Here is a 56699-nt window from a genome sequence, read left to right as displayed (position 1 = left end):
ACTAGTCCATAGATGGATCGCTGGAGCTTGCATATTTTGTTAGCACCTTTTAGGATTGACAAAACCTTCTGGTTGCATCATATACAACTCTTCTTTAATAAATCCATTAAGGAATGCAGTTTTGTTTATCCATTTGCCAGATTTCATAAAATGCGACAATAGCTAACATGATTCGGACAGACTTAAGCATAAATACAAGTGAGAAACTCTCATCGTAGCCAACACCTTGAACTTGTCGAAAACCTTTTGCGACAATTCTAGCTTTGTAGATAGTAACACTAGTATCAGCGTCCGTCTTCCTCTTGAAGATCCATTTATTTTCTATGGCTTGCCGATCATCGAGCAAGTCAACCAAAGTCCACACTTTGTTCTCATACATGGATCCCATCTCATATTTCATGGCCTCAAGCCATTTCTCAGAATTTGGGCTCATCATCGCTTCCTCATAGTTCGTAGGTTCGTCATGGTCAAGTAACATGACCTCCAGAACAGGATTACCGTACCACTTTGGTGCGGATCTCAATCTGGTTTACCTACGAGGTTCGATAGTAACTTGATCTGAAGTTACATGATCATCATCATTAGCTTCCTCACTAATTGGTGTAGGAGTCACAGGAACAGATTTCTGTGATGAACTACTTTCCAATGAGGGAGCAGGTACAGTTACCTCATCAAGTTCTACTTTCCTCCCACTCACTTCTTTCGAGAGAAACTCCTCTAGAAAAACTCCGAATTTAGCAACAGAAGTTTTGCCTTCGGATTTGTGATAGAAGGTGTACCCAACAGTCTCCTTTGGGTATCCTATGAAGACATATTTCTTCGATTTGGGTTTGAGCTTATTAGGATGAAACTTTTTCATATAAGCATCACAACCCCAAACTTTAAGAAATGACAACTTTGGTTTCTTGCCAAACCACAGTTTAGATTGTGTCGTCTCAACGGACTTAGATGGTGCCCTATTTAACGTGAATGCAGCTGTCTCTAATGCATAACCCCAAAACGATAGTGGTAGATCGGTAAGAGACATCATAGATCGCACCATATCTAATAAAGTACGGTTATGACATTCGGACACACCATTATGCTGTGGTGTTCCAGGTGGCATGAGTTTGTGAAACTATTCCACATTGTTTTAATTGAAGACCAAACTCGTAACTCAAATATTTTACTTCTGCGATCATATCGTAGAAACTTTCATTTTTGTTACGATGATTCTCCACTTCACTCTGAAATTCTTTGAACTTTTCAAATGTTTCAGACCTTTGTTTCATCAAGTAGATATACTCATATCTGCTAAAATCATCTGTGAAGATCAGAAAATAATGATACCTATCGCGAGCCTCAATATTCATCGGACCACATACATCAGTATGTATGATTTCCAACAAATCTGTTGCTCGCTCCATTGTTCCGAAGAACAGAGTCTTAGTCATCTTGCCCATGAGGCATGGTTCGCAAGCATCAAGTGATTCATAATTAAGTGATTCCAAAAGCCCATCAGCATGGAGTTTCTTCATGCGCTTTACACCAATATGACCTAAACGGCAGTGCTACAAATAAGTTGCACTATCATTATTAACTTTGCATCTTTTGGTTTCAATATTATGATTATGTGTATCACTACGATCGAGATCCAACGAACTATTTTCATTGGGTGTGTAACCATATAAGGTTTTATTCATGTAAACAGAACAACAATTTATTCTCTTACTTAAATGAATAACTGTATTACAATAAACATGATCAAATCATATTCATGCTCAACGTAAACACCAAATAACACTTATTTAGGTTCAACACTAATCCCGAATTTATAGGGAGTGTGCGATGATGATCATATCAATCTTGGAACCACTTCCAATACACATCGTCACTTCACCCTTAACTAGTCTGTTTATTCTGCAACTCCCGTTTCGAGTTACTAATCTTAGCAACTGAACTAGTATCAAATACTGAGGGGTTGCTATAAACACTAGTAAAGTACACATCAATAACATGTATATCAAATATACTTATGTTCACTTTGCCATCCTTCTTATCTGCCAATCACTTGGGGTAGTTCCGCTTCCAGTGACCAGTCCCTTTGCAGTAGAAGCACTTAGTCTCAGGCTTAGGATCAGACTTGGGCTTCTTCACTTAAGCAGCAACTTGCTTGCTATTCTTTTTGAAGTTCCCCTTCTTCCCTCTGCCCTTTTCTTGAAACTAGTGGTCTTGTCTACCATCAACACTTGATATTTTTCTCGATTTCTACCTTCATCAATTTCCGCATTACGAAGAGCTTGGGAATCGTTTTCGTTATCCCTTGCATATCATAGTTCATCACGAAGTTCTACTAACTTGGTGATGGTGACTAGAGAATTCTGTCAATCACTATCTTATCTGGAAGATTAACTCCCACTTGATTCAAGCGATTGTAGTACTCAGACAATCTGGGCACATGCTCACTCGTTGAGCGATTCTCCTCCATCTTTTAGCTATAGAACTTGTTGGAGACTTCATATTTCTCAACTCGGGTATTTGCTTGAAATATTAACTTCAACTCCTGGAACATCTCATATGGTCCATGACGTTCAAAACGTCTTTAAAGTCCCGATTCTAAGCCATTAAGCATGGTGCACTAAACTATCAAGTAGTCATCATATTGAGCTAGCCAAACGTTCATAATGTCTGCATCTGCTCCTGCAATAGGTCTGTCATCTAGCAGTGCATCAAGGACATAATTCTTCTGTGCAGCAATGAGGATAAACCTCAGATCACGGATCCAATCCGCATCATTGCTACTAACATCTTTCAACACAATTTTCTCTAGGAACATATCAAAATAAACACAGGGAAGCAACAACGTGAGCTATTGATCTACAACATAATTTGCAAAATACTACCAGGACTAAGTTCATGATAAATTTAAGTTCAATTAATCATATTACTTAAGAACTCCCACTTAGATAGACATCCCTCTAATCCTCTAAGTGATCACGTGATCCAAATCAACTAACCCATGTCCGATCATCACGTGAGATGGAGTAGTTTCATTGGTGAACATCACTATGTTGATCATATCTACTATATGATTCACGCTCGACCTTTCGGTCTCCGTGTTCCGAGGCCATATCTGTATATTCTTGGCTCGTCAAGTATAACCTGAGTATTCCGCGTGTGCAACTGTTTTGCACCCGTTGTATTTGAACGTAGAGCCTATCACACCCGATCATCACGTGGTGTCTCAGCACGAAGAACTTTCGCAACGGTGCATACTCAGGGAGAACACTTCTTGATAATTAGTGAGAGATCATCTTAAAATGCTACCATCAAACTAAGCAAAATAAGATGTATAAAAGATAAACATCATATGCAATCAAAATATGTGACATGATATGGCCATCATCATCTTGCGCCTTTGATCTCCATCTCCAAAGTACTGTCATGATCTCTATCGTCACCGGCATGACACCATGATCTCCATCATCTTGATCTATATCAATGTGTCGTCACACGGTCGTCTCGCCAACTATTGCTCTTGCAACTATTGCTATCGCATAGCGATAAAGTAAAGCAATTATTTGGCGCTTGCATCTTATGCAATAAAGAGACAACCATAAGGCTTTTGCCAGTTGCCGATAACTTTAACAAAACATGATCATCTCATACAACAACTTATATCTCATCACGTTTTGACCATATCACATCACAACATGCCCTGCAAAAACAAGTTAGACGTCCTCTACTTTGTTGTTGCAAGTTTTACGTGGCTGCTACGGGCTTAAGCAAGAACCAATCTTACCTACGCATCAAAACCACAACGATAGTTTGTCAAGTTGGTGTTGTTTTAACCTTCGCAAGGACCGGGCGTAGCCACACTCGGTTCAACTAAAGTTGGAGAAACTGTCACCCGTAAGCCACCTATGTGCAAAGCACGTCCGGAGAACCGGTCTCGCGTACGCGTAATGTCGGTCCGGGCCGCTTCATCCAACAATACCGCCGAACCAAAGTATGACATGCTGGTAAGCAATATGACTTATATCGCCCACAACTCACTTGTGTTCTACTCATGCATATAACATCAACACATAAAACCTAGGCTCGGATGCCACTGTTGGGGAACGTAGTAATTTCAAAAAATTTCCTACGCACACGCAAGATCATGGTGATGCATAGCAACGAGGGGAGAGTGTGATATACGTACCTTGTAGATCGACAACGGAAGCGTTGACGCAACGTAGAGGAAGTAGTCGTACGTCTTCCCGATCCGACCGATCCAAGCACCGTTACTCCGGCACTTCCGAGTTCTTGGCACACGTTCAGCTCGATGACGATCCCCGGGCTTCGATCCAGCAAAGCGTCGGGGAGGAGTTCCGTCAGCACGACGGCGTGGTGACGATCTTGATGTTCTACCGTCGTAGGGCTTCGCCTAAGCACTGCAACAATATGACCGAGGTGGAATATGGTGGAGGGGGCACCGCACACGGCTAAGGAACGATCATGAAGATCAACTTGTGTGTCCATGGGGTGCCCCTTGCCTCAGTATATAAAGGATGGAGGAGGAGGAGGCCGGTCCTAGTAGGAGTCCACCAAGAGGGGAGGAAGGGAGAAGGAAGTGGAGGAGAAGGAAAGGTGGCCGGCCCCCTTTTCCCTAGTCCAATTCGGACTAGAGGGGGGGGGCGCAGCAGCCCCTTGGCCCTTTCTCCTCTTCCCACTAAAGCCCATCAAGGCCCATTGCTTCTCCCGTAACTACCCGGTACTCCGAAAAATACCCGAATCACTCGGAACCTTTCCGATGTCCGAATATAGTCGTCCAATATATCGATCTTTACGTATCGACCATTTCGGGACTCCTCGTCATGTCCCCGATCTCATCCGGGACTCCGAACTCCTTCGGTACATCAAAACTCATAAACTCATAATATAACTGTCATTGAAACCTTAAGCGTGCGGACCCTACGGTTCGAGAACAATGTAGACATGACCGAGACACGTCTCCAGTCAATAACCAATAGCGGGACCTGGATTCCCATATTGGCTCCTACATATTCTACGAAGATCTTTATCGGTCAGACCGCATAACAACATACGCTGTTCCCTTTGTCATCGGTATGTTACTTGCCCGAGATTCGATCGTCGGTATCCAATACCTAGTTCAATCTCGTTACCAGCAAGTCTCTTTACTCGTTCCGTAATACATCATCCCGCAACTAACTCATTAGTTGCAATGCTTGCAAGGCTTAAGTGATGTGCATTACCGAGAGGGCCCAGAGATACCTCTCCGATATTCGGAGTGACAAATCCTAATCTCGAAATACGCCAACCCAACATGTACCTTTGGAGACACCTGTAGAGCTCCTTTATAATCACCCAGTTACGTTGTGACGTTTGGTAGCACACAAAGTGTTCCTTCGGCAAACGGGAGTTGCATAATCTCATAGTCATAGGAACATGTATAAGTCATGAAGAAAGCAATAGCAACATACTAAACGATCGGGTGCTAAGCTAATGAAATGGGTCATGTCAATCAGATCATTCAACTAATGATGTGATCCCGTTAATCAAATAACAACTCTTTGTCCATGGTTAGGAAACATAACCATCTTTGATTAACGAGCTAGTCAAGTAGAGGCATACTAGTGACACTCTGTTTGTCTATGTATTCACACATGTATTATGTTTCGGTTAATACAATTCTAGCATGAATAATAAACATTTATCATGATATAAGGAAATAAATAATAACTTTATTATTACCTCTAGGGCATATTTCCTTCAAGTGGAGGGAGCGGCCTCGCACCTTCTTGATCGCGGGCGGAAACTCCTCCTTGACGGCGAGACGGTGGCGGTGGCGTGTGCATGCGGCCGTACCGGCTGCGTGGCGGGGACGCCAACTCGTCCTTGACTCGGCATCCAATCTAGATGTCGCGGTGGTGCCGGGGTGAGGCTGGCTCCTCCTTCACGTGGCGTCTGACCTGGACGCCATGATTGTGCCGGGGCGAGGCCGACTCCTCCTTCACAGGTCGGAGCGGGGACGTCGGCTCGTACTTCACGCGGTGGCGTGCGTGGGGGCAACAGCTCCTCCTTCACACGCGCCGGCGATGGCTGCGACGGGCCCATGTAATGGAGCGACTGCTCCGTCATTATCTCAACCGAGAGAGCAGCCAATGGAATTAAATAGCAACTCAAATCAAGATGTTCAACAAAGCTCCCAAAATCAATATATTCACCAAATAACTTCTAAAATTCAAAGGGGTGAATGGACGAGCGTTGTTGGTTCATCGATTCACTAGGTTCGGGTAAAAAATAGTACGTAAGTGCGAAAAAATGGGAAACGGAAATAAGTTGTTTGTGTGCAAACGTAGAAGAGTAAACCAGTTAAATAGCATATTTGGTTTCATTATTTCAAGAGAAAGAATGTAGGTCAGGTGGCTCACATGCTGAGTAATCTACCTAAGAGGTACACGATTCGATTCCTGCTCATCACAATAGTTTTTGCACTTCAATCAAAGTACGCGAGAAAAACAGAGAAAAGAATATCAAATCAGATCAGAGCTAAGCACATAACAGCATTAGGTCGGATGGTTAGCTTGAGGATAGCACGCTCAAGAGGTGGAAGGTTCGAATTCAACGGCAGGATCACTTTTTTGAGAAAAAAAATAAAAGCGAGTGACAAGGAGGTGAAGCCCTGGAGCATCGTTCGGATCTATTGCCAAGGTCCGAACGTTCGCTCGTTACTTTTGTCGATAAGTAAAATGGAAGGGGTGCCTCCCACCTGGCACCGCCCAGCTTCCTCTCAGGCGGCGCCACCGGATGGCGCCCCAACCACTAGTTTAGCTTCAATCTTCTGAAACTAGTGGCTTTCACCTCGCCTGGCTCCCTGCCACCGCCAGCTCGAAACCTCAAATCATCGGTGGGAAAATCCAAGTGGGAGACCATGGACCGTCCACCGACTCTGTCGTCGCCATGTCCAACGGTGGAAACGGCGCTACCGTCGTCCCATCTCTCATGTTGTACATCCCCGATTCGAGCTCCGTCATGGTAGCGTCCCTGGCCCTTGGGCCGAGCCTTGGACGCTCGCTCATAAAGTAGATGCAATCTTCTCTAGCGCCGATGCCGCTGGCCGGGAGTGACTCGGAGCATCCCTCGCTGACGAAGAGGGTGCGTCCCATGAGCGTGTCAACCTCCCTCCACCGTCCACGACCGTCGCCCAGGTCCAGGTCGAAAGCCTCGAAGACCTCAAATTGTGACGGCAAATACGTCTGTCGACGACGACAGGTCATGTGGTCGATCGCGTGTTCGACCATGAGCAGGCGGTCACCGGAGGAGACCAGGTAGACTTCACGTACGCGCTTGTAGCCCTCGTCGACTCTTGTTGGCGGCGTGCTGCTACGTATGCATTGGACTGATTCTCCGGTGGCCATGTCGAGGGCATGGAGCTCGTAGCTGCGGCACTGCACTTCCGACGCGAGCACGTAAAGCTTCCCTTTGAAGAGTGCCATGTCGACGGCGCGTCCGGGGAATTCAGGAGGGGGCGCCCACGCCATGCGCATTGGTCCGCCACGAGTGTAGATGCTGACATTATTGCGCTTGTGCAAACGCCTGATAAGAACGGCGATGAGGTCATCGGACACGACCACCTTGCGGATGCTATCGGCGACAAGGCGGGTGATCTGTCGAGGGGCAGTCGTGTCCCCGGAGGAGCGAGGCTGCACTAGTAAGAAGTCGCTGAACTGGAGGTGGGCACAGAGGTACTCGGGCTCGATGTGCTGAGGGGTCACGTCGCCGGAGTGAGGGTCCATCAGGGGAGCATGCCCCGTCGCGGCGCACTAGGAACAGCAGGCGGCCTGTGGAGACCCGGCGGACGACGTCGGCTTCTGGGACGGGAAGACGGTCAAGCGCACCCTCGGCCAGGTCGAGGAAGGTGCCGTTGCGGAGGCCGGCCCACGGGAGCAGCGGCGGCGGCGGCGGCTGCGTCCGCGCGCTGGAGCGCCAGGAGCGGCACACGGCGCGGACGCGGGCGTGCTCGAGGTAGGACGGCAAGCGCGAGAGCACGTCGCCCAACAGCTCGGGCGGGAGGTCCGGCCACCCGATCGTCGCCATCGTCGTCTTGGATCTCTCGTCTACGTACAATTCTCGTGTTGGCCCCCGCCGCGTGTTCCATTCTTTATAGCTACATACATCTCGTCGGGCTTCCGGATGACAACACAACACACACGACTCGAGTCGGATTCCAACCGCACCACCAGCCTGAGACTCAGAATCGGAAAGGGTTCAGGCGACACGTTTCAGGGCCTAATTTTGGTCAGGGAAGAGTTCGTATGTGCTCATTGGGCTAAAATGCACGTGTAGGCCCAGAAATCCATAAATTGGGGTTTTGTGCTCTTTTTGGTTGTTTTTTCCTATCATTTATCATGGGTCGCGCTAACTGCCACACGTGTGGCGTGGACGGGAACCCGCCCGCACGCCTCGTGTGGCATGGACGGGAACCCGCCCGCACGACCCCGTCCGCACGCATGAAAGCGCGGCCCGCACGTCCGCTGTGTGGCAACCCCGCCCGCACTGCCTCGTCCGGGCCAGATGACCCGCTGCCCGCACGACCCAGCCGTTCCCGGCCTCGTCCCCTCTCTCGTCTGCTGCCCTCGTCCCCCGCCTGTCGAACCCCGACCTCCGTCGCCGGCCATCTCTGGTTGCCATGGCAACCAAGGCAGATCCGTAGTGCGCTCCCACCGCAAACCACACCCCTTATCTCCCCACCCCATCCCACCCCACCATCCCCCACTCCAACAATGCCCTCCAAAGACGACCAGCTAAAAGCAGGTGAATCTCCCGATCTCCCTACTGCTTCTCATCCTTCTTTCTGGGCAGAAAATTGCAAAATTACCGACGAAGTTGGCAACTAGATCCATCCTACAGCGGTAAAACACTACATAAAGTTGTGTGTCTTCACAATTGCCAAGCAGAATGCACTAGATCTGCCATGTAATACGCTAGAGATAATCGTAAGTTCTCACCAGATTGATGCACGTAGTTGGTAAATGAATGGATGTGCAGGAATCCATAAAAAGGAAGAGAAAATTGAGAAACTTGGAGTAATGGGGGGTGTGAAAATTAATTGCCATTGGTGTCTAACGTCAATTGCCACCTATCATTGTCGTCAACTGCCACCATGTCAACTTATTGCTTGCCATCCTATTGTAGAGGCTGATGCCATCGAATCAAACGGATAGCTAGCACCCAGATTTTAGAAAAGATAGTGGATGTGCATGTCCTACTAGCCATGATATGTTGGTTGCCTACGCATGAAAATGTGATAACACTGACGTGTTAACTTCTACATGCAAGCAGCACAATGATAAATTTTTTTGTGGATTGTTGATGCCTTCTTGTTCATCCAGTGATTGAGAACACATCGGGAAGAAGCGAGACATGGAAAGAATGAATCGCGAAGATGGCGTTGATGCTTGGGGTTCTCAAAGGCCAGAAACGCCCCCTTTGGATGCATCAGAGTACAGTCAGCTCATCTATGCGGGGCCGTTGCTGCCACTACTAGAACAGTATGCGGGCGTAGGTATGATGCGTGCTAAACAATGAAGAGAACAGTTGCCATATTCGCGACGATGAAGATGACATTCTACTTATGTCGTGCACTGTCATTTTTTATGCAGGTTCTTATGACCAGAACACTCTTAGGGGTCCCCCGTGGCAAGTTCAGTCACAAGGCGCTAACGCTGACAAATGTACGGGCAGCCAACTTCAACTAGCTAGTATGGCTAATCAAGGTAATGCAAAACGAAAAAAGAGCACGTACTGCTGTGGACATTAAAAATGAACATGAAAAAAAGATGGCAAAAGGACTCACGAGTTATCACAGGTGAAAAATGCAGAGACTTCATGCAACACGTGGCATCAGGCAGCACCCATGTACCTGCCATCGACGTCGTACACAGGTGAGTCCATAAAAATAGTGAAGTTGCGGATGCTCAGTTAGCACAAGGAGCATAGTTGACAACTACAAGTTGCCATGACTGGACATCTACAATTGCCATGGATTAAAAACAACACTTGTCGTCCATGGACAACTGTTGTTGCCATCCCTGCACACCTGCAGTTGCCATGGAGGAACAGCTGCAGTTGCCATGTCGTGGGAACTGCAGTTGCCATCTAGGAACAACTACGGTTGCCATACCGATGCAACTTCAGCTGCCATGCAAGCAAAAACTGTGGTTGCCACGTAAGGGGCAACTGCAGTTGCCGTGCTAGCACGAACTGCATTTGCCACGAATTGACCAACCACTACTATGCTTACATGTTATTACACTGGCGGTGACCCGGCAAACGTCTCCTGGCAAGCTTCACAAATTGCAGGTGGAGCACGTCATTATGGTGTCACAGACCACACAAGATGGTCAAATACAACACAACAAGGTAAAAGGAAAAATCTGAACCAAAAAAAATAGCACTACATTTGCTATTTGTAGTTATTTGTAGGCAAAACAATAGTTGCCATGTTTGTTGAACAGTAGCTGCCATGACTGGACAGCTACAGCTGCCGTACATGTCCACACGTAGACTCACGGCTTGCTGTCTGAAATGATGTCATGCCAAATCACTCGAAGATGGTGTGATCCGTTGCGATACACATGTTATCCAACACAAAAATCTTACTCTCGTACCTGTTTTTTCCTATTACAGAACCTACAACTACAATGCACAGTGGCGCAGGAACATCTACTGCGGGGAGCTCTGAACGCACGGAAGACGCATTCCACCAGCCAGCAGACAATCATGCCACAAACAATTTCGAGTCAGAGTCAGGAATGACAATCATTCCAGCAATGCCGGCAAGCACCCCTTTGAACACAAGCACTGGCAACACTCAGGTGGATGGGACTGCCGCCGATACTGAAGTGAATGATGAAACTGATGACGACGCACAAGGGGATGAAGATGGTGGGCAATCAGAGATCGTGGTACCTCAGCCACCGTACATTGGGCAGAGATTTGAATCATTCGAAGCAACAAAGGAATACTACCAGACATATGCAAAGTTCCATGGATTTGCAGTCAACACCGAGTACCATAGGAAAATTAAGAAAACTAACGAGTATAGCAGAGGTGAGATGAGGTGCCACAAGGCGCGGAGGAACAAGAAGGGGAAAGGCGATGCGCCTGTCGTTCCGGAACGAAAGAGAGGTATCATTCTCAAGACTGAGTGCCCTGTCCGGTGTAAGCTAAACGTAGATGGAGCACAGTGGGTGGTCAATGAATATTTTGACGAGCACAACCACCAACTTATAAAGAAGTTCGACCTGGTGAAATTTCTGACCGCCCACAGAGGGTTCACCCCCGTCGAAAGGCAATTCGTAAAGCTGCTACATGATTGTAACGTCGGTCCATCAAGAATGGTGCAGATACTATCTCTCATCCACAGCAAAAAGGGGACTCTGAGTAGCATGCCGTACATACCAGCTGACGTCACAAACCTACAGGCCAGGTACCGTAGAGAGAGCAAGTTGGCAGACATAGAGGCCACAATTGCCTACTTCGATGCGAAAGCCAAGGAAGATCCAGATTTCTTCTACAGGATAAGGTTGGACGATGAGGACCGTGTCAGGAACATGTATTGGGTGGATGGTGCTGCAAGGAGAGCCTACAAACATTTCCGAGATTGCATTTCATTTGACGCGACGTACCTCACCAATATGTACAAGATGCCATGCGCTCCGTTCATAGGAATAAATAACCACAATCAGTCGTTGCAGTTCGGCTGCGGGCTCGTCCGGAACGAAGACACGGATGGGTACGTTTGGCTGTTCAAGACCTTCTTGGAGTGCATGGATGGACTTGCTCCGATGAACATAATAACAGACCAAGATTTCAGCATGCGTGCAGGCATAGAGGAGGTCTTTCCGTTGGCAGTGCACAGGCACTGCAGGTGGCACATTATAAAGAAGGCTGAGGAGACGCTAGGACCGTTCTTTGCTGACCGTCCAGAGCTTCACAAGGCATTCGAGCTGTGCGTGGACCACAGCTTGACGGTGGAGGAGTTTGAAAGGAGCTGGATGGCCATGACTGAAACACATCAAGTCCAAGACAACGAGACTCTTGTTAGCCTGTGGGAGAAGCGAATGTACTGGGTGCCGGCCTACTTCATGTAGTGCTTCTTCCCCTTTCTGCAGACTACGCAGCGCAGCGAAGGGTTCAATGCTGTTTTGAAGCGGTACGTCAGCCCTGGCAACTCATTGCTACAGTTTGCCAAGCAGTACACAGCTTTGCAACAAAAAATTCAGTTGCCACACGGAGAAAGAGCATGTGTGTGGCAACTATCACATTACTTCAGCAAAATTATTTGCCACATGGAAGAGCGTGTGTGTGGCAACTATCACAGTCATTGAATGAAAAATAGTTGCCATGTGAGAAAGCTTACATGTGGCAACTAACACAGTCATTTCAGTAATTTGTTGCCGCAAGGGGAAACACGTCTGTGGCAACTATCAAATTTGTTCAGGGAGTTAATGTAACTATCAAGTTCGCCTCATACTGCATTTTCAAAACCAAACTAACTAGATCTAGGGTTCAATGGCAACTACCTCGACTTCAAATTCACCCTCAAAATTCTCCCACGAACTGACTGCAAACACAAAATCGAACCAACGCGCACCAAAAACAACCCGGGAGACACCTGCTCAATCCATAGGCAAGACTAGTGCGTGCCTCCGAACAGGTAGAACCACGCCGACGATGCCGTCGCCGCGCCCGCGACAAAACTGACCAGTGCAACCAAAAGCGGCTAGCAGACGACTTCGGCGCCGGCGGGAACGCCGACGCATCGACGAATCGCCTGAATCTCTATGAATCTCGATCGAGAAATCGAACAAGGAGGGAAGGGGAGGAAATGCAGGAAGGGTTTGCGAGGGTTGCAGCGAGCAGTACCTTCAACCCGCAGGCGCTCCGGCGAGCCGCTCCGTTCCGGCGAGCACCACCGACGGTCCCGAACACCGTCGGTTCTTCCGCCTCCGCCGTCGCCTTCTCCCCTCGCCTTCTCCTTCGATGGTTTGAAATGCGAGTGGGTTCTGCCAGTAACTGCGGTGCGGGTGAGTAAATGGAAGCGCGAGGGAGAGGGGGCAGAGGCGTGGGGCGTGTTTGACGTCAACCGCGGTCGACGCGTGGCGTGCGGGCGCATTGCAGTTCCACCGCACAACTCAGATGGCAACCGCTGACCGCGGGGTAGCAACCAACGTGCGGGCGAACCTCCTCGCACACCGCACACGCGCCTCGTCCTACGTGGCGCAAAAAACCGCCCAGATTGTTCCAAGATTCGTGCACAGACCTGCCAACGGTGATGCTTGCGTGTGGTCGGGGTGGTGAACGCCCACACGTGTGGGCGTTAACATTTCCGTTTATCATTCGTGAATATTTTTCGTATTTATGAACATTTTTTGTAGTTTGAGGACATACTTTAAATTCATGAGTATTTTCTTAAATTTATGAACATACTTAAATTCATAAATAGTTTTTCATATTCCACGTCCGTCCACGGTTCCCATTCCCGAGCCAGATAGCCCAGTATGTTTGCCTCTCCTCCGATGCATGCATGGGGACCCCGACGCGCATCGTCGACGAAACATGGATGCAGAGGTCGATCGATATATCTGCCGGAACCTCATGCAGAGGAATAGGCGCACATCAGCAGTGCACGCCTACTTCCGCTGTGTATTCACCCACCAAAAGCCACTTATACTACTAGTATCTTGGACGCCGACGCATCGTGTCAAAGGTGTTGGAAATTGAACCATGGAAGGAGGCGGAAGCAGTAGAGCTACCACAACCTACTCTGATTGATGAGACTGGACAAGCACACGAGGCCGGCTTGTGCCTTTTCTTCCACCTTCGTTGTTGCAAAGGTGGCCGGGCTGAATTGTTGTGGCTGATACTATAAGGCCTTCCACTATGTACTGAATTGTTGTGGCTGAATTGTTGTGACTGATACTAGTCGATTCCTAGTCCATTAAAATATAGCTGGCTGGGCAGCGATGCCCTGAATATATTATTTGGCACCGGTCTCACAATGTGTGTTCGCAGCCTTGAAAAAAGCGGGACCTAAGAGGCCAATAAAATACTCAACCATCCATCAACTACTTGCTTTACGTGAGTGTTTTTGGTTTGCTTCACTTCCTTCGGTGGGCCAGGGAGCTAATTGTTTACTGCTTTGTGGATTTGGCACCGGAGCAGCTACTTGCTCCGATTCCCAGAATCTTTTTTATGGCACCGGCTGGACAATGGAGGGCACCAGTGCCAAATGAAGCAAAAGTGTATTTGGCATCATTTTTGGCCTACATAGTGGAGGGCCTAACCACTTCACTATGCGTTGCTGCTACTGCTGCCATCTCCATGGATCACGGGCCGCTTTTCAGTTATGGCGCACCAGTGCTAGCTGCAGTGCCTCGCCGGCCACCCGCCCCCTCACCGCCGGCCCCACTCGCGTTGCACTTGCACTGGACCAGTGTGTCGCATGTATACCTGGCCATACCTTGGGCCGGGCCTAGCCAAGCCCGGCGCAAAAAAAACAGGCCCGAGGCCGGCACGGCCCGGCCGTCGGGCCTGTTTTTTGGGCCTGAGCCCGGCTCAAACACGTAAAAGCCCGTCAGGCTACGGGCCAGCCCGGCCCAAACACGTAAAAGCCCGTCGGGCTACGGGCCAGCCCGGCCCGTCTTTCAGGAAAACGCGAAAACAATAGGCCTGGCCCGGCCTTCAGGCTCAAAATCTAGGCCCGAGCCCGGCCCGGGAGCGGCGTCGGGTCAGGCTTTTTCGGGCCGGGCCGTTCGGGCCGGGCTTCTCATGGCCAGGACTAGTCGCATGGAACTGCGCGAGGAGGCCCTGACTCGGAACTCAGAAGGGTTCAGGTGACACCTTTCAGAGCCTAATTTCGGTCAGGGAAGTGTTTGTATGGGCTCGTGCATACGGAGGACTGAACACCATTGGGCTAAAATGCACGTGTAGGCCCAGCATCTCAATGTGGACTAGGGAAAGCTGAACGTCACCAGAAACCCATAGAATGGGGATTTGTACTCTTTTTTGTTTTTTCTTTACCATTTTTCATTCACGAATATTTTTCATATTTATGAACATGTTTTGTAGTTTGGGGACATACTTTAAATCCATGAGTATTTTCTTAAATTTATGAACCTATTTAAGTTCATAAATATTTTTCCATATTTGCAAACAAATGTTAAGTTCAAAAAAATATATACATGAACATATTTATCTTCTTTTGAAAAAAATAAATATATTTTATTTAACTCATGAATAACTTTTATAATTCATGAATTATTTTCAAATTAATGAACATTATTTTAGTTTCTGAGTGTTTTGTAAAAATATTGAAATTAAAAAACGAATTAATTGAAAACATTCAAAGTGGTTTAAGACTGGAAACCGGATGAAATGAAATGAAATGAAATGAAATTGGTTGAAAAACTGAACGTGAAAAAAAATCACCAACACAAATGCATGGGCCGGACGGCCACCCGTGTATGTGTCTCTAGGCGCAAAGTCGGGCGCCTGTTTTGGACGGGCAGTGCTCCGTCCACGGTTCCTATTCCCGGGCCAGCTGACCGTCCACGGTTCCTGTGCCTCTCTGCATCTGCATGAATCCCTGCCTCGTCTACCCGCCAAAAGCTAGGCGATGGGTCACACCCTTCACTCCGGCCCCGCCTACGATGCATCGTCGACGAAACATGGAAGCAGAGGTCGATCGATATAGCTACATGTGAAGGAACAGGCGCACATCTTGGACGCCGACGCATGGTGTCAAAGGGGTTGGAAATCGAACCATGGAAGGAGGCGGGAGAGCTACCACAACCTACTCTGGAGGTGTTTGGTTTAGGAAAGGAAACGCAAACGCAATCGCAATCAGATAGCAGCGTTACTGTAAACGGTATCGACCAAAATCGCAATTTGTTTGGTTACTTCAACTGCAACGTTAATCAATACCGGGAGATGTTAGTTCACAAAGATCGTCGCTTGCCTTCCCGTGCACCTGTCGAAGAAATCTCCTGAGCGCCTCCTCCCCGAGCATGTTTCCGCCGTGGGCGCCGGCGTACATCTGGAACACGTCGCTGATTTGACGCCGGCTGGAACCCAAGGAAGCAGTACACCTTGGATGTCGTCATGGCCTAGCTGCACATACGTATTGGCGTATTGCCTTCGTCGTGTACACGCTACTGAATGCTTGTCTAGGTCGATGTTGTAGCTGGTTGCCTGAGGGGGCTTGCCGGTTTTGGTGCGGAAGAATGCCTGGGCGGTCGGGCGCGCGAGGCTGCGAGCAACGCTCCGTAGCGCTCGTCGGGCACGAGGGCGAAGATGGAGTTGAGTACAAGGCGGGCACTTTTGTCGGCAGCGGGATTGAAGCTCGTGGCATGGCGGGTTGGGGAAGAGGACGAACAAATCGACGGCGAGAGGAGAGAGACGACCGTACCGTTATTCCATTACGCCGGGTACCTAACGTAATCAACTTTGAATAGGGTGGGAATCGATGCCAGAGTTATCCGATTACGGAGCGACCTAAACAAACACGATTTAGCGCTATCCGTTACCACCGTTATCGAATCACGTTACAAAAGCGTGAACCAAACACCTCCTCTGATTGATCGACGAGACGGGACAAGCACACGAGGCCTCCTTGTGCCTTTTCTACCACTTTTGCTGATGCAGAGGTGGCCGGCCTGCTCGGGCTGAATCACTGTGGCTGATCTATATAACCACTTCACTGTGCGCTGCTACTGCTGCTGCCGTCTCTCGCCATGGATCACGGGCCGCTTTTCAGTTAAGGCGCACCAGTGCTAGCTGCAGTGCATCGCCGGTCACCGCCTGCTCCGCTCGCGTTGCACAGGACCAGTCCGCGAGGTGGCCTCCTCCCCCTGCATGGTGTGTAGGGGCGCATCGTGTGTGTGTGGAGTATGTACGTACAGTACAATCCACCTACATGCTCAACTCCAAATTGCCCGAAACATATGATGTTCTCCCAATAGATGCTCCCTAGTAGATACTCCCGGCATAACGTCTTACGTTTGCTTAAGGGGGGGTATTATGTTAGAAAATGTGGTACACATCCGGTAACTTTTGGGCAAAATGAACGTGTTGACCCAACTTCGCCCAATGCAAAGAGAATAAGAAGGCCAGAAGGAATCTGTATTTGAAGGCACTCACAACGCATGTATTATTCATCTTTTACCATTGGTGCACAGTCAAGTAGAGAGGGTAGTTCATGCAGATGCATAGCATGTTGACATGCACGCACGGTCACCCGTCTTTGTAGACTGCCCCACGCACTCGCGCGCCGGACCGGAGGGGCAGGGCGTGAGGTCGACGGCTCCTATTCCCGACCCAGTGCCAACAAACAAAATCAGATATACCTTTCACGACGGATATATCGATTTGCGCGGCGCTTTTCAGCTACGCAGCACCAGTACTGCAGACTGCAGTGCACCCCTGATTTCCGGCTGCGTTCGCGTTCGTTGCTCGGACCAGTGGACCGCCCGTCCCGGGCTCTGTACTGGCGCGCGATGTGTTCAGTGTACAGGGGGCATCGTGTGTGTGTGCGCGCGCTACACTACGTACAGTATTGGCCACGCGCCGCTGCGCCGCGCATCTACCTTCCACTAGAGATTCGACCCACCGCGCTGGAGCACAATTTTTAACATGGAGCATGAACTTTGTCCAAGCTGAAAAACTTTGGGATGGAAATGTCGCCCATTCAATCACTGAAAACAAACAAACGGGAGAAGCGAGGAGCGAGTGCACTCCACTAGCTAGATGATTGCAATGATAATTCTGCTCTGGTTGCCCCATGCATGCATGTTAGATTTTGCAATGATCATTCTTCCGGTTAGATCGACGAGGTGGATTGGGAGGATCTTGCTATTGAGTGATTGCTGACGCTAAGCCCGTACAGAGCACTAGTAGCTAACGAACAAGGAACTAATTAATGCATGCGTCGATTGCCAGCCGTGTCAACTGGATCTGCCAAAGTGCAGAGGGCCGGCTCCCAGCGGTCACCCGGCCGGTCAGGGGTCCACGCTTATCATGGCGCCGCAAAGCTTGGAATAACAGGAGCGCTCACGTACGTAAAAAGATCAACAGATATTTCATGCTTCTTTCGTGCTCCTCCCCCGGTGAAAACGCAACATTACTTTGCTCCAGAGTCATGTGCTACGTCCAGCTTTTACTGTTGGATCCGCAGAGGCAGGTCCATTCAAGGGATGATGAGGTGATGGGAATCATGTGCCGCTGAGTAGGAGCAGGATACAACGGTACAGTGTATAATGTATTCCTCCTACAGTATGCGTTTGCGAAAGCACCAACCGTAAGCTCCAGCGGAACAATTCGTCCGATCTTGGCAACAACTTTTTCATACTTGCACACGCACTTTTAAGTTGGACTTTTCAGATGCATTTTTAACTTGTTTATTGGTCTGCGTTATCCAATGACCAGCGAGCAGACACGGTAGATTAAGCCAAAGACACGCAGCAGAGGACAAAACCGTTTCCGTTAGCTGAGCTGCATGCGTGCTGCTGACAAGGAAAGCTACTGCTCGGCCGTACCGCACGTTGCGCAGTGTCTCGAGGAACTGGCCGGCAGCGACGATCAACGAGTGTTGCCGCGGTCCTTGCCTGCGCGCATGTGGCCGTGCCTGTGCGGCTGTGCCCCAACGTCTACTGCACTGCACTACACCTCGCCGAACTGCAGTGGCGTCGCGCGCACTCGCCTGACCCGTCGGCGTCTCCTATCTGCATCGGTTGCGGCGCCGCCTCGTTCGCTTTGTTCAGTCTTCAGTGCTTTTCTTTTCGCCAAGTCAGTCTTCACTTCTGGCTCTACTTTTTTGTAAGGGGGGAGAATCAAGTTTATTCATCAAAAACCACATGGCGTGGGGTACAATTCTGGTCATGGGATTGGCCAAACCAGACGTGACATCCTAGACCCAACGAAAGAGCAAACTTGACTAAACTATGTGCTTTATAATTAACAACACAATCTTCAAACATGAAGTTACAATCAAATAAAGATGCTCTAGACGTGATCTCGCTAATGATGGCTCCGTAATTCCCACGACCGTTATTGTTAACGTCTGCAATCTCGGAAGGAGAAATAAAACCCTACGCTCTTCCAACAAAATCCTGGAAATCAGCCGTTGGATCCACGATCCAATGGATGGGGAGCCGACGGAGCATGGGAGCATGGAAGCTTTCCTATAACCAAATATCCTCCCCTAATTGCACCTCATGGGATACGTATACATCAGATCGGGACTGTGTAGTATATTGCCTTTGTATACGAATTCTGACTTTTGGTATTTCAATCAAATATAAAAAATATAAGTTTTTCAAAAATAAAAAATATTTTAATGATTATAACAATAATTTTCTAGTGACTGTTTCAAAAATTCACAAAACACATATCGTGACCGTCTCAGTTTACGAGTTCGTTTATTTCAATTATTTCATAACATATTTAAAAAATTGAGCTAATCTATTCCAATTATTTTGAGAACATATTTCCCTTTTCAAATGATTTCGGAGAAGATTTCACTATTTCAGAAACGAATTCAATGTTTTCTATAATTTCAGAACATATTTCATAGATTCAATTGAGTTCATCCCTTACAATTACTTCAGACCATATTTCACTTTTTCAAAATATATATCCAATTGTTTCAGAGAAAATTTCACTGTTCCAAAATAATTTCACTGAATCCAGATAAGATTTCATATTCAAAAAATGACTTCATCCATTTTCAATTATTTTAAAAAATATTTCACCTTTTCAAAAATAAGTCTAGTTGACTCTTCCAAATGATTTCACTTACTCATGGAAAGATTTCACTATTTCAAAAAACGAGCTCATCCATTTAAACTATTTCAGTTTCAAATATTCCAATTTCAGCAATTTCAAATTCATATTTCACTAATAAAAAAGGCGATTTCAACTTTCAATTATAACATATTTCAGTTTCAATTACTCTCTCCATTCCTTTTATGTAAGGTGTATTTATTTTTTTGATAAAATTCCACAATGTAAGGTGCATTTCTTTTAATTCCTCATAATCCCTCTTTTAGCTATCAAGGAAAAAGGAAAGTATCTCTAGTATGATTGCATGTATCTCTCCTTCTAGAAAAAGGAAGGAAAATACCTCTCTCCTGATTGCCTATATCTCTTCCTTTCCCGGTCTAACTGATTTACTTGACACTAACAAACAAATTAGCCAAGGGTAAGTTCATCCTAATATATGTATAATTTGGTGGCTTGGTCACCGTGCCCCAAAAAACACACCTTACATAAAGTAACGGAGAGAGTATTTGAGAACATGTTTAACTGCATTAAAATTTGAGTTTAGTTATTTTAGAAACAAATAGTTACATTAATTTCATTCATTCAAAAAGTGAACCATTACAAGAAAACAGTTTCCATCAGCTTAAAATTTGAAATTTCTAGTTTCATATATTTATTGTCACTTTGAGAACCTGGATTTCACTTTCAGAGCATGCATTTAATAAACACAAACCTATACATGAATTTCACAAACCAATGTTCAAAGATCTCTCAAACCATGAATCTCTCAAACATGTAAATTTCTGTATCAAATCTCACTTTTTAGTACCATATCACGCAAATTCTGACAGGTCAATTTCTAATGGTGGCCTAGAAGGGCCGGGGCCGGAGAGGAGCAAAAGATCAGGGAGGACAGGCTCACTAGCGCGAGGAGATGTGGGCGATGACTCCTTGGCAGCACGATGCCAGGTAGCTCAAGGAGGAGCACCACGAATGGAAGAGATATCCAGCCGATAGGGTCAGAGGAGGTTCGACAAGATGGACTCGCGACACCCAAGTTGAGATACATGACATGGGTGTGTGGATTAAATTTTACATAAAAGCATGGGTCATGTGGGTGCTTGATTGTGATCCAGCGGATAAAAATGGTAGTTAAAGTAAAAGAAGAGTAACTCAACTCTTAAAAACATCGGGAGTGTGTATGTCTTAGTGGATTGAGAATTACTAATTCTGAGTTCATTTTCCTATTTTCTTCGGACAAATATGAAAACGGTCCACCATTTTATAAGAACTTATCCAAAACAAGACAAAAAGTATTGCCTCTAATTCTCATTTGATTTCGCAAATTTTCATGCGAGTAAAAAAAATGCCCACCATATTTCACTCATTTATTTATCTATTACTCCCTCTGTCCCATAATGTAAGACGTTTTTGCAAGCTAGCATAACGTCTTATATCATGGGATGGATGGAGTAGTATAAGAAATTGGGAAATTGTGGTGTTTGTCTTGGAAAATATAAATTTCAAACGAATCGCAACGCTAGATAGTTGCTCGTCAACGTTCACTTAGAGCTACTCAGTGATCTAAACGCCATTTTTTTTACAGAGGGAGTAATTTTTTTTCTTCCCAGGGAGCTAATAATTGAGAATTATAGCAATACTGAAAAGTAATTCTTTCGAGAGAGAGCAACATGCCTCGGCAGGGAAACCAATGTAGGATAACAGTTGCAAAAGATGACATCGACGCACGAAAATACAAATCCGTGATCGGCCTCACACCATAATCCGGCAGTAGGGCTATTCTAATCAGAGCAAGCAATCCTCATCATGCACAAGACACCGTCAGCAGACCATCAAAATCCTCCTCCAAATGAAACCAGAAAAAATGTAACCAAAGTAAATATGACGATTCAAGCTCCAGGCAACTGAAAGCTCCCTCCGACCCCGAGCCACCGCGGGACGCCGGAGGACGGCGTCGCATCGTGTCAAAGTGTTGGAGGTCGCTGGGGACGGTGATGAGGCAGCTAGCACGCACAGTGGCCACTCCGGGTGATCCCCAACACAAGCGGACGAGCGAGACGACGCCGGGTCGAGCCTTTTTCCCTCGGGCGGGTGGCCTGGCCGGGCACCGTTGCCAGGCTTTGCAGTGACGGCTAATTAACCACTTCACTGTGCGACGCTGTGGACCGCAGTGCACCGCCGGCCCAGTCGCCTTGAACTTGGACCAGTGCCGTGCATGGAACTGGAACTACGCGGCCTCTAGCTCTGTGGACCACTCGCTCCGATCCAGCGGCGCGCCATGGGTGTTGGTGTCGACCACATCAATAATTGTGCTGCTATACATGCGTGTGCCCGCGCGGCGGCGCTGCCGGCGATCTATCTACCGTCTTCCTGTTACCGCGAGTCCACCCGACTCGCCGGAGCACGGAGCTGGATGAAATGTCAAAACAAAAAACTTGGGGATGGTGCAAATGGTGTCCATTCACTGAAGGCATCGGGAGAAGGCCCCCATGTTAGATCTTTTATTCAGACGAGGTGGGTTAGGAGGATCTTTGTGACTGATTGCTTTGCTACTAGGTCTGTACTGAGTAGAAAGGAGTCGTTAATTAACGAACAACAAACTAAATAATGCCTGGATTGCCGGCCTTCTCAACTGCGTCTGCAAAGTGCAGAGGGCTTGCAGTGGTCAGTCAGTCAGTGGTCCACGTTTATCATGGCGCCGCAAATGTTCGTGTAAAAAGATCATCAGATTTCCATGTGTTCCTTAGTGCTCCGGTGAAAACGAAACGCTACAATGTTCACACGCCGAGATGATGGGAAGCATGCGTTGCTGAGTAGGAGTGACACGGCGCATTCCTGATTCCTCCTACGGTAGCTGTTTGCGAGAGCACCAAACATAAGACTCCAGGGGGATAATCCGTTCGACCTTGGCAACACTTGTTATGGGTCGGAGGGAGTAGTAGATAGTTATGTAAGAATGTACGACACTTATTATAGATCGGGGGGGAGGGAGTTGTAGATATTATGTGAAAAGATGTGGCACACATCCGGTATCTTTTGGGCAAAATGGACATATTGACCAAACTACGCCCATGCAAAAAGAAAAAAGGAAGAACGTGAGAGAAAATCTATGTTTGACGGCACTCCCACGAACGTATTAATCATGTTTTACCATTCGTGCAGAGTCACATGCATGATGAGCCAAGTAGAGAGAGAGAGAGAGAGAGAGAGAGAGAGAGAGAGAGAGAAAGTCACGAGCTTGTTGACATGCACGCACGGCCACCCGCCTGTGTAGACTGCCCTACGCACTCGCGCGCAACTTTCGTTCGGACGGCGGGCAGGGGGCCTCCAGATCGCTGGTGCCTCGTCTACCTGCCAAAAAGCCAGGTATGGCTCGCCGCTGTCAACACGGCGCCGGGGGCCTCATGTGGAGGGAGGAACAGGTGCACTTCAGCAGTGCCCGCCTACTTCCGCTGTTGGATCGACACAAAATCAAAATGCCACGCACGCCTCGGACGCCAACGCATTAGTTCGCTGTAACGTAAGTAGCTTTGGACTGAGTTACCACCACACCGGAGCGCAATTGACATGGAGCATGAAAATTTGTCAAAATGAAAAGCTTGAGTCGCCCATTCAATCACTGAAAACAAACAAACCGGAGAAGCGAGTGTACTCCACTAGATGATTGCAATGATCGCAATGATCATTCCTCCGGTTAGATCTTTTACAGGGACGAGGTGGATTGGGAGGATCTTGCTATTGAGTGATTGCTGACGCTAGGCCCGTACTCACTGAGTAGATACTATTAGATCAGAGTAGCTAACGAACAACGAACTAATCAATGCGTCGATTCCTGGATCCGCCGAAGTGCAGAGGGCCGGCTCGCAGCGGTCGCCGGACGGCCGGTCAGGGGTCCACGCTTATCATGGCGCCGCAAAGCTGGAATAACAGGAGCACTCGCGTAAAAAGATCGACGGATCTTTCGTGGTTCTTGTGTGCTCCTCCGGTGAAAACGCAACATTACTTTGCTCCAGAGTCATGTGGTACGTCTGGTTTTTACCGTTGGATCCGCAGAGGCAGGTCCATTCATGGGAAGCATGTGTTGCTTTTTCCCGTTGGATCCGCAGAGGCAGGTCCATTCATGGGACGCATGTGTTGCTTTTTCCCGTTGGATCCGCAGAGGCAGGTCCATTCATGGGACGCATGTGTTGCTGAGTGGGAGTGATACTATACGGTACAGTGTATTCCTCCCACAGTACAGTGGGTGTTTGCGAAAGCACCGAACCATAAGCTCCAGTCCGGGCGAACAATTCGATCTCGCCAGCAAGTTTTTCATTCTTGCCCACGCACTCTTTTTAACTTGTTTTTCGGTGGAGTTGCCATCCAACGATCAGCGAGCCGACACGGTGGATTCAGCCCAAGACACACAGCGAGCACGGGACAAATCCGTTTCCGTTCACTATGAGCTGCACGGTGCTGACAAGAAAGCTACCACTCGGCCAAATGGTACGTACTACCAGTACACGGAGCTGCCGGTTTTGGCCAGTCTCGCCCTGAACCGGCAGCGACGATCAGCGAGTGGTGCCGCGGTCCTGCTGCCTCCCGCGCAGCCGTGCCCCAAAGTCTAATGCACCGGACGGAACTGCAGTCGCGTCGCGTACCCTCTCCTGACCCAGGGGAACAGGGGCCTATGCTACGTTAGTGCTCTGTCTCAAAGAAACCAAGAGTGGACGGCTGTTAGAGAAATTACTTCATCCATTTCAGTTCTTTCAGACATATTTCATAGTTTCTAAATCCTCGGCTTCAAGCCTTTCAGTTATTTAACAACATAGTTCCCTTTTTTTAAAGCAAGTTCAGTTGTTTCAGAGAAGATTTCGATGTTCTATTCTCTTCACTTATTCCAGAAAAGATTTCATATTGTTTTTAAAAGACTTCATCCATTTCAGAACAAATTTAACATTTTCTTTCTTCAAAAAATGAGTAATGTTATTTCAGAGAAGATTTCATCGTTCCAAAACATTATTCAGTCACTCAAGAAAAGATTTCACTGTTTTAGAAAATGTTTTACTCCATGTCAGCTATTTCAGAGCCTATTTTTCATAGTTTCAAAATTGAGCTCATCCCTTTCAGTTATTTAACAACAAAGTTTACTTCTTGGAAAAATAAGTTCAGTTGTTTCAGGATTATTTTATTGTTCCAAAATATAAGTTCAGTCTGGAGCAGTCGCCGCCCCAGGTGATCCCAGCACAAGCGGACGAGCGAGGCGACGCCGGGTGGAGCCTTTTCCCCTCGGGCGGGTGGCCTGGCCGGGCAGCCGTTGCCGGCCGGCTCTGCGGTGACTGCTAACCACTTCACTGTGCGCCGCTGTAGCTCTCGTCGTGGATCGCGGGCCTCGTCGCCCGCTCGCGCTGGACCAGCGCAGTGCATGGAACTGCGCGAGCCTTTCGGGCGATGCCGATCTAGCGAGCCTCTAGCCTAGCTGGACCACCCGCTCCGATCCAGCGGCGCGCCATGGGTGTTGGCGTGTGCCGGCGCGCCGGCGCTGGAGCTGGCGCTCAACTCGCCGGCCGGAACGCGGAGTAGGGATCACCAAAAGCAATGGGAGAAGGAGTAGTAAATTCTGCCCCCCGTGTTAGATTTTGCAATGATCATTTCGGAGCGGCTGCAGATGGTCGCAATGATCGTTGTGGATCGGGAGGATCTTGCGAGTGCGTGATTGCGGCCGCTGGAGCAGGAGGGCAGCTCACGAATATCGAACTCATTAATGCGTCAAGGGGTCCACGAGTCAGGGGTCCACGTTTATCAGCGCGCCGGAAGAATTCAAGACTGACGTAAATGACGGAGCTACTCCTGCTGCTATGAATCTGACGAGGCAAAAAATATTTCGCCTGATCTCTGTGTTTCCTCCTCTTGTGCCCCAGTGAAAACAGAAGGTCCTAGTACTGGAGTAAAAATGTGCAAGCATGACAGATTGATGACTGCATCGATCGGCGACACAAGTTCGTATATGTAAAATTTTCTTTCGGCCAAGTTCGTGTGTGCATGATGAACTTAGCTTTTTGCGTGCTGCCTACAAAGCAGCCAAATAGTACAGTAGTACTCTGCGGGAGGAACCGGCGGACCCAGCACTAGCACGTTGCGCAGCTTTGCAAGAGCCCAGCGATGTGAAATAGACTTGCAGTCGCAGTCCCGCCCTCAACTGGCTGGCAGCGACGATCCACGGATGGCACCGCCGTGGTGGTCTTGTGGTCACCTCTCACCTATATCTGGCCATGGGCCGGGCCGGGCCGGGCTTGGGCCGGGCCTAAAAAAACCATGGCAGAAAAGTGAGGCCCAGGCCCAACCAGCGGACCTACTTTTCAAGTCCAAGCCTGGCCCATCTCGTAAAAAGCCCTGAAAAGCCCTTAGGGCTTAGGGCCGTGGGCCGGGCCTCTTCCTTAAAATGCCAATATGCCAAGCCCAAGCCCATCCAGGCCCTGCTGATGGGCTCAAAACTCAGGCCCAATCCCAGCCCACGGACAAGCCCATCGGGCCTAGGCCCTGGATTTTAGGGCCGGGCCTGAGATGGCCAGGACTAGTCTCACCTGCCCACGTCGTCTCCTCCTGCGCGGCAGTGCGCAGATATGTTAGGCTCTGCGTCTGTGGTCGTGCCCGTGCCCCAACGTCTTGTGTACCACACCCAACTGCAGTTGCGCTCCCTGACCCTGACGAGCAGGGGCCGGGTCTGGGGCCGCCATCGGCATCGCCCGTCTCTTTCTACGTACTCTCTTCGTTCTAAAATATAATGCTTTCTTTATTTCCGTGCTTCAGATTTAATCATAAGTTGAACCAACGAGGCTGGCTGTGATGAGAGCAAAAGCTACACCAGTGAATTCGTATTCAAAAGAAGTTTTCAATTATATATTTTTTTTCTCCCGCCGCAGTCGGTCTTGTTGGTTAAATTTATGGTCAAAATTAGACCTCAGTAAACACGGGCATACTATGTTTTGGAATGGAGAGAGTACAAATTTGCCGCTCATCATGTCGTATTACCCTTGATATTCGTTCCCCGCGTTCGGGTTTTTAGGCTCTCTCACGTTTTGAGCTAAAATTTAACTGTATATTTGCGCAATAAAATTTAGTTTATATGTAAAAAAATAGTACGGAAATTTTCATTTGAATACTAATTCAACAGCACAATGTGTACGACATATCACTTATATTCTGCAAATCAAATCTATCGACAAAGTTTAAGCCAATAAATCTGAACTGATGTAGTACCGCATACCGGCAGCTAGGCGCCCTATCGCCAACGAAGTCACGCCCTTCGTTCAGTCTAAGTTTGGACTCATCTAATCAGCAACCTTGGAAGAAGAAAAGAAACCTCTATGTTCCTCCAAGACAAAACAATATTAATCAGCTAGTGCTATCCTAATCAACATCTTCTCAAATTTTTCCAATAGTGAATGGCTTAAAAAGGGATTATTGCTATTCTTCATTTTTGTGTGTGTTGGGGACAAGACTCCTATTATTCTTCGCTTGTCTAAATTATTGTTGAGCTCTAATCGCTTGTTAGAGCGAGGGAAAAGCATCGATAGATGTGGCATCAAGACCTGAGATGGAGGTGGCTACAACACGGAGCGACCACGGTGGTGAAGGCAGGGCTGGAGGGTTGGTGATGGGATGAGGCGCACTAACGCCACAACAAAACCCATGCCCCACTTTCAATATTAGAAGGATAGCAGGGGAAGAAGATTGTCATGGTATGGCTCTGTGGCAAGATGGTAGCACCACGAACGCGAGAGGAATCCGATGGACAAGGTCGAAGGAGGTTCGGCAAGAGTGACGACACTCAAGGTGAAGTAAGACATGGAGCTAGCACATGTTGGATTCTAAGGGAATGGCCAATGCATAGCCCCAGGGGTGATGCTCTGTAGGCCATGTAGGATCAAATGTCAGGAAAAGTAGGTTTGAATGGAGCAGCGTGATTCCCTGCGGGATGCGGATGCTTAGGGAGAAAAAATGTGCCCGGTGCATAAAGCTAAAAAGGTTGAAGTGAAGATTAGAGATGCATGTGTAGTGGGAGTCTTTATTTTCTATTTTTTGATGAGACCCACTAATGGTAGCTTGCATTAGGAATAAAAAATCAATGTAAATGTCTCAAGCTACTTTCTAGCACGGGGCATCTATATTCATATGCCATCATTGTACGTGCCCTAATGCAGCAGATGAGAAAAGCAATAAAAATAAAAGAGGAATTGGCCAACTATTACTACAAAACATTGGGAGTGTCTATATCTCGGCCCATTGAGAAATAACTAATTGTAAATCAATTTTACACATATATTCAAACATCTTTTTTGAAATAATACACCATATTAACAAAATACTAGGTTGGCTTTTGAATTCAAATAAAAAATGTTCACCATGCACCATGTTTCAATAATTTGTTTATCTAGTTTTAAATTTTATCGTGTACTATGTATTAGAAAATCTAAAATTATAGAAAACTAACCACTGAGGATTAGCTAAATTGACACGTGACCCATCACCAGCGCACCAAACACGTAATCTCCTTGGCGGAAATAAACGGCGGCTAAGGTTATTCGTTAGGGTCGCCGCCACCGGTTCCCCTCACCTCTGAACGCCTTCCCGCGCCGGTGATGTGGAGGAAACCCCACTCCAGGTTGTCTATGTAGTGTCTGGCTGGCGGTAGTGAGGCAATAGCACCATGGACAACGAGGAATAGGTTCTCCCCCGTAATGCCCTTGTTCTCATGATGTCATTTGCCATCGGCTTAGGCATGTGGAGGTTGAGTCAAGACTGGATATTTTGTCTCGTTTTTGTCGTTGCCATACGGATGGTATGATGTGGTGACATTTTTTTTCTTGCGGTCACTTCTCTGTTCGATGTAGCTCGCCCAGTTAGGGCTTCGTCAGGAATTTGTAAGATTTATGTCCACCTCTTTAGCCTAGCAGGAGTTGACAGTATCTTCTGAGCCTCCTTCTTGTCGGCTTCTCCGTAATGACGATATGCCCAACGCGATCATCGGTGTTGCCGCCGATGGATGCACAATGAACACATCGATGACTTCGTCAAGGATTTGAGTGTATTATTTTATTCCTTATATCAAAGCGGTCAGCATCATAGTACAAAACACCATCAGCTGACCAGACCACACTAACTTTTCTACAAATTACTCACTCCGTCCCATAATAAAACACCTTATTGCATCCAATATGTGGGTTGGAGGGAGTTAAAAAGACATCTAACCAAAGCACAGATCGCAATTCAAGCCCCAAGTAACCTAAAAGCCCCCACCAGTAAGTTCAAAACATAGGAGCACCCCCTCCGATCGCTGTCTAGGTGAGTCGGGAACGCCGGATGGCACGAGCGCATTCCTGTGCTGGGCATGGAACCAGGGACGCCAAAGCTAGCTAGCATGCGCACATACACGCGGCCACTGCTCCACGTATGATCCCCAACTTTACCTGGCCATGGGTTACCCGGCCCGGCCGGCCCGACCCAGTGTTTCCCGCGGGCCAGGCCTGGGCCTGAGTTTTGAGCCCGAAACACACGTCAGGCCGGGCCTGGGCTTGGCATTTTCGCGTTTTAAGAAAGGGGCCCGGCACACGGCCCGAGGCCAAGCGGGCTTTATCACTTTTGGGCTGGGCTTGGGCCTAAAACTAGGCCTGACGGACGGACCAGGCCGGGCTTGAGCTTAGGATTTCTGCCTCGGGTTTTGGTAAGCCCGGCCCGGCCCGCAGATGGCCAGGTATATCCCCAACACACAAGCTGACGAACGAGACGACGCCGGGTCGAGCCTTTTTCTCTGGCGCATGAAGGGTGGCCTGCCCTGGCCGGCCGGCTAGCTGACCTGCTGGGACTGCTAATTACTTCACTGTACGCTGGGGAAATGCTATACTTACGGACTGTTTTGACACGAAAGGAGTTACGGATGGAAGAGTAGGCACGTTAGCACGTAACCTCTTTCCCGTGTCCAATGTCCCGTAAGTATAGGATTATTGCTGTACGCTGCTAGGAGTACTATTGCGATTGCTATGGATAATTGGATCACGGATCTCTTTCCGGTGCTGCAGTGCAACGCCGGCCTCGTCGCCCGCTCGCTCGCGTTGGACCAGTGCAGTGCAGTGCATGGAACTGCGCGGTGCCGATCTAGCGGCCTTTAGTCTAACTTGCTGGACCACTCACTCCGATCCAGCGGGCGCGCCATGGGTGTTGGTGTAGAGAATAGCGCATCAATAATTGTGCTACGTGCGTGTGCCCGCGCCGCGGCGCTGCCGGCACATCTACGGAGCTCACCGGAAAAATGGAGCCGGTGAAATGTCAAAGGCGAAAACTTGTGGGCGGTGGAAACGTTGTCCATCCATTCACTGAAAGCAATGGGAGAAGGAACCAGCGAGTGTGCCAGATTGTATAATGATCGTCCTGCACGTTCTGCATCCCATGTTAGATTTGGCAATGATCATTCTCGACCGGCTGCCAATGGTTCAGGCCTCCGGTTAGATCATTTACTGAGACGAGGTGGATTGGGTGGATCTTGGCGACTGATTGCTGTGCTAGGTCCGTGCGTGTACTGAGCGCTCGTAGATCAGAGTAGGTACGTTTTTTTTTTGAGACAAATCAGAGTAGGTACGTACAACGAACTAATTAATACGTACTCGTGGATCTGCCAAATTGCAGAATTCCCGCAGCGGTCGGGCATGGGTCCACGCTGATCAGGGCACCGCGAGAGTCCAAAACTTACGTAACAGAGCTACTCTTATGAATCTGATGAGGAAAAATATCATCGCCGCGATATGAACGCCCCCTGGCATCGCTTCGGCTCGTCACCCGAGGTCTAATCCGGCTGGCGTCCCCTACCGTAGCCCATTCACCTCCTTCCTCTTTGTGCGGCCACCGAGCCAGTCCGCCTCCCCTCTCCCGCTCTCCCATGCCCTCCGGCATCACCATGGTCCGATGCAAGATCACAACGTACACTATGCTCACACCGGAGCGCCGGAGGCAGATCACAGAGGAGATCCACGCGAGGCGTGCCGCCCGAATCGCTGTCGGGGTGCCTTCGAACTCGACGGAGCCGGAGGAGGAGGGAGAGCAGCTACCAGAGCCGATGAAGGTGGATGATCCGGAGGAGCCACAACAGCTTGCTCTGGGGTTCAGCATGGCGGGGGTGGAGTTCACCGTACCATTGCCCAAGCCGCGAAGATGGGGGAGCAGCAGGCCATCCTGAAGTCCATTCAGGATGAGGCCTATGTGGAGGCCAACTGACAGTTCCTCCGGCAGAAGCAGGCGGCATCCGACGCGCTCTTCGCTGAACTCGACGCGAAGATAGAGGAGGAGGAGACCGGAGCGGAGCAGCCGAATGCGCCGGAGCTGCAGCTGCCGCCCATGTACCCGCAGCCGGGCACGGAGATTGTCAACATCTCCGACAAAGAGTAGCTAGATCATCTACGTAATTTGTATGCTTTTGTATGAATTTAAAAATCTAGTATGAGATATCCGGATTCAATTGTTTTAATTTAAGAAGTGTCCGATTACTGCTCATGCGTCTGTTTGAGGGGTCATATTTGCCGTATGCTGTAGTAGATGCTCTTAATGGTGTGTTATCCAACGATCAAGCAGCACACGGACGACACACGGGGCCAAGCCACATAGCAGAGGACAAAAACGCGAGCCAAGACACACAGCACAGGACGGAAAGCGCTTTGTACGTACTACGTACGTGCATGAGGAGCTACGCTGCGTGCCGCTGACAAGGAAAGCTACCACTCGGCCAGGTGCGCGCCGGGTGGTGCGGCCAGCGGGAGGAACCGACCGCGGCCGAGCCGGCACTACACAACCACGTTGCGCAGCACAGCACAGCACAGCACTGCACTGCACTGCGAGCAGAGCCCAGCGATGCAAGCAGAAAAAGGCTATCCTCCTCCTCCTGCGCGGCCGGCGGTGCCCCCACGTCTCCTGTGTGACTGCACTGAACTGCAGTCGCCCTCTCCCTCCCTCCCCTCCCCTCCCCTCCCCTGAGGAGCAGCAGCCGGGGCCGCTGAGATATCGGACATCTGCATCGGGCGCGGCGCCGGCAATGGGCCATTCATGGCGCCATACCGCATCCTGTTCGATCAGTCACCACGCCAACAAAACCACCACGCCCTTCAATCCTCACTACTGCTGCTAACCAGCAACTTTGGAAGGAAAAAGAAAACGAACCATTGCAAATCCTCTGCCCGGGCAGTAATAATCAACAGGTCCTCCAAGAAACCAGGATTGGTGGCTCCACGGATAAAGAAAATTCTCTATCATAGCCAAGGAAGGTGCGGGGGAATGCCAGGCGACTAGAATGTCACGGTGAGACACGTTCCATCTACTGTTTTTTTTTTGCAATTATCTATTGTTCATTATCTGCCAGGTGGCAATATAAAGAGCTCGAGTTGATGCGCGCGCGTTGCAGCGGGAATTCGATGCAGTGGTTTCCTATGAGATTTGATGGTGTGAAATTACAGTATTGTTTTTCTCGGGCGAAATTTTGGTATTCTGATTAGCCATGTAAGAATTGGAACTCAAGCACATATATGATTTAATATATTTGATTATTATTACATGGTTGCCGAAAGAAATTGTTTCATAGAAGTATAGCATGCAAGATGCATGTTAAGGCGAGTCTTTTCTCATAGCATAGTGGCGTAGTGAGTTTGCGTATTTGCACGCCGAGAGAGTTATATTTAGTGGGGCATGCTTGGTGGCATGATGAGATGGCATAGTTGCATGTCAAGATGATTAAGTTAGTGAAGATCAACTATTTAGGTATATATATATATATATATATATGATACCAATGGTAATAAACTTTTCAACCAGGTCCATGAATCACCCAGCGATGATTACAAACACTGAAGCGAGTCGAATGCATGCCACCGTTATCTCCTCTCCCTTGCTGAAGTGGGGCACACCTTATTGTTGTATACAATCGTGACGTCGCTGTACTGAGACTTTATAAGACCAGTGCATTAGAACAGTAACTGTCACTTAGGAAGAAAAAACGTAGACCACCAAGGATCAAATCTGCAGACACACGATAAAAGACAAACGAAAAATGCATCCAACCGGATTCATTGAAGACCAGACACACCACCACATGCCCCCCAACGATGCTAAACGCACAATCAAGATGGGGATCGAGCGTGTGAGGCATTATTCCTACTAGGGTACACAGGGGAATATTTGGTGCACCCAGTGCACCGAACTCTTTGTAGCACATTTTACATGTTTAGGAAATTCTGAAAATAAATTAGCACATTCATACAACATCAATGTTGTCAAGAAATTTCAAATTGAAATCCAAAACATAGCCCGGGAAACAAAAATGACAAATTCGATGCTGAATAATACTCCAACATAAGTTGGCTTTAGATTTGGCCCATAATCACATTGATATCAAATTTGTCATTCTCATATCTCAAGCAATGTTTTGACTTTTGGTATGAAATTCTGTGACGGTATACATTGATGTTGCATCAATGTGCTAGATTTTTCAAACATTTCAAAATATACTACGCCATCCGATGCACCGGTAGCACCACAAGGATGAGAGCACCGGATACATTCCCAGGGTAGATCACAGCCGTCACATAGACCCAACCAAGATGCTAAAACTCTTCATGTTCAACGTGACCCAACCAAGATGCTAAAACTCTTCATGTTCAACCGAACAAATTTAGTACAACTGAATGTTCACCGTGAAAAGAAAAGAAATTTCACCTAAAAAATGTAACATTGTGTCAATGAACTGGAAATTAGTTTTCTTTTATGGAAATCAGTTGACCGTTGGTCAAATTCACAAATACTCCAGTGCAAAAGTACAGTGTTATTTCAGATAAAAAACAAACCGTCGCATTGCAAAAATAGGCATCCAGTGCAAAAGTAGAGTGTTTGCGATAAGAGCTGAATTATTATGAGATGAAAACCAACTTGAAAGCCAGTGTAGTGCTGCAGTAGCAGAGGATCACATCGACGCAAGAAAAAGACAAACGCCATGATCAATCAACTCACACAATAATAATCTAGCATCCCAGTACGGCTATTCTAATCAGATCAATCATCATCATCATGTACAACACCATCATCAAATCAGATCCAACGGACCACACCAATCCTCCTCCAGATGAAGACAAAAAAGCAGTTAACCAAAGCACAAATCACAGTTCAATCAAGCCCCAAGTACCTAAAAAAGCTCTCTGCAATTCCGATCACTGGCTGGCGGCGCCGCCGCCATCAGAGACGGCGGGCGAGTCGGAGACGCCGGAGGACTCGTCCATGGACGACCCGTGCGACGGCGACGACGCCTGCGGGTCCCCGCACGCGCGGACCTCGTCGATCATCCTCACCACGTACCCGACCTTGGGCCGCTGGTCGGGCGCGCTCGCCGCGCAGCTCAGGGCCAGCTGCAGCATCGCCACCATCTCCTCCTCGATGCCCTTGTCCTTCATCAGCTCCAGGTCGAACACCTCCGACGTCCACTCCTCCCGCACCACCGACTGCACCCACCGCGGCAGCTCCGCCACCACGCCGCCGTTGGGCAGCTCGCTGCCCGGGCACCGCCCTGTCAGCAGCTCCAGCAGCACCACCCCGAGCGCGTACACGTCGCCCTTCTGCGACGCCCACGGCCGCGACGCCGGCGCCGGCGCCTCGGGCGCGCGGTACCCCGCCGAGCTCGCCGCCGGCGACGACGTGCCCAGCTGCGCCAGCCCGCAGTCCGCGAGGCGCGCCTCGCCCGACCTGTCGAGCAGGATGTTGGTGCTCTTGATGTTGCCGTGCGCCAGCTTGGGCGTCAGCCCGCCGCGCCGGCTCGCGTGGTGGATGTAGGCGAGGCCCCGCGCGGCGCCCGCCGCGATGCGCATGCGCGCCGCCCAGTCCAGCGGCGTCCGGCCCGGCCCTCGGTTACCTGCGACGACAGACGGAGGTTCCCACCTTCAGTTTCTCAGCAGCAGAAGCAGCAAGTGTTCGACGGAGTTAATGGCGAAGAATTGAGCGGAGCGGAGGACTTGCCGTGGAGGAGGGAGAAGAGGCTGCCGTTGGGCATGAACTCGTAGACGAGCAGCTTCTCGTCGCGGGCGTAGTAGTAGGCGTTGAGCGGCACGACGTTGGGGTGGCGGAGGCGGCCGAGCACGGCCATGTGGTGCTCGAAGTCCTTCTTGGTCGACGCCGCCGCGGGCGCCGCGTCGCGGAGCCGCTTCACGGCCACGACGCTGCCGTCGTCGAGCACCGCCTTGTACGCAGTGCCGCAGCCGCCTTTGCCGAGCATCTCCGCGGACGCGCGCAGCAGCTCCTCCAGTTCGAACCGCCTCACGCCGGCGTCCTCGAGAAACACCATCTTTCCTCGCTCGTACGTGCCACCGGCCGCCGCGACCACGCCTGCAGCGCCGTACGGGCTGGAGGAGTAGACGATCTTCTCCCCCTCGCGGTGGCGCCTGTCGCTCCGCCGCCCGGAGAGGCGCGGCCAGAAGTAGCAGAAGAGCAGCCCGGCGACGAGCCCGACCACGGCGAAGTCCGCGGCCACAATTGCGGCCACGACCCCGCGGCTCATCTTCCCCTTGCCATCCGGCGGCTTCGACGAGGGCGACGACGCCGCCATGGCCGCAGCGGGAGGGCACGGGGACGCGTTCTGCACCTCCTGCTTGCACGGCGGCAGCGGCGCGCCGCACAGGCCGGCGTTCCCGCCGAACGCGCCCGCCGGAAACCCCGCCATGGCCACCGGAATCCTCCCCGAGAGGAGATTGTTGGACACGTTGAGATCCTGCAACCTCGGCTGCGCAATGCCGTCGACCCCGCCGGTGAGGCGGTTGGAGTCGAGCCTGAGCGTGAGCAGCCGGTCGAGCCGGGCCAGCTCGGGCGGCACGACGCCGGACAGGTTGTTGTAGGAGAGGTCGAGCCGGTAGAGCCGGTAGAGCTTGCCGAGCGAGGGCGGGATGGCGCCGGAGAGCGCGTTGCGGGAGAGGAAGAGCAGCTTGAGCCCGAGCAGCGGCGAGAGGTCCGGGACGGCGCCGGAGAGCTGGTTCCCCTTGAGACTCAGCACGCGGAGGCCGTCGAGCCGGGCCAGCGCCGGGAGCGCGTCTGCGCCGGACAGACCGAGCCCCTCGAGCACCAGCCGCGTCACGCGCCCGCCCGCGCACGTCACCCCGCGCCAGCCGCACGGGGACGGGCTGGCGGACGCGTTCCAGCTCGCGAGCGCGCCGGAGCGGTCCGCGGCGAGGCGGAAGTCGGCGAGCGCGGCGACGTCGCCCTCCGGCGAGCCGGCATTGGCGCCGCAGGCAAGCAAGGCGGTGAGCAGCAGCAGCAGCACCGGGGTGGTGCTGTCGCTGGGACGAAGCATGGCGGTTTGGCTGGTCGCCGCGGGCGGTGCGAGGAGCAGAAGTGGCAAGGAGGACAGCGGCGAGACGAGGGGGGGCTGGTTCTTCCTGTCTGTCTGGTCTCTGGCGCCACGCTCTGCCGCGCCTTTTTCTCCACCTCCGGCGCTCCTCCGCTTTCAACAGCTTTATCGCACAGTAAAGGTGCCACGCTGCAGTGGGTATCAGTCAGTGGCCACCACCAGTGCGCGCGCGGGCACCACCAGTGCACCGCTGTGGCACTGCATGCACTGCTAGGCTCGTGTGGTGTGGTGATCGGTCGACGGGAGGCAGAGGAGCACGTAGGGGCAGGCGGCAGCAAGGGGACGACCGACGTGTCCGTTGGTCCGTGGGGCTGGGGACGGACGGTGTGGTCGTTGGGGGTTTTCGGTTGATGGGGACATGTCAGTGAGCAACGGACGGAGATGGTAATAATAAGGCCAACTCCACCGCGCGACCCTATCCTATCCGGCCTCATTCATTTGGGATAAAACGGACAAAGGAAGTGGCCCAGCTCGTGACGGCCTGAACCTCCTGTTCGTGTTGTGTGCGGGCCGACCCATTTCGAGCGCAAATTTGCGCCGGGTTTGGGTCGCGCGGACACCAAACAGACGCGTGCTCGTCCGCGTTGGGGCCGCGTGGCAGGCGGCCACCTACCTCCCACCCGCCCACATCAATGCGCACGAGCGGGCGGCCCCACCTGTCATCCGCACGTCGAACGGTCGCCGTCCTTCTTTAAGTGGGAAGCATGGACGGGTCGTCGTCCACACTGCCCCACGCCACCCCGCGACCTCCTCGAAACCCGACAGTGCAGAAACCCTAGCCGAAGCCCTCGAGCTCGCCGGCCGCCCACCTCTCCGTGGGGTTCTGGAACGGCAAGGGCAAGCCCGACCGTGAGGCCGGCTCCTCCTCGGGGCGCCGCCGCGGCTCCGTGAAGAAGGAGGAGCCCGCGTCACCGCCGCGCTCCTCCCGTCGAGCCCCCATCCCGGCCCCCTTCACCATCAACCCTAGGCCCGCCGGCGAGCGCGACCGGCAGTACCTCGCGGCGGACGTGTGCCGGAGGTACTGAGAGATGAGGACGCCGGTCCCATGGAGTGACATCCACCTCCCCAACGGATGGCACCTCAGCGCCGACCGGGTCCCGATCCCTCCTGTGCCGGCGAGCGGCCGCGCGCGCCGCGATGAGATCGAGCGCCGCCGCCGCCTCCTTCCGGACGACCTGTTCTACGACGACAGGTACGGCCCGGATTCCGACCTCTGAGACATGTGGCTCCAGGACGAACACGACACGCGCCGCGCGTCATACTTCGCCGGCACGGTGTCAGAGCCGCGGCGGCCACGTCGAGAAGTGCGCGGGCGTACGCGCGTGCGCGGCGTCACGCCCACGCCGTCGCCCCCTCCACCTCCTCGCATGTCAGCGGAGGAGGAGGCCTGTCTCCTCAAGCGTGTCATGGACGACTCCATGTACACGCACGACGAACGGCAGTGGGACGGCCTGGAGGAGGCCATGGCCCTCTCTGCCGCCGGGGACGTCGCCTTCCTGGAGCTGCAGATGGTGGCCCTGGAGGAGGAAAGGAGGGAGGACCCGCCGGCCGCGTTCCAGCAGCTGCTGGGCAAGGGGTGGGGCTGGTCCTGCACTGCTCCGGAGATGGCCGCCGGCGTGGGCGTGAACTGGTGCCCCACTCCGTCGCGGTCATAGGAGCGGGAGGCGTCGCCACGGGAGGAGGTGGTGCAGGCACCTCCGGCCGTCCAGCCCGACCCCATCCACCACGCACCTCCGGCCCACCTGTGGACGCCGCCGGCCTACGTCGACCTCGTCAGCGACGACGACGACACCGACGGCCAGTGAAGACGGCGACGGCCACGGCATCGAAGGGCGCGGCAGGAGCGCGCGGGAGGCGGAGGCGTTTTTTTTATTTTGTTTTATATGTTAATTATGAAAACTGGGCCTTTTAAGTGGTTGTGGAAACTGGGCCGTTTTGTGGCCGTCCCCTATATATGTTTTATGTTTTTTTAAAATGCTTTTATTTAGTTTTTTAGTTATTTCATTCTAGTTTTTTTTATTCACGTCCATCCCGGACACGATTTGGGGTGCGGCCACGCGGTGCGTGCACGCACGACCCATCTGACAAAGGCGGACACGAACGAACCCATCAGCGCCTCAAAGGAACAAAATCCGGCTAATTCAAACATCCATTTAAGGTCATACGATGGAGTTGGCCTAAAAGCCTTGGAACGAATTGTTGTAGTGAGAGGGAGTGAGTAATAATTGTTGCATGGATTGGCGTGCCTGCCCTCCCTTTACGGCGTGCATCGGGATGTGGGAAATGCTGAGCCTGTTTGGGCTAAACTAACCAACCAAGCAATGGGCCATGGGCCATGGCGCCATGGCCATGGGCTACAGGTTCATCATCATCATGGCGCCAACAAGAAAACAAGAAGGAGCGGCGCGGGCTGCCTGCAGATGCCGCCGGCGAGGTGACTCGGCGGAGTAATTAGCTTGCAAACTTTGGTTGAAAACTACTACTCCCTCCAGAATTTGGAACGAAGGGAGTAGTACTAATGGTTTTTATAGCTGACAATTGTTAGTTATAGGCAGCGTTGGATCATCAACAGATTACGGAGGGAACGGGGAAGCAAAGATGAAGCAAGTAGCTGCAGAATTCAGCATTTGGTGTTCATTTTTCTTCCCTGATTGCTCAAGTTTCAGTCTTTTAGAGACAAACATGCTGCGCTACAGCACTCTGAGTGACTGAAGGGCTTGGGCTGAGACCAAGCCTAGTCATTACATGGGCCGGAGCCAGCAGGTTAACTTTCTCTTCTGAAATATGAGGTCGGCCCATTTGCTAAAATAAAAATCATCACATCCGCGTACAACATTAGACCTCCATTTGCAAAATGCCGCTAAAACACGCACTGGCCTAGACCCTGATGCTCCCTCGGCTGACTTCGCTTTTTCCCCTCGCTCCTCGGCCGAGACCCATGCCGCCTCGCTTTTTTCTCCGCTACCACACTCTGAGTCAAGTCAGTGACTGGAAGTTTTGGGCCGAGGCCAGCCTAGTCGTTCATGTGCGAGAAAGAGACTGTGAACTCCCATAATTCCCTTTAAGCGAAGAACTCTTGCCGAAGCCAGCCCAGAGTAGAGCTCCGATGCGTTGCTAATTGAGAATAAAGTGTTGTTTTACCCGAAAAAAAGAGAGTGGTGCTTTTCCTCTCCAAAGATAAAATGCTTGCTACAACACTGCGCATGGCTAAAGGATCTTCACATCATTTATTAAAATATACTTTGAAAAAACCATGATTTTCAGAAAATGCTTCTTGAATTTAGAAAATAACGTTAAAATTTGGAAAACTTAGCAATTTTTTTAAAATAATATCCTTGAATTATATTTTTTTGAAAAGTCTTCATCAAATTTAAAATATGTTCATAATTTTTTAGGAAATAACCATGATTATTTAAAGGTAATTTTTATAAACATTAAAGGTAGAAGTGATACAACAAAAAACAAGAGAGGAGAAAAATAAATGAAAAAGGGAAAAAAGTAAATTCAGTATAAAAACATAAAATAAAAAATTTATATGCTATAAAAGGATCAAGAATAGTGTGCAAATCGCAGAAATCGCTCACCCTCTCGTGATATGGGCCAGCCCAACTCGATGGCGTTTGTTGGTTCAAGTGATTTTATTTTTTCAAACTGAAGGTTAAGATATTCCAATGAGACTTTCTACTTTGTTGATATTTGTGTAGCATATTTTTTTTCAAACATCATGGCTTATGACACATTGGGATTGGAAAATGCCTCTTATTCATTCTCCAGGTTAAGACCCAGAATGACAAAATTGTGTTTTATCTCCATCTAGAGCGACGAAAGTTCTGCCATAATGGTAAAGTCCGCTAGAAATTCAATGGGAAGGGTAACCATTGACCTATTATAGTCCCCCCCCCCCCCCCCCCCCCCAAAAAAAAGAAGAAAAGGGGGCACACTCAGTTTTAGCAATGGGGTGGAACTAAGTAAAGAAGTGTGTGTGTGTGGGGGGGGGGGGGGGGGGGTTGTACTCGTCTACTCTTTCCAATGTGAGATGATGTTTCTGTTTACGAGATATCTTTGGTGACTTCATTGATCTTTAATCTCCACGACTTTAGTATACATAGGAATTGTATGAGTATACACGTACTGGTGTTGCGTATATTTGTCTAAAAGTTGTACTCAATTTCTTTTATCAAAATAATACAATCTTTTCATTTTTGCAGGAAATCAAAAGAATACATTCTATTAGACTGAAAAGCCAAAAAAACTAATCTATACTTCAGTTTGCTCCTTAATTAGCACACATTTTTTCTTAAGATATATATGTGTGACTTGCGAGTTTTGCGCCAGTAAATAACATATTATTCAAGACGGTTCAAAATGTATACTGAGTGGTTTAACCAACATCAAAAAGACCATGGGTAAGTAAGACTAGTATGGCTTTTGGGCTAACCGAATATCCTAGAATCCAATCATGTGAAATCAAACAACAAAAGTAGAAAAAAAACAACCAAATCCTCCAAAAATCATACATTTTAATCAAAGGAGCCCTAGATTATGAAAAAGCATATGGTAGAATAATAGAGTTTCTTCTAAAAATGATGAGATATAAAGATTTGGTCCAGAGTGGATGACTCTTGCCCCGTTCCCTATTAAGTAAAGGACATGTGAGATGATTTACTCCAAGGAAGTGAGCGTGGCGAAGTGCTGAGAAAACGCACCTACTACCTCCCACAACAACATAAGGCATTAGGTGAGGGGCGCAGATTCTCTACCTTGCCATGGGCAAGGCAGGGAGCTACAATGCTCTACCTTTGTCTGAGAGACATTGGATCAAAAGTTGGCAGTCGAGATCGGGGCAAAGACTGTAGCAAATGCACTATAGCGAATGCACCGTTTAATGTTCCTATTCAGATCACTGTTTCGGTTACTGTAGCGACTGTACTGTTGCATCAGATCTGGGCGGTCCGTTCTCGACCCAACAGACAAAAGAAGAGGAAAGGCAGAGGTACTGTAGCTCTCTGCCTTGCCCATGGCAAGTTAGAGAATCCACAACCTCAGGTGAGATCCCCAATGTCCAAGATATTCTTGAAGAGTTCGAGCCTGGAATTATGTAATGCCCACATGAGACATTTTCAAGGGGGTACCACATGAGTGGTGTTCTACCTCCCATGCTAATGGCCAAGACGGATCACTAATCACACAAGCAAAATAGGATACCATCCATCATCATTTCACTTCTTTCATGTTGCGAAGGCCGACTAGGGAGCTTTACTTCAACTGGTCAGGCATGGTTTTCAAGGAGTGTGACCTTGAGTCAATCACAGACGCCTTCCCAGGGGAGGATTTCCTTCCTGTCATCCATGATTTTCCTAGTGGGAAGGTTCCAGGCCCTAATGGTTTCATTGGTGCTTTTTTGAAATCTTGTTGGCAAACTATCAAGCATGACGTCATGAGAGTTATTCACTTGTTCGAAAACCTTCATTATGAGAACTTTCGTTGGCTAAATTTAGAAAATGTGGTGGTCCTTAGCAAGAAGGATGGTGTTGAGTGCATCTCTGACTTTTGACTTATTAGCCTGAATCATGCAATTGCAAAGATCATCGCCAAGATTCCCACTTCTAGACAAGCCCCATTCATTAACCAACTCATTTTGAACATGCCAAAGCACATTCGCCAAGAAAAGAGCTTACATGACAATTACCTATACGTCAGAAACTTCGCCTGGAAGATGAAACACACCAGAAACCCCACCTTACTCGTCAAACTTGACATTCGAAAAGCATTTGACTCGGTCTGGTGGGACTATGTGCTTGATTTTCTCCAGACAATAGGATTCCCATCAAAGTACAGAGATTGTATCACGTCCCTCTGTCCACTGCTACTTTGCGAGTTCACCTTAATGGCATTCTAGGGGCACGGGAAATGGCTCCATCAAGGCGATTGCCTGCTGTTGCTGTTGTTCGTCTTTGCTATTGACCCTTCAAAGCAGCTTCTTGACATGGCAACGTCCAATGCGATTTCCACCGCCTTCGGAGGAAGAAAGCCATGCTTCTAGACATTTCTGTGATGCAACGATCTTTTTGGCTCTGATCAAAGAAGACATTGACAACTTGGTAGGGCTGCTAAGAAACTTCAGCGAGATCTGTAGGCTTGAGACCAATGCACAGAAGAGCATTGTCGCGCCTATCCGTTGTGAGGGAACAACCTCCCTGAGCTCATGGAGGACTTTAGGCATCCACTACAAGCTTCCAAATGCGCTATCTGGGGCTGCCCCTAACTATTCAGAGACTACATGGGTTGCACCTCCTGTTCCTCACAGACAAGTAGCGAACAAGATGGTTGGTGGATTATGAAAGCTTATTACTGTTGCTGGTCGTGGCGCTCTTGTGAAACCGGTCGTCACGGCCCAAGAAATATACCACATGATTGCTCTCATCCTTCCTAAGGGAACGACCAAAGCAATCGCCAAACTTCAAAGATCGTTCTTGCGGCCTGCTTTGGACAAGGTCTCCGGTGGGAAATGCAAAGCCAAATGGGGGCTCGTTTGCCTCCCAACTCCCCTTGGTGGATTAGGGATCCTTAGTATCGAAAAATTTGCGAGGGCGCTATGACTTCGATGGCCTTGGCTAGAGTGGACCGACCCGAGTCGGTCTTGGGTGAGTTTGGGAATGTCATGTGACGCGGATGACATGAACCTTTTATACAAGTGCACCAACATTGTGGTTAGGGATGGAAATAAGGCCAAATTTCAGCATGCCTCGTGGCTGAATGGCGTGAAGCCGAAAGAAATTGCTCCCTCAATCTTTGCGTTGTTCAAGCTAAAGAACGGGACTGTTACACTTGTGGGTGATGAATGGATAAGCCAGATGGACATTTCAATGGAGCTGAATGTGCAGAAGCTCATGGAGTTCTTTCTCCCTAGGGGAGCTCCTTAGTGAGGTGCATTTAGACGACGATATGCCTGAAGCCATAAATGGAAGCTAACCATCTTCGGAGCCTACTTGTCGGTGTCCGCTTACAAGGCACAGTTTGATGACATTGCCTCGTCCACCTTTAAGCCGATGGTGTCGAGCAACTGGGCGCCTCCTATGATCATTTTTTTGCTTGGCTTATCTTGCAAAAGAAAATCCGGACAGCTTACCGCCTTCAACGCCGAGGTTGGCCGAACTGCGGCCTCTTACAAGCTTTGCAATAGAGCCCTGGAAACTATTGCACACCTTATGTTCCAGTGTCACTTCTCCATGCACATTTGGACCATGCTAGGAGATTGGCTTGGTCTTCACAATCTCTCCTATGACGATTGTCATAACTTTCATGATGTCAAAATTGGCGGTTCGCTGTCATCCATGTCAATGGTCACCGGAGGAAGGCTCTCGCCTCCCTCATGATGCTCACGTCTTGGGAAATTGGAACGCGAGAAATGCGTGGGTGTTTCGGAACATTTATGCCTCACCAATGACTATCTTTGCCAACATCAAGTGCTAGGCAGTGTGCTGTGGGCGAAGCACTTGAGAATGGCCTTGCCGCGAGAGTAATCCCTTCCATGTATTTGTCGCGCCCTCATTCAAGTGGTGTACTTTATTAACGTACATCGGTACATGGAGTTTCTGTACTCAGGTGCATATGCACCCAAGTGAACAGTAAAATCAGAAGAAAAAATATATAATAATTTTAAATAATTTTTTTTGCCAGAAACATTGATGAATGTTTTAAGAACAAATAAATTCTCGTGCTGAAGAAATATTCGTGGAGGTCCAGGAAAAACATACAAAAATGATGTTCTTAAAGGGCAATTTTTAAAAGCTTTTTGGGACATCGATCTTTTTTCCAGATGTCCACGAATGTTTTTCATCTCTAAACTTTGCATGTTGATAAAACATTCAACAATGTTTGTCAGGAATTCATTTTTGACTTTTGCCTGTTTTTTCTAATGCACCCAGGAGCAGAGCAACACTTCCGTTCATAAACCTTCTTTTGATTCAACGAAATGAAGCAAAGCTTTTACCCATGTATCAAGAGAAAGAAACTGCTGTCAAGAAAAATATAGGAGAGTTTGATCACTCAGGCAGACAACACAAGTTTTTTTCTCATAAAAAAACAACCTTGAACTATCTCGACACATGACACATTACTTATCAGACGTTAATATTATCTCAGCTTATTCATTTGACTTCATATCCGCAAGCTATTCCCATGCACCGGCATTCAACTCAAACTCCCAAGCTAACTGGGAAAAGAATATAGAAGATTCACTACTTCTTTTCTTATCCATGAGTACAGATTAATTATAATTGCTGTACATTCGTTCTAAATACAACATGGTTGAAACCATAGAGCATTTACGGTTATACAGCTAACGGTACAATTTTCAGGCATGTGCAGCAGCTAAGCAATACAATGTATATAAAAAGCCACTATGCTAGGGGGAGAAGCCACACTGGAGGATTAGGGCTACCCCTGACATAGTATCCTACTGCCCCAATCCTATGAACCCCGCCCACGGCTGCGGATAAGCTTTCATCTTCCCTGTAGTACACGGAATCACCATCAGCGTTGGAGCTTGTCAGGAACACCAGGTCAGTGCTGAGAAGGACCTCCTTCTGCGCTAAGCGGCGATGGTAGGAGTAGTAGATGTGGTTTCTCTTCACACCGCCGCGCCTGTCTGCTGACACATGCACCGCCTTGGAGCTGTTTGGACCCAGGAATAGGGCAAAGTCACCCAAGCTCATCACCTCTGTCCATTTGTGTGTGCCATGTGCCATCCCCTCGCTGATGTCGATGTCAACAAGTTCGAACACTTTGAAGAAAGGTCTGAGGTTGGGTGACCATGGGGACCTCACCGCCGTCGCAAGCTTGCCGTGTAGCTCAAAAATGTAGCTGGCATCCACCCGGTTGGCCCAGACACTGGGGGGCTGCTGGTGCTCGACAGTGACCACTAGCCGATCAACGGCTGTGACCACGGGCGCACCATCTTCATCAGCACCGATCTCAAACTTCACAAGTTCCCATCTGTCCCGTGTGAGACCATAGAGCTTACCGTTGCAAAAGGCGATGTCTGCAAGCTCCATGGTGTAGCTTACATGTCCTTTTGTTGTCCACCCACCGTTCGGACACCCAACCCTGCAGAGCGCGATGCCGTGATTGTCGGTGATGGCAGCAATGATACAGTCACTTGAGGTGGGTGGTTTGGAGAAGATGATTTTCCAAATGATGATCTGGCCAAGGCGGCCTGGGCAAACGATCCCCTTCTGTTTCTCGAAGAGCGCAACCTCAACACTGGAGAAAATGTTCAAGATCCTGAACGGTGGTGGTTCGAATGATGCAACCCAGCCACCACCATGACAGCCGACGAACCAGTTGCCGATGAAATCGCTCGGGAGCGAGATGCACAGGATCTTGCTGTCCTCAGGACAGTAGAGGCGCTTCGTTGTGTCACGGTCGCGTGGTGAGAGGAGCAGCCACGGGAGTTCAGGCAGCGCGGGGTGCCGCGAAGCTGCAGTGCACCACGATCTGCAGACGGCAGCAAAGCGCACGCGGCTGCAGTGACTGGGGACCTTGTTGTAGATGACGTCAAGGGGATCATCGGGAAACGTGGAAGACCAGCATTGTACTGCCGTTGCATCACTATCATGAACAATGAACTCAACTGAGTCCTTGTACTCCAGAAATTCCTTCCACTGCTTGCCAATGCTTAGCTGGTAAAATAACAAGGAAGATGCTTAAGACTGGATGATCCAGACAGAAACAACTTAATAAACACGCACACAGACCACCAACCAACACTCAGTATATACTAATATCCCCTCTGTTGATTAATGTGCAGTGTTTTTGGACTTTGCACAAAGACAGGTGATAAAACTGACCTCTGATGATTGCCTTACAAGAATGAAGGAGTATTTTGCATGGGTGATATTGCTAATGAATAGGTGCATGCGAGAGAGAAAGGATCATGCTGAGTAAAATACTTCATTTGTCCTACATACATTTATCAAATAAGCTTCAAAAATAGTATGCCTTGCATCCAGGGGCAGATCCAGCCCAGCAGGCCGCCCAGGCCCCATTGTATGCTGTACAGTATTTTGCTACAGCACAAAGGATTTGGGCCTCATGCCCCCCCCCCCCCCCCCCCCCCCCCGGCCTGGGCCTAGATCCGACACTGGTTGCATCATTCAATCGAGTATAAAAATGCCATGAGATTATCAGATTTTAGGATACTGTTGCAGCACAATTGTAAGAACTACGAAAAATGCTAAACAAAAAGGAAAACCAAATGCTTACACAAGGATTTAATATAAACATACTTCAAAACAATGCGCCAAGAAACGAATAAATGTAGCAATTTCATTAGAAAAAGAAGTTAAAATAATCCCAACCATACAAGACAACGCGCTATTTTGGCTGAAATAATGAAACCTTTACCTAGGACAATTTAGGTTGGAAACCACAAACATAGATGCATACTATAACCAAAGATGTCAATCCTTTGAGGTTTAAGTTTCTTCGACAATGTTCTGCCACTCAAAGTACCGCTATGTCTTTCGAGGAATATAAGTTTCTTCAATTGCGTTGAACTCTTCATATAACCATATAAGAGCATTTCAAGTTACACAATGACATTTGGCACAAGCACAACTGTACTAGGCTCCATACAGGTACAGCCATGTCATCCTTGTTTATATACCAGGATCACAGTATTATACTATCTTATACTCCCTCCGTCCCAAAATAAGTGGCTCAACTTTGTACTAACTTCAGTACAAAGTTGTACTAAGCTTGAGACACTAATTTTAAGACGGAAGGAGTAGTATTTGACAAACTTTCAGTCTATGATATAGCATACCACGTGGCTGTTGCCTGAAATGAAACAAACAATTTCATAGTATGCACTACAGGACTTTTACCTGAGCAGCTTCGTTAGTAGCATCTTTAATCCATATAGCTATTGTTTCCTGCTTCCCACACACGCTAAGGACCGCTCCACAAATTTCATTACCATATTCGAATTGTCCACCAATCAATGCCAGTAGCTAAACATGATATTTGTCAAAAGGAGTCAGGATGGATTTACAGAAACAGTAATTGTATAAAACGAATGATGCGAAAGATGCTTACTGTATCCAACCACAATGGCTGCGATTTCCCTTCGCCACAACTGATGGTCCATGCACCTCCATTAGCACATATGGGGCCTTCGCATTTCGGCTCAATCTTATTCTTGAAGCAATGGAGGTCAGCTCCCACACCCAATTTACTAGGGTGGAGGATATTATTGTAAAGGCTGAAAGACCACCCAACTCAATCGTTAGCCAAAGGGATATATGAAGTAAACGCAAAAGGTGGAAATACAGTAAAGAATGGAACAAATTATTAAAGCAAACATAACCAGATTTCTGAAGCAGAAATTTTACCCTGAAACAAACCGCACTGTGAGTAATGACAGACATTATCATCTGGTAGAAGATAACCCAGGGAGTCAGTCAATGGACAGTACTCAGTTCAGCTTAATTAAAATAACTGGTCGATTTTCAGACATCCCTGTTTGCGGGAGGCTGAAATCTGGTCACAAACTAGAGCCAGAGAGCATTTTAGTCCTAGACTCGAGCATCAGATCAGCAGTCTTGTGTTGGATTAAGGCGAGCTGCTCGCAGGGCATCTAAATCTAAATTTACAGTCATCATACATCATTGACAAGGAACCAACAGATTGGGGACTAACGAGGGTTTGGGAGGAGGTGAGGGTGGGGGAAGAAAAGACCTCAAGAAGTCGTCGACGGTGGAGAAGGTGTGGACGGTGTTCCCCCGGCCGGCGGACTCCTCCTGCGGGTTGCCGTTGCCGATCCAGAAAGCCCAGGTGGGCTCCACCGGCTGGGGCGCGGCGGAGTCGCCGTCGGCACCGGCGGCGGCGCCTGCGATCTCTCCCTTCTCCATCTCCTCCGCGTCGCCGGGCGCGCGCACCGTGTCGGTGCCCTCGGCCATGCCGGTGGCGGCGATGGGAACAAGCGCCGCCGCCGCGTGGTGGCGTCAGCTGCGTCGACTAGTCGCCGAATGGACGAGTGCGTAGAGAGCTGTATTTTTTGTGATTCTGTCACTGCACAGGTAGCAAGTGTTTTTTTCCTCTAATATACTGTAAAACACACAGAAAAAGACTATGTTTTCTTCTTCTTCTCTTTTAGTACCAAATTGCACAGGAACGACTTTTTTTTCTTTTTTCGGAAAGGATAAGATCTATTATAAAAATTCAGCAGAACTACAAATTCCTCAAACATAATAAAAATTACATTGAGATCCATGGATCATCAAACGACCATTGTCGCCGTCAGAACGAGCCGCCGTTGTCGCCGCTCCCGTACCGGAGCCGGCCCCGACCTTGTCGAGGAAAGTCTTCGTGCACGTGCCCCTAAGGACCAACCCGCTGGAGCCATAGTGGTCGCCGTTGAATCCTTGAATCAATCTGAAAAACCTGACACCAATATCGCCGTTGCGTACGCACAGCAAGAAACCTTAACCTCACCGCCCCAAGGAGCTGGTATGAATCTAGGTCGGAGCGCCGTCTAATCCATCCCAATGGACAAATTTGAGGAAGATTGGAGTCCAGAAGACAGACTTGAAGAAGGAGCGCCGCCCCTACGAGGACTAAAATCCTACCTATCTATTAGCGGGAGTCAAGCCACCAGGATTCTCTTTCCCGCCACCGGCCATCGGCCACCGGAGTGGTGGGCGGAGGGGAGATGAATCCATGTCTCGCCGGCGAAGATTGAGGGGAGGTAGGTTTTTCCAAGTTGTTTTGGTCATTCTTTCCTTTCAAACCATGTTTATTACCCAAATTATTAAGTGTTCATACAACCATTTTCAACCTACTCAATTGAATCAACCAACACATCTTTGGTTGTACCCAATTAGAACATTTCCGATAGCTCGTGTAGAACATTTTCGTAAATTTCAAAATTCATCTTGTAGGATGTCTGTATAGTTTAGAGGAAGTCCGCTGACTACTTTTCGTAGTTCTTATAAAGATCTTATCCGAAAAATATATTTTTATTTGTCATCAAACAAGATTTTTAGAGCATCTGCAGCCGGGCACCCCAAACCCTTCACAACCATCCGGGCAGACTGCCCGGGCCCTGACCGGTCATGAAATTTTGATCCAGCCGGACGCCTCAAACGCTCGGACTGACCGACACCCCACATATCCAACCCAAATATAGGGCGGATATGGGGGCACACCGCCACGTCGGATCCGGCCCATGCTGGCTTATCCGACCCACTTATATTTCTTCCCATTCGCCCATCGGATCAAACCCTAGCCACTTCGTTTCACTCTCCTCCACCATCCAAGCTCACCTCCGGCGATTTTCGGCCGTCTTCGGCATGGCGGGTGTCGGTGTCAAAACCGGCGGATCTCGGGTAGGGGGTCCCAAACTGTGCGTCTAAGGCGGATGGTAACAGGAGGCAGGAGACACAATGTTTTACCCAGGTTCGGGCTCTCTTGATGGAGGTAAAACCCTACGTCCTGCTTGATTAATATTGATGATATGGGTAGTACAAGAGTAGATCTACCACGAGATCAGAGAGGCTAAACCCTAGAAGCTAGCCTATGGTATGATTGTATGTTGTCCTACAGACTAAAACCCTCCGGTTTATATAGACATCGGAGAGGTTAGGGTTACACAAGGTTGGTTACAAAGGAGGAGATACACATATCCGTATTGCCTAGCTTGCCTTTCACGCCAAGTAGAGTCCCATCCGGACACGAGACGAAGTCTTCAATCCTGTATCTTCATAGTCTAACAGTCCGGCCAATGGATATAGTCCGGCTATCCGGACACCCCCTAATCCAGGACTCCCACAGTAGCCCCTGAACCAGGCTTTCAATGACGATGAGTCCGGCACGCAGTATTGTCTTCGGCATTGCAAGGCGGGTTCCTCCTCCGAATATACCACGGAAGAATTTGAATATAAGGATTGTGTCCGACCCTGCAAAATAAGTTCCACATACCACCGTATAGAGAATAATATTTCCACAAATCCAATTTGCTGACTTGTTTTGGCAACACGACATTACGTCACGGCCCGGTGATTATTCGAACCGTTTCCTTTAACTAGCCCCGCACATAACGCGAGGCAGTTTTTTGACACGTCTTGTCAAAGCAGAGATCGTGTCCCCCTAATTACGGGATTCTCATTAATACGGTCGTGGGTAACCCAACCGTGTCTAGGACCCCTAGATTATAGGCAAGTCCAAACGGCTACGGAGAGGACGCTTGATATTCACCCTCTTTATAAAGGGGCAATGCCTTTACTTTTTTCCCTCCCGTGCTCAATCGAATCCTTCCCCCACCTCGAGTTCTAACACCCAAAGCCCATGTCAGGTGCTTCGGACCTTCAATCATGTCCGGATCTAGCCTTCAAGGCCGGTGGATGCCCTCCTCCGTTACGGAAGAGGATATCAAGAAGTTGAGGGAGGCCAGATACCTGACCGCCGAGGTTTCGCATCGGCTACCTTCCCGAGGGCAGGTCGTCCCTACTCCTGAACCCAACGAGAACGTTGTGTTCATCTCCCACTTCCTCCGAGGTCTAGGCCTCACCCCGGATCCCTTTGTTAGGGGTTTGATGTTCTATTACGGGCTAGATTTCCACGATCTAGCCCCGGACTCCTTTCTCCACATCTCGACATTCATTGTCGTGTGTGAGGCCTTCCTCCGCATTACCCCTCACTTCGGCCTGTGGCTCAAGACCTTTGACGTGAAGCCGAAGATGGTCGAGGGGCAGTATGCAGCGTGCGGAGGCACATTAATAAACAAGATAGCAGGAGCTCCGTGGCCCAAAGGTTCCTTTCTAGAGGTGTCCGGATTATGGCAATAGGAGTGGTTTTACATCACAGCTTTCAGAAGTGCCAAGTGGGTGGCTGCCCTGCTTTCTGCTTGGGCCCTCCATCACAACTGATGTCATGGATTAGCAGAGGACTGAGCTGGGGTCCAGCCAAGGACGTACCTATACTGCAGAGCCGCATTCGCGATCTCTTCGAACGAGATTTCAGTCTGGTTATGGTGGCGCAAGTCCTGCTGGTTCATCGAGTCCAGCCTTGCAAACGTTGGCCCCTCCGCATGTGGGAGTTCAACCCAGAAGGGCCGCGTACTATTCAGAATTTCCTCGGCCTGACGCACGAGGAGATGTACAAATCATTCCTCGGACCCGAAATAGAGTCTCCGGATACTACCGAGGACGTGGGCCTGAGGAGCAACCGTACCGCCGACCAAGTAAGTAATCCTTTAGCCGAACACACCGTCTTTTATTTACCATGACGTCATTCTGAGAAGTCGCTCTTTGACCAGGACTGGCTAACAAAGGCGAAGATGATTCGGTGTTCGGCCCCCTTCCTGAGGGTTTGGAGAATCCGGTACTGGAAAAGATGCTCGAGCTAGCACCCTGCCCGGAGCCCTCAAAGGAAGATAAAGGGGGGAATTGAAGGAAATATGCCCTAGAGGCAATAATAAAGTTATTATTTATTTCCTTATATCATGATAAATGTTTATTATTCATGCTAGAATTGTATTAACTGGAAACATAATACATGTGTGAATACATAGACAAACAGAGTGTCACTAGTATGCCTCTACCTGACTAGCTCGTTGAATCAAAGATGGTTATGTTTCCTAACCATAGACATGAGTTGTCATTTGATTAACGGGATCACATCATTAGGAGAATGATGTGATTGACTTGACCCATTCCGTTAGCTTAGCACTTGATCGTTTAGTTTGTTGCTATTGCTTTCTTCATGACTTATACATGTTCCTATGACTATGAGATTATGCAACTCCCGTTTACCAGAGGAACACTTTGTGTGCTACCAAACGTCACAACATAATTGGGTGATTATAAAGGTGCTCTACAGGTGTCTCCGAAGGTACTTGTTGGGTTGGCGTGTTTCGAGATTAGGATTTGTCACTCCGATTGTCGGAGAGGTATCTTTGGGCCCTCTCGGTAATGCACATCACCTAAAGCCTTGCAAGCATTGCAACTAATGAGTTAGTTGCGAGATGATGTATTACGGAACGAGTAAAGAGACTTGCCGGTAACGAGATTGAACTAGGTATTGAGATACCGACGATCGAATCTCGGGTAAGTAACATACCGATGACAAAGGGAACAACGTATGTTGTTATGCGGTTTGACCGATAAAGATCTTCGTAGAATATGTGGGAGCCAATATGAGCATCCAGGTTCCGCTATTGGTTATTGACCGGAGACGTGTCTCGGTCATGTCTACATTGTTCTCGAACCCGTAAGGTCCGCACGCTTAAGGTTTCGATGACAGCTATATTATGAGTTTATGAGTTTTGATGTATCGAAGGAGTTCGGAGTCCCGGATGAGATCGGGGACATGACGAGGAGTCTCGAAATGGTCGAGACGTAAAGATCGATATATTGGACGACTATATTCGGACATCAGAAAGGTTCCGAGTGATTCGGGTATTTTTCGGAGTACCGGAGAGTTACGGGAATTCACCGGGGAGTATATGGGCCTTATTGGGCCATACGGGAATAGAGGGGAGAGGCCAAAAGGAAGGAGGCGCCCCCCCCTCTGGTCCGAATTGGACAAGGGGTGCAGCCCCCTTTTCCTTGTTCCTCTCCCCCTCTTTCCTTCTCTCCTACTCCAACAAGGGAAGGCGGAGTCCTACTCCCGGTGGGAGTAGGACTCCCTCCTTGGCGCGCCCTCCTCCCCCCTTCCTCCTTTATATACGGGGGCAGGGGGGCACCCCATAGACACAACAATTGATCATTGATCTCTTAGCTGTGTGCGGTGCCCCCTTCCACCATAATCCTCGATAATATTGTAGCGGTGCTTAGGCGAAGCCCTGCGACGGTAGAACATCAAGATCATCACCACACCGTCGTGCTGACAGAACTCTTCCCCGACATTCTGCTGGATCGGAGTCCGTGGACCGTCATCGAGCTGAACGTGTGCTAGAACTCGGAGGTGCCGTAGTTTCGGTGCTTGATCGGTCGAGCAGTGAAGACGTACGACTACATCAACCGCGTTGTGCTAACACTTCCACTTTCGGTCTACGAGCGTACATAGACAACACTCTCCTCTCTTGTTGCTATGCATCACCATGATCTTGCGTGTGCGTAGGAAATTTTTTTGAAATTACTACGTTCCCCCACAGTGGTATCAGAGCCTGGTTTTATGCGTTGATGTTATGCACGAGTAGAACACAAGTGAGTTGTGGGCGATATAAGTCATACTGCTTACCAGCATGTCACACTTTGGTTCGGTGGTATTGTTGGATGAAGCGGTCCGGACCGACATTACGCGTACGCTTATGCGAGACTGGTTTTATCGCCGTGCTATGCACACAGGTGACTAGCGGGTGTCAGTTTCTCCAACTTTAGTTGAACCAAGTGTGGCTACGCCCGGTCCTTGCGCAGGTTAAAACAACACCAACTTGACAAACTATCGTTGTGGTTTTGATGCGTAGGTAAGAACGGTTCTTGCTCAGCCCGTAGCAGCCACGTAAAACTTGCAACTACAAAGTAGAGGACGTCTAACTTGTTTTTGCAGGGCATGTTGTGATGTGATATGGTCAAGACGTGATGAGATATAAGTTGTTGTATGAGATGATCATGTTTTGTTGAAGTTATCGGCAACTGGCAAAAGCCTTATGGTTATCTCTCTATTGCATAAGATGCAAGCGCCAAATAATTGCTTTACTTTATCGCTATGCGATAGCAATAGTTGCAAGAGCAATTGTTGGCGAGACAACCATGTGACGATACATTGATATAGATCAAGATGATGGAGATCATGGTGTCATGCCGGTGACGATGAAGATCATGACGATGCTTTGGAGATGGAGATCAAAGGCACAAGATGATGATGGCCATATCATGTCACATATTATGATTGCATGTGATGTTTATCTTTTATACATCTTATTTTGCTTAGTTCGGCGGTAGCTTTATAAGATAATCTCTCACTAAATTATCAAGGTATAAGTGTTCTCCCTGAGTATGCACCGTTGCGAAAGTTCTTCGTGCTGAGACACCACGTGATGATCGGGTGTGATAGGCTCTACGTTCAAATACAATGGGTGCAAAACAGTTGCACACACGGAATACTCAGGTTAAACTTGACGAGCCTAGCATATAACAGATATGGCCTCGGAACACGGAGACCGAAAGGTCGAGCGTTGAATCATATAGTAGATATGATCAACATAGTGATGTTCACCATTGAAACTACTCCATCTCACGTGATGATCGGACATGGTTTAGTTGATATGGATCACGTGATCACTTAGAAGATTAGAGGGATGTCTGTCTAAGTGGGAGTTCTTAAGTAATATGATTAATTGAACTTTAATTTATCATGAACTTAGTCATGGTAGTATTAGCATATCTATGTTGTAGATCAATAGCTCGCGATGTTGCTCCCAGTTTATTGTGTTCCTAGAGAAAAATTATGTTGAAAAATGTTAGTAGCAATGATGCGGATTGGATCCGTGATCTGAGGATTATCCTCATTGCTGCACAGAAGAATTATGTCTTTGATGCACCGCTAGGTGACAGACCTATTGCAGGAGCAGATGCAGACGTTATGAACGTTTGGCTAGCTCAATATGATGACTACTTGATAGTTTAGTGCACCATGCTTAACAACTTAGAATCGGGATTTCAAAGACGTTTTGAACGTCATGGACCATATGAGATGTTCCAGGAGTTGAAATTAATATTTCAAGCAAATACCCGAGTTGAGAGATATGAAGTCTCCAACAAGTTCTATAGCTAAAAGATGGAGGAGAATAGCTCAAGCAGTGAGCATGTGCTCAGATTGTCTGGGTACTACAATCACTTGAATCAAGTGGGAGTTAATCTTCCAGATAAGATAGTGATTGACAGAATTCTCTAGTCACAATCACCAAGTGAGTAGAACTTCGTGATGAACTATAGTATGCAAGGGATGACGAAAACGATTCCCGAGCTTTTCATTATGATGAAATCGATGAAGGTAGAAGTCAAGAAAGAGCATCAAGTGTTGATGGTAGACAAGACCACTAGTTTCAAGAAAAGGGCAAAGGGAAGAAGGGGAACTTCAAGAAGAACGGCAAGCAAGTTGCTGCTCAAGTGAAGAAGCCCAAGTCTGGTCCTAAGCCTGAGACTAAGTGCTTCTACTGCAAAAGGGATTGGTCAGTGGAAGCGGAACCACCCCAAGTTTTGGCGGATAAGAAGGATGGCAAAGTGAACAAAGGTATATTTGATATACAGATTATTGATGTGTATTTTACTACGTGTTCGTAGCAACCCCTCGATATTTGATACTGGTTCAGTTGCTAAGAGTAGTAACTCGAAACGGGAGTTGCAGAATGAATAGAGACTAGTTAAGGGTGAAGTGACGATGTGTGTTGGAAGTGGTTCCAAGATTGATATGATCATCATCGCACAGTCCCTATACATTTGGGATTAGTGTTGAACCTAAATAAGTGTTATTTAGTGTTTGCATTGAGCATGAATATGATTTGATCATGTTTATTGCAATACGGTTATTCATTTAAGTAAGAGAATAAATTGTTGTTATGTTTACATATATGGTTACACACCCAATGAAAATGGTTCGTTGGATCTCGATCGTAGTGATACACATATTCATAATATTGAAACCAAAAGATGCAAAGTTAATAATGATAGTGCAACTTATTTGTGGCACTGCCGTTTAGGTCATATTGGTGTAAAGCGCATGAAGAAACTCCATGCTGATGGACTTTTGAAATCACTTGATTATGAATCAGTTGATGCTTGCGAACCATGCCTCATGAGCAATATGACTAAGACTCCGTTTTCCGGAACAATGGAGCGAGCAATAGATTTGTTGGAAATCATACATACTGATGTGTGTGGTCCGATGAATATTGAGGCTCGCGGAAGGTATCATTATTTTCTGATCTTCACAGATGATCTGAGCAGATATGAGTATATCTACTTGATGAAACACAAGTCTGAAACATTTGAAAAGTTCAAAGAATTTCAGAGTGAAGTGGAGAATCATCGTAACAAAAATAAAAGTTTATACGATATGATCGCAGAAGTAAAATATTTGAGTTACGAGTTTGGCCTTCAGTTAAAACAATGTGAAATAGTTTCACTACTCACGCCACCTAGAACACCACAGTGTAATGGTGTGTCCGAACGTCATAATCATACTTTATTAGATATGGTGCGATCTATGATGTCTCTTACCGATCTACCACTATCGTTTTGGGGTTATGCATTAGAGATAGCTGCATTCACGTTAAATAGGGCACCATCTAAATCCGTTGAGACGACACCGTATGAACCATGGTTTGGCAAGAAACCTAAGCTGTCGTTTCTTAAAGTTTGAGGTTGCAATGCTTATGTGAAAAAGTTTCAACCTGATAAGCTCTAACCCAAATCGGAGAAGTGCGTCTTCATAGGATACCCAAAAGAAAATGTTGGGTACACCT

The 56699-nt window shown here is 48.6% G+C and overlaps 4 protein-coding genes and 1 pseudogene across 4 annotated transcripts; 2 read left to right on the top strand and 3 right to left on the bottom strand.

Moving 5' to 3' along the window:
• Positions 1-6881: 6881 nt before the first annotated feature.
• Positions 6882-8082, bottom strand: LOC147977923 (uncharacterized). Its single transcript, XM_087514592.1, has 2 exons — positions 7810-8082; positions 6882-7712 (listed from the first exon to the last, which is right to left on the bottom strand). Exons 1-2 carry the CDS (start codon positions 8080-8082, stop codon positions 6882-6884), a joined length of 1104 nt encoding a protein of 367 aa, XP_087370718.1.
• A 1326-nt stretch (positions 8083-9408) lies between these two features.
• Positions 9409-12140, top strand: LOC147977922 (protein FAR1-RELATED SEQUENCE 5-like). Its single transcript, XM_087514591.1, has 5 exons — positions 9409-9550; positions 9648-9761; positions 9854-9929; positions 10091-10166; positions 10674-12140. The coding sequence occupies exons 1-5, from the start codon at positions 9409-9411 to the stop codon at positions 12138-12140; spliced, it is 1875 nt and encodes a 624-aa protein (XP_087370717.1).
• An 18495-nt stretch (positions 12141-30635) lies between these two features.
• Positions 30636-31248, top strand: LOC147977921 (uncharacterized; annotated as a pseudogene).
• A 2588-nt stretch (positions 31249-33836) lies between these two features.
• On the bottom strand, positions 33837-36578 carry LOC125542418 (leucine-rich repeat transmembrane protein kinase family protein). Its single transcript, XM_048705460.2, has 2 exons — positions 34849-36578; positions 33837-34744 (listed from the first exon to the last, which is right to left on the bottom strand). The coding sequence occupies exons 1-2, from the start codon at positions 36170-36172 to the stop codon at positions 34050-34052; spliced, it is 2019 nt and encodes a 672-aa protein (XP_048561417.1). The 5' UTR covers positions 36173-36578; the 3' UTR covers positions 33837-34049.
• A 7863-nt stretch (positions 36579-44441) lies between these two features.
• LOC125542417 (uncharacterized) lies at positions 44442-48304 on the bottom strand. Its single transcript, XM_048705459.2, has 4 exons — positions 47972-48304; positions 47330-47495; positions 47119-47244; positions 44442-45912 (listed from the first exon to the last, which is right to left on the bottom strand). The coding sequence occupies exons 1-4, from the start codon at positions 48190-48192 to the stop codon at positions 44632-44634; spliced, it is 1794 nt and encodes a 597-aa protein (XP_048561416.2). The 5' UTR covers positions 48193-48304; the 3' UTR covers positions 44442-44631.
• Positions 48305-56699: the final 8395 nt, after the last annotated feature.

Source organism: Triticum urartu, chromosome 3A, assembly GCF_056163025.1.
Source record: "Triticum urartu cultivar PI428250 chromosome 3A, HENAU_Tu73, whole genome shotgun sequence".
Lineage (NCBI taxonomy): Eukaryota > Viridiplantae > Streptophyta > Magnoliopsida > Poales > Poaceae > Triticum > Triticum urartu.
The sequence above is the reverse complement of the archived record's forward strand: the minus strand, read 5'-3'. Positions and strand labels throughout refer to the sequence as shown.

What these genes read in the sequence shown, in the direction of transcription:
- LOC147977923 (XM_087514592.1), bottom strand. Translation starts at nt 8,082, where the DNA reads ATGGCGACGATCGGGTGGCCGGACCTCCCGCCCGAGCTGTTGGGCGAC. An exon ending in CAGGCCGCCTGCTGTTCCTA is followed by an intron (nt 7,713 to 7,809) that starts GTGCGCCGCGAC and finishes GCCCACCTCCAG; the next exon opens with TTCAGCGACTTCTTACTAGT.
- LOC147977922 (XM_087514591.1), top strand. Translation starts at nt 9,409, where the DNA reads ATGGAAAGAATGAATCGCGAAGATGGCGTTGATGCTTGGGGTTCTCAA. An exon ending in AGCTAGTATGGCTAATCAAG is followed by an intron (nt 9,762 to 9,853) that starts GTAATGCAAAAC and finishes GAGTTATCACAG; the next exon opens with GTGAAAAATGCAGAGACTTC. An exon ending in GCCATCGACGTCGTACACAG is followed by an intron (nt 9,930 to 10,090) that starts GTGAGTCCATAA and finishes GCACACCTGCAG; the next exon opens with TTGCCATGGAGGAACAGCTG.
- LOC125542418 (XM_048705460.2), bottom strand. Translation starts at nt 36,172, where the DNA reads ATGCTTCGTCCCAGCGACAGCACCACCCCGGTGCTGCTGCTGCTGCTC. An exon ending in CCTCTTCTCCCTCCTCCACG is followed by an intron (nt 34,745 to 34,848) that starts GCAAGTCCTCCG and finishes CTGTCGTCGCAG; the next exon opens with GTAACCGAGGGCCGGGCCGG.
- LOC125542417 (XM_048705459.2), bottom strand. Translation starts at nt 48,192, where the DNA reads ATGGCCGAGGGCACCGACACGGTGCGCGCGCCCGGCGACGCGGAGGAG. An exon ending in ACCGTCGACGACTTCTTGAG is followed by an intron (nt 47,496 to 47,971) that starts GTCTTTTCTTCC and finishes GTGGTCTTTCAG; the next exon opens with CCTTTACAATAATATCCTCC. An exon ending in CTACTAACGAAGCTGCTCAG is followed by an intron (nt 45,913 to 47,118) that starts GTAAAAGTCCTG and finishes TTATTTTACCAG; the next exon opens with CTAAGCATTGGCAAGCAGTG.